At 38.4% G+C, this 70028-nt stretch overlaps 7 protein-coding genes and 1 long non-coding RNA gene across 10 annotated transcripts in view; 2 read left to right on the forward strand and 6 right to left on the reverse strand.

The window, feature by feature from the left end:
* Positions 1–6647: 6647 nt before the first annotated feature.
* LOC110730033 (UDP-N-acetylglucosamine 1-carboxyvinyltransferase 2-like) lies at positions 6648–11799 on the forward strand. The gene is made up of 2 exons (XM_021909813.1): positions 6648–7005; positions 10506–11799. Exon 2 carries the CDS (start codon positions 10510–10512, stop codon positions 11797–11799), a length of 1290 nt encoding a protein of 429 aa, XP_021765505.1. The 5' UTR covers positions 6648–7005; positions 10506–10509.
* On the reverse strand, positions 11599–17253 carry LOC110730232 (probable methyltransferase PMT14). 2 transcript variants are annotated; one of them, XR_002513013.1, is made up of 8 exons: positions 17038–17253; positions 15365–16061; positions 14363–14573; positions 13834–14116; positions 13166–13552; positions 12956–13033; positions 12341–12701; positions 11599–11695 (listed from the first exon to the last, which is right to left on the reverse strand). XR_002513013.1 is itself a non-coding variant. In XM_021910014.1 (7 exons), exons 2-7 carry the CDS (start codon positions 16004–16006, stop codon positions 12464–12466), a joined length of 1839 nt encoding a protein of 612 aa, XP_021765706.1. In that variant the 5' UTR covers positions 16007–16061; positions 17038–17253; the 3' UTR covers positions 12043–12463. The 2 variants fall into 2 exon arrangements, 1 of the variants encoding a protein (XP_021765706.1); XM_021910014.1 differs by lacking the exon at positions 11599–11695 and having other exon boundaries at positions 12043–12701.
* A 12898-nt stretch (positions 17254–30151) lies between these two features.
* On the reverse strand, positions 30152–38029 carry LOC110730233 (double-stranded RNA-binding protein 3-like). The gene is made up of 4 exons (XM_021910016.1): positions 37803–38029; positions 33287–33549; positions 32426–32688; positions 30152–31845 (listed from the first exon to the last, which is right to left on the reverse strand). The coding sequence occupies exons 2-4, from the start codon at positions 33525–33527 to the stop codon at positions 31075–31077; spliced, it is 1275 nt and encodes a 424-aa protein (XP_021765708.1). The 5' UTR covers positions 33528–33549; positions 37803–38029; the 3' UTR covers positions 30152–31074.
* Positions 38030–38381: 352 nt separating this feature from the next.
* Positions 38382–46112, reverse strand: LOC110730234. Of its 2 annotated transcripts, none has more exons than XM_021910018.1 (10): positions 45675–46112; positions 44661–44788; positions 44478–44549; positions 44231–44370; positions 43596–43710; positions 43440–43520; positions 42297–42431; positions 41153–41240; positions 39295–39487; positions 38382–39084 (listed from the first exon to the last, which is right to left on the reverse strand). In XM_021910018.1, the coding sequence occupies exons 1-9, from the start codon at positions 45970–45972 to the stop codon at positions 39399–39401; spliced, it is 1146 nt and encodes a 381-aa protein (XP_021765710.1). In that variant the 5' UTR covers positions 45973–46112; the 3' UTR covers positions 38382–39084; positions 39295–39398. The 2 variants fall into 2 exon arrangements, with proteins under 2 accessions (XP_021765710.1, XP_021765709.1); XM_021910017.1 differs by having other exon boundaries at positions 38383–39084; positions 39179–39487.
* A 1090-nt stretch (positions 46113–47202) lies between these two features.
* On the forward strand, positions 47203–49684 carry LOC110730235 (vacuolar protein sorting-associated protein 55 homolog). The gene is made up of 5 exons (XM_021910019.1): positions 47203–47437; positions 48480–48614; positions 48713–48752; positions 49060–49147; positions 49241–49684. The coding sequence occupies exons 2-5, from the start codon at positions 48516–48518 to the stop codon at positions 49431–49433; spliced, it is 420 nt and encodes a 139-aa protein (XP_021765711.1). The 5' UTR covers positions 47203–47437; positions 48480–48515; the 3' UTR covers positions 49434–49684.
* A 9948-nt stretch (positions 49685–59632) lies between these two features.
* LOC110730236 (phosphoacetylglucosamine mutase-like) lies at positions 59633–65356 on the reverse strand. The gene is made up of 10 exons (XM_021910020.1): positions 65028–65356; positions 64807–64868; positions 64434–64696; positions 63037–63156; positions 62781–62923; positions 62454–62702; positions 61059–61474; positions 60798–60973; positions 60193–60289; positions 59633–60032 (listed from the first exon to the last, which is right to left on the reverse strand). Exons 2-10 carry the CDS (start codon positions 64865–64867, stop codon positions 59875–59877), a joined length of 1683 nt encoding a protein of 560 aa, XP_021765712.1. The 5' UTR covers position 64868; positions 65028–65356; the 3' UTR covers positions 59633–59874.
* Positions 65357–66519: 1163 nt separating this feature from the next.
* On the reverse strand, positions 66520–69352 carry LOC110730238. The gene is made up of 3 exons (XR_002513014.1): positions 69164–69352; positions 67297–67593; positions 66520–67210 (listed from the first exon to the last, which is right to left on the reverse strand). It is a non-coding gene; the product is annotated as an uncharacterized LOC110730238 (long non-coding RNA).
* Positions 69353–69843: 491 nt separating this feature from the next.
* The window catches only part of LOC110730034 (SNF2 domain-containing protein CLASSY 3-like), a 1425-nt gene continuing 1240 nt past the window's right edge, over positions 69844–70028 (reverse strand). Inside the window, exon 1 of the mRNA XM_021909814.1 lies at positions 69844–70028. This exon is cut by the window's right edge and continues 1240 nt beyond it. Coding sequence (XP_021765506.1) covers positions 69844–70028 — 185 coding nt within the window.

Consider the following 70028-nt stretch of genomic DNA (forward strand, 5'->3'; position numbering starts at 1 on the left):
CCAGAATAATTGTTAACCGGACACATCCGGTGAAGTAAGAAAGTGGAAATGTTAATCCAACCCCATGGTTGGTAAAAAGATACAACAAAACACGGCATGCAAGCCGGTAAAAAACATGGGTGGTATTCTGCCGCAGAAAGGGAGAGGACCGCCTATGGCTTAGGTAGGGTCTTCTCCGGGTGAGCTTGGCTGGCTTGGCCCTCTTGATGATCATCTGCCTGCTCCTCATCATCATCAGAGACTTCATATCCCTGCTCAGAAGCCCAGTCTTTGAAGCGAGGTGGTGGAGCATCACCTAGTTGCTGGGCATCATACACCTCAGTGGCGTAATCATACCCCGGCTTATAGACCTCAAAGTCTATTTCGGGGTAAAGGAGGCCCCATGTGATCTTCAGCCGGGCCAAGTTGTCCCGCTCATTCTCCTCGGTCAGCCGGGTTTGCTCCTTGGCCAGCTCATCCGCCTGCTTGTTGCGCAGGGTCATGAGCTCGAGCTTCAGGCGGTCATTGTCAATCCGGAGTTGGGCATTCTCTTTGTCAGCATCCTCTAATGCCTTGAGATCAGACTTGGCATCTTTCAGCTGCTTGTCAAGGTCATCAGCCCAGCTGTTAGCTTCATCGTTTGCAGCCGTTAAACTCCGGATCAGCTCCTCCTGTTTCAACTCTACTGCTTTAATTTTTAAATTACACATATAATCAGAATGTTCAGCAAAGTTGAGGTTTTCTAAGGCCCTCCGTTTGGCGTCATTTACCTCTTCCTGTTTCCGCCTGAAGGGGCCCCGGAGACTGTCCACTCTCACCATGGCCTGAATCAATAACAGCCGGTTTATGAGTAAGTCAGGATAAAGATTAAAGACATCAAGATAGAGGAATCATGTACCTCAGCTAGAGAGCCCATTATCCGGTTGAAGTCCACGACCTGCAGATCAGGTATGGAAGCCTTCTCAGACCGGGTGAGGGTCCTCACCATCCGCTTCGCGAAGCCCGCGAGATCCGGCGGGTTAGGAAGCAGATCTGCATCAAAAGTAGTTCTTTGTGAGATAGAAGCAGCGTAGCTGGCATTCATTCGTTGCCGGCTGCTGACTGACCCTTTTGAAAAATCAACCTTGGTCTTGACTCTCATAAAATCAAGTGGCCAAGGTATCTCAGTTTGTTCCTTAACTTGAATTTCCGGTTGGGTATCCAGATTTTTCTCCTCCCCAGTGGTTTCCGTACCGCCTGCAACCTTGGGTGTCTCGCCACCCTTCGAGGCCGTAGGGGCTTCCGGCGCTTTCTGCTGTTCTGAGCTTTCACTCAGTTTCTTCAGAATAGCAGGGGACTTGCCCCCAGTCGTTGGACGTCCGGATTGGGCAGAGTTTTGTTTTTTTTTTGGGGGGGGGGGTCCTTTCTTGCGGCTTTGGCAGCCGGAGTCTTTTCCAGACCATCTCTTTGCCTTTTGAGAAGCTTGGAGAATGACTGAGGGATTCTCTTGGCGGATTCCTGAGAAAGAAGCAAATATGAGTATACCCAACCGGTATATATAAAAAAAATGCTAACATTAAGTCAGGCGGTCTTACCCCGCCTTTCTTGTTGTCCTTCGCCTCGACGGCTGCCTTTTTGGCAAGAGCCGCCTCCTTGCGCAATTGCGCAGCCGATTTAGCAGGAGTCTTGTCCTGGTCAACCATCTTCAGGGCTTCTTCTGCAATAACAAGAATTTCAAGTTAGAAAGAATTAAAGCAAGTTTGCAATAAAAAGAAAATAACAATTGTTCCGGGTGAGAAGTATTCTACCCCTGGGAAACATTGTGCTCAGTCCGCAGGCGGACAAAAAGCATTCATCTTTGAAGAAGTCCAGGTGGAGAATCCAGTTCTTAGGAACAATAATGTGAGTCCCATCCCCCATGGGCTCAGTTGTAGTTTCAAAAAATCCTGGCTCCATGATCTGCTCCCGGGCTTTAGTAGATAGTTTCGGGAGAGGGCATTTGCGTCCAAGAAGAGCCGGCTCAGTGTTGTACCGGCGCAGTGTCCGGTTGTGTCTTAGGGTGGGGGAGGAAATCAAATAAAACTTGTCCTTCCACCCGGACCATTTGGACACTTTATCCAAAGTCATTAAGTATTGGGGCAAGGTAGTCAGAGTATACCAAGCCCCATGGCCGCCTGGAGCCTTGCTCAAATAGTGCATGGGAGCGAAGGCAGAGAAGCTAGGGTTCAAGTTTTGGAACTCACAGGCGGCAATGTAACTTAAAATGTTCACCCACGAGTTTGGGGTGAGCTGCCAAACCCCCAGATCGTACCCCTTTAGGATTTTCCTAATCCCGGGGTGGAGGGGGAACCGGAGGCCGGCTTCTATTACCGCCTCATAGCAGATGAAGTAGTCATCTGCATGATCAATGTCGTCCCCCCAGGCCATTACAGCATCAGCCGGAGGGACAATAACTTCCCATCCCCTTCCAAAGGGATGTTTCTCCTTAAAAGCCCTGAACCCGCTGTTAAGAAGGGCAATGTTGCTCGGCGGCATCCGGGTTCTCTTTGGGTTGGGGTTGTCAGCTACTTTTGGTGGCTGCTGATAGTCAGCCGCAAAATCCCCCTGGTCAGAGCCGGAAGATTCTGCTCTTGATCCCTGGGCGGCCTCAGCATCGCCGGCTTCATTGGAGGAGGCGGCTCCCTCGCCGTCCACCTCTCTCACCCTAGAGATCCCGGATGTAGAAGAAGCCTCTTCGTCGGATCCACTCTCCTCCAAATCCCTTGGATCCCCATCCGGGAAAACCTCATCGGCAGGCACTCTCATGGTGCGCTGGCTCTTAGACCGCCTGGCCGTTTGTTTCGTTCTGGACATTGTGTCCTGCACAGACACAGAGAGGGAGGAATTCGGAGATGAGCATATTGGTTCCGACAGTCCAGAAGAGGCACCCCCTGTTCTAGACTCAGCCGTTCCTGGGGATCGGCTGAGTGTCCTAGGCAGTGCCGAGTGGGTGGATTGGGAACTCATTTATGTTCTATTAAGAAAGTCGGGTATACATGCGAAAATAGTATGCAAATTGAAAGGGAGAAAAGCTAAAATGGTACAGGCGGTTACCTTGCTTTAACTCTGGAAAATCTGAAAACCGCTACAGCCGGTGTACCGGGTGATGAACTGCTAAGTACTCGGGAGCTTGAAACTCGCTGATTATGCAGGCGGGAGCAGAGAAAAATCTCTCTAGAATCTCTCTTTTTCTCTCTCTAAAAAGTCAATGTAAATGTAAAGTGTGAAAAGGAGGGGAGGTAACTTTCTATTTATTAAAAGTAAAAGTGGGGGGAAAATTTTGATTTGAAATTCAAAATTTTACCCCGTTACTGTTCACCTATGAGAGGTGGACACGTGTCACAGGCCCCACGTGACATGCACGTGCGACCTGTGAGGGGCAAATGTTTAGGGTATTTTTACCCTAGACATATGGACCAATGAGAGGTCGCCACGTGTCGAGCTTAGGATGGCCCATGTGGCTCAACATCCTCTTGACACTTGGCGCCCTCAGATATGTTTCCAAAATGGCGGCCTTCAAAGGCCCAGATTCCTAAGCGCGCCGTAAAACGGCGCAACCCACTAAAATCTAGGTCAAGTGACCTAGGTAGGGGCGCATTTTCCAACGACCCTATAAATAGGGAGATATTTCCCCACTTTGGGGGACAGATTGAATCATTAATTACACCTTTATTCTCTTACATCAGAGAAAGACCTGAGCTTGGAACCCGAGCAGATACCCACCTAAATTTCCGTTTTCTCTATTCCGTTTCAAGTTATTGACTTGTGCGTCGGAGGCAGAGCACCACCCAACCGGTGTCTCCGTTTGTTTTGCAGGTACAACTCACTACGGATCAGTCTTCGTGTTGTAACTCTCCCAAGGGACAAAAACACCCAAAACATAACTTTGGTTATAATATTAATATTATTGTCCACTAAAGAGCATGCATTATTAAACCGTAAAAAAACAAAAGCCCTTTTAACGTGACCCTTATAATAACGTTATGCATTATTAAACCTTATTTAACAAAAGCCCGTTTAACGTGACCCTTATATATAATAATGTTATTATCCATCGGATTATTATCCTATCGGCCTATCCCCATGAAATCAAGTCCAATCCATCGTCTTGTAATTAAGACTTTACTTTAAAGTTTTAATTACAAATTATTTGTATTTTTTTTTTTTGGGTGCACACAAAATTAAACTACTGTATTTTGTTGGTCGTTGAAATCAAACAGTTACACTTACCTATGCCATCTATCCTCCAATAAATTAAATTCCTCCTTTCATCTGCATGCACAATCAACGTTGTATACATGTAAAGTTCGTATAAGTTGTATACATTCACACGTTGATTAATACCATTAATATATTATCTTCATTTTTTTACTATATAGTTGCAATAATGATATATTATTTATAAGACATATACTTCGTAAATTAAAAAAATTCTTTTATTGTTACTATTTATACAGAAATGGAGGTAACATATAATATAAGAATAGGCTTATAATTAATTTACACAAATTGTCAGTCCGGACTGACGAAATGTGGATTTAATTTGATATTCTCAATTAGGTGGATGATATCCTCTACTGACTAGATATTCTTTATTGGTTATATGATATCCTTTATTGGCTGGATGCTAATCCTATTGGCTGGATTATATGTATATGATATCATGGCCGGATGATACCCTCGATCTATTGACTATATGATATCATTTAGGATTGTGTCTATAATATCCTTTATTGGATGGATGATATCCTCTATTGGCTACATGATATCATGACTGGATCTTGGCTATATGATATCATACATCCAGCCATGATATATCATACAGCCAATATAAGATATTATCCAGCTAGTAGAGGATATCATACTGTATCAACAAATCAATTGAGGATATTAAATTTCGTCAGTCCGAACTAACGCAATGCCTTCTCAACTCGTTAATTTTATGTGCATATAAAGATATTATTCTAGATAAAGATAACAAAAATACATTAAATTATTATATATGAAGATCATATCAAGAACGATTCTTGTCTTCTTGATCATATTATTTTATAATCCACAATAATTCACACTATGCCCCCCTTCCCATACTTTTGAGTCATTCGGTATTTGGATGTGTTTCGAAAAATTCCACATGCATAAATATATTAATTTAATCTTTTGTTCATACTATAAAAAGTAAGGCATCAAAGTGTAAGAGGGTGTATTAAATAATAACACCCCAACTTACATTATTTCTTCGAATTCTCAGCTCCATTATTAGTAATATTAAGGAAAAGGATACTACTCAAAAAGGAAGCTAAAATCCTTTATACATTTGCATTTCTGGTAAAATTCTGATCTGCATTTCTTTAGTTAGCTTGGTACGTACTTCGTATAATTTTAAATTTATAACATTTTATAATTTTATTTGTAATTAATATTTGCATGCATTGCTACATTTTAATGTAATCCTTACATTTATATCTCAAGAAACAAATTTTTTGGATTTTTTTTGAATGGAAATTTAGAAAATTATATTGTGTAAGGGCTTTCGCAGCGATATATTTGAGCACCCTGCTTGCTAGTAAAGAAGGGTTAATACTTACGTGTAATATTCAAGTGACAACCTTCAAGTAGTAAATAAGGATTTTTCAAACGGAGTAGTAAAGTTTTCTTTCTTTCATGTATACTCTATTGTAGTAAATTTGTATATATAATTACAAAAATTTAATTAGTATGCATGCATGTTGGAGTACTGATGATTTTGTTTGAAAAAAGAAACGAAATAATTGCAAACAGTTTAAGAAAACAAATGAAATTAAAACTTAAATGGGTATTTTTTTTTTACTAGCTAGTAGCTAACATATTTTCACAACACAAATATATTTTTATCATGCATGATTATAATAATTAAATTGTAAATTAATTAAAAAAAATGTTCGTAATAGTTAAAAATAATCTTAGTTTTTTTTAAATTTTTTTTATTAGGACGGACTTTTATTAATTTATTATAAGACAAGTTAAAGTTACCCTTATATACTACAATAGTTTTCATTTTTCTAAAATAAATTTTATCACTTATAAAGTTATAATCTATTAGATTAATCATATTATCCTTCAAAACACGTTTCGATTAGAAATTACACATGAAAATTCCGCGGACTTAAAACTAAGAAACAATGCCGTCTAAGCTACTACTAAAAGACCAATTTTTCTTGCAAAAGTTATATTCTTCTATGCAAAAGGAGACTTAATTAAAAAGAACAAATTAAGAATTTTGGATTTGACTTTGAGCACAACCAAATGAAGAGGGATTTTAATCACTCTGTGACCTTATTGAAGAAGAGAAGGAAGTATAATCAAACGAACTCATTACAATTTAAAAATTAAAGGTACATTAAGAAGGATTAAAGTTATCATTAAAAATTGTTAAAGTTACCTTCTTAAATTGACGGTCTTATAATAAATTAACGTAAATTCGTATTATACAATACTTAATTTAGTATGAGGTTGGATATTATCATGGACGGACCCACGTGAGGACAGGGGGGAACCATTGTCCCCCACTTTCAAAAAAAAAATCAGAGAAATTAAAAAAAAAGAAAAAAAAAAAGAAATCAGCAGCACGTGGGTAAGAAGAGAAGGAAAGAGAAAAAAAATTCAGAAAAAAGGGAGGAAAGAGAAAAAAAGGGAGGAAAGAGAAAAATTTTCAGAAAATAAGGGAGGAAAGAGAAAAGCTTTGAAATTCAAAAACCTAAGAGAAATTGAAGATCGCGCACCACCGACCACCGCAAGAGCACGGCACCACCGAGTCACCGACCGCTGGATTTCTAGCCGCAACACCGCTACAGCGCCACTACCGTCAAGGCGTCAACACCTGAAGAAATTTATGAAATTCTGCAAATTAAATCACAAACGAATTCTACTTAGTCTTAGTTTATCTCTATCAAAATTCTTGTACTTCAAAATTCAATGGAGTAACAAGCTGAGGATAACGAAAACCCCAGTCAAAACCCTCTGTTTCCGGTATGTTTGCCAAACCTTAGGTTTTGGAATATTATATGTACGCATAATTACCTTTATTTTACAATTCTTGTTGATTTTTTTGTTGAAAATATCAAATTTAGCTAAGTTATTGTGTGTTGATTTTAATTTTTTCATGTTAATTATATATTTTCTCATTACTTTGGATGCTTTAAATGATAAATTTGTTACATTTTGATTGGAATTTGATAGTGATTTCGTATAGTGTGAATAAGATTTTATAAAGCCAATTATTACCAATTGCAAGATTGATTTGAAGGTATTAGGCAATTGACAAAATAAACTTTTTTTGTGTTTAATCTTTGGGTAATTCTCTTTGGTAAACCTCTAATTTTTACTTTTCTTAGTGGTAAATTGTAAAAATTCTTATTATACTTGATAAACTTTAATTTGTTATATTTTTTCAACGGTGAACTTAATAAAGCAATTTAGTTAATATTTAATCATGGTTAACATTTTTTAAAATAAAAAAATAAAAATTCCTAAAATATCCTCACTTAACTCATCATCATCATCAAGATCACCAATTCATCATCTTCATCCTGTCATCATCTTCATCCTCAATTCCTCACCTTTTCAACAACCACCACAATACACTAAAACCACCCACCTACATTCTCCACCACCACATTCATCGCCTCACGCCAACACCGAAAAACCACCAGTTCAGCCACCACAGTTAGCCACTGCCACACCTTGTTGTACGCTACACCACTTCAGCCACACCACCAAACCACCTTCAAACCGCCACCAACTCTCACTCCATTAGCCCGCAACACCACCTGCCACCAATCCTCAATCCAATTCCCCACCCCTTCGCACCTTTCCATCCCTATGAACCACCACCGTACCCTTTTCCCCAAACAAACAGTCGACGTCCCTCAAATCCTCAATCTCTACTCCTAAAAAAAATCCGCAGAATTTAGCTTGAATCTCCCCAATTGAATCTCTAAAAGCATATTTTCTTCTGCAATTTTGAATGAATTGTTGGTTAATTTATGCAATTTCTCTTTCAAATTGTGATAATGGTAAATATGGCATTAAGTTCTAAACCAAATTCGCGCATCATATGGTCATATGATCGAAATCAACGAGCTGTTAAGTTCTTGAATCGGACCCCCATCCCTTCCAAGATCTCGAAAATGGCGTCCCTCCCCTTCCCCCACCTTAAAACCGCCCACCAAACCTTAAACCCCACAAAAAAACACTCTAACAAACGAACATCAAACCCAAAAACCACTTTTGGGTGGGGTTTTATTTAGACGACGAAAAGCAGATTGCGAGGGAGGAGGAGGATGAGGGGCTGGGAAGGCTGGTGATTCTAGGAGAAGGGTTGCCGGCGTAAGGGAGGAGCTATTCGTGGTTGAACGCTTTTGGTAGGAAAACTAGAGTTTAAGATTAGGGTCAATTTAGTCATTAAGTGTTTAGTTAACTAGGGTTAGGCTTATAATTTCCTTAATGTTACCATTGAAATATTATAACTAATTAAAATTTACCAAGGATAATAACTTTTTTTACAATTCACCATTGAGAATGTTAAAAACTAGAGGTTTACCAAAGAGAATTTCCCTTAATCTTTTGTTGTTGTTGTTGTTGAAATCTTATACTTAGGGTGAGTTTATTAGTGAGTCTTGATTAGAGTCTAAACTCAAGACTCACATACAAGACTATATAATTTTTGCAATAAAGTGGTGCAAGACTATGAGATGAGTTTTGGATTATAAAACTCATCTTAAGACTCTACAAATTTACAAAAAGCAATCTGATTTTTTTTGTTGGCCAATAAAGAGTTGCCAACTCATTAGCTCAAAAAAGTTGTTACTTTTTATAAAAGAAATAGCTATTTAAATAGTGAATCTGGAGTGAGTCTTGGGATAATGTGTTAAAAGTAGAGAAAGTCTGGTATGAGTCTTATAATTAAAAAATAATTTAACTTTAGTGGAAAGCTGACGTGGTAGAGTCTGAGTTAAGAGTCTCGGTTTTGGGATAAACATACCCTTAGCTGATTTTATTGCTTAAGGAAAAAGTCGTACAAACTAATTTGTGGAGATAGGAAATGATGTGAGGTGAATGAAACACCTCTACATGTCAGGTTGTTCTTTTTTTTTTTTTTTTTTTTTTTTTTGATTTTTTCCTAATTTTTTATCTTAGATTATAAAAAAATTAAAGAATTAGTTTATGAGTAATTATGTTTATGAAATCATTTTTTGAATTAATTTGTGATTTAGTTTATTTCTTATTATTATTGTGTACCCGAATCATTTGTATTGTGTACCCGTTTTTTTTTTAAAAAATGGGTTGATGTTAGTTGAATTATCGAAATTGTCCTCCCATTGTCAAATTTCTAGGTCCGCCACTATTATTATGTGAGGCATATAAATTTATAAAAGCATGTTGTTATCCAATGGAGAGGTTTACGTTGTTGCTACAAGAATTAGGGTGTGTTTTATAATTTTATTCACTTGATGTTCACCTATCAATCAATATTTTAGTGAGTAAATAAATTAAGCTAAATTGTGAAATTTGAAATTCAAAATATTAAGATTAAGGGGGGTAAGGGTAATATATAAATGTTATTATGCATTTAAAACTTGTCAAAAAAACCTTAAAAAAATTACGCATGTAAAACGTTATTGGATTAGTTGCAAAATGCAAATTATAAATATATCATCAACTTTTTATAATCTACAAATTGCTAATTAAAGAAATTAAAGGTGCGGTCAAATAAAGTTTGTTAAACATGTTAATCTACAAATTGTTAATTAAAATTTTAAGAAGACAGAAGAAATGTTACATACGTACATTCCACCAAAAAAAAGTCACGTACATAATGCAATGCAAGCTTTTGTCTTTACATGGATGATTATTGGATGCAACATGCATGTCATGCAAACTATTGTCGGCTGCCAACTCCGTTTAGCCTAATTTTATACTCCCTCCGTAATATAATACGGAGTTTGGTTTTGTATTTTAATTTTCAAGTATTTTTCTTGTGCTAAAAAATACTTCCTCCGTTTTTATAATTGACACCGTTTGACTTTTATACTATTCACATAATACGCTCTGATTGTCTTTTGTGATTTATAGATAAGATAAAACATAATCATGTGGAATCTTGATTGAATCGTTTCAATATATATTTTATTAATATCCACTTTTTATAATTTTACAATATTGATAATCAGAGAATTAATCATAACAAGTTGCATGACCTATGTGGTTTACTGCAAGATGGTATGCATGTCATGTTAATATGTTATATATAGCATGTCCCATAGTTTCTCGTGAAGTGCTTACGTACCTAAATTTTTATTTTCGTTTGGCAATTGTTTAACGAATTGTTAGAGATATGGCTATTTATATGAGTATCCTAATACGAAGTATATATTAGTAATGATAAAATGTTTGATGATTTGTTCAATAAGAACAAAGTTTAATTAAATTGCCTTTGAACTAAACTTATCACTAATAATCGAATTCAGGTAAATGGGATCGACAGATGGTTACGAAATGATGGATGTGTATAAAATAAAAGGCGGCAATCACTTATCAGGTGCCATTAGAGTTGATGGAGGGAAAAATAGTGCAGTCGCATTAATTCCTGCATCAATACTAGCCAATTCTGTTGTAGAAATCGAGGGCTTACCAGACATTTCCGATGTGTTGATGCTTAAAAAGATTTTGGAAGAAATTGGCGGAGAAGTAACGTTTAAAGATGGAAAGATGATTATTGACCCGACCTGTATGGTAAACACGCCTTTACCAAGTGGTAATGTTAAAAAGCTTCGTGCTTCATATTACTTGATGGGTGCCATGCTTGGCCGTTTCAAACATGCTGTGATTGGGCTACCCGGCGGTTGTTTCCTTGGGGGACGCCCGATTGACCAACACATCAAAGGTTTTAAGGCCCTAGGAGCACAAGTGATGACTAATGAACAAGAAATAGTCTATTTGCGCGCTGATGAGTTGCACGGTGCAAAAATTTGCTTAGACGTTGTTAGTGTTGGTGCAACAATCAATATCATGCTTGCTGCTGTTCTGGCTAAGGGACAAACTGTTATCGAAAATGCAGCAAGAGAGCCTGAAATTGTTGATGTTGCATCTCTTCTTATTAAGATGGGTGCAAAAATCAAAGGGGCAGGAACAAATAGCATCAGCATTGACGGGGTTGAGAAATTAGATGGGACAAAGCACACGGTTATGCCAGACCGAATTGAGGCAGGGACGTTCATGATCATGGCAGCAGCTGTTGGAGATGGAATTACAATCGACAATGTAATTCCGTCTCATATGGAAGCTTTGATTGCAAAACTACGCGAAATGGGTGTTCAAGTCCAAGAAGGCAAAGACTCCATTTTCATTCCGAAATCTAAAAACTTAAAGGCGATTGATATAGAAACAAGTGTTTACCCTGGTTTTGCAACAGATTTACAGCAGCCGTTTTCTGTGTTGATGACACAGGCAGAAGGATCTTCGACGATTACTGATACAATTTACTCAGAGCGTTTTAAACACATTGACGAGTTATGTCATATGAATGCTAGCTGCCGGATGGAAGGAGGAAAAGCTATCATTACAGGATCAACTTTGCTTACAGCAGCAAGTGTTGTAGCATCTGATTTACGAGCTGGAGCAGCATTAGTCATTGCAGGTTTGCTTGCAGAAGGTGAAACTGAAATTCGCGAAATTCATCATATTGAAAGAGGATATTCAAAGATTATTGAAAAATTGCAAGGACTAGGTGCTGATATTCATAAAGACAGACAATTAGTGTAAGTTCATAGCCTTTTGAAGGTGCAAATTAATCTCAATTGGGAGTTATAAATAACATTATTTGGTGAAATTATATTATTGTTTTCGAACGTGTAATTTGTCAAGTAATAGAGTCTGAAACGAATTTTATGTAAAAAGCACAATACACTTCGAATTCAACTTAAGAACAGATTCTTCAGAGTCAATTTTCTAAGCCACGATGCAAAGAACAAAACAAATTGACAAGAGAGACGAGAAGGTTGAGACTAGAGAGACGATACATTAGGAGGATCGTGCATATAAAGGCTATAGTTATGGAAGAACATAAATTAGGCATGGATCATTATGATTTTTTTTACTTGTAGCTTACATTGTGTTATCAAGCTATACTTCGAGTGGATACCTTAAACCGGATTTTAGGCAAGAGATCGATCACATGATCTCAAGGGTCATGCTCTTTACAACTCTTCTATTCCCACAAAATTACATCTTCTCCACCTAAATACTACATTTCTTCGAAAGCAACATAAATTACCTATAACATCAAATAATGTAACAAAAATACCTTCTAATGCCAAGAATTTCACCTTCGATTCCACAAAGTGATCCGACTAAGAGCTCTAACATCTTGGTGACATCTTCCTTCCTTTTCTCCTTTGACATACCGGTTCTTTGATCTTTGAAAGAATTATTGGCTGCTTGATGTACTGTTCTTTTCACCGGCAGTCCAATATTGTTTAACTGCAAAGAGTATCTTCTCAGGCACAAACGGACCGTCTTCATGGTCTATTAACTTGAGATCCCACCTCATACCCCGAGCGATTTGCTTAACCTTATTTAGTGGGTCAACTGCGTCTCTGAAGATGACTACACCTTCAGGGCGCAGGATTCGATCCATCTCCAGAAGAATATCTTCATAATCACACCTAAACAAAATAAACATTTTACTTTAGACAGAGCAAGTAAAGAAAGAAAGAAGTTTTCCCTGACTGACCAACCCTTAGATATATTCCGTACACACTACAATTTACAAACGTAAAAGTAACAAGGTATATGGTCCAACTTTCCATCAAAGATCCAAATCAGAAAAGGTTTGAGTTCTTACAGAAGAAAACGGATAAAAAAAGTGGTGCTAACATATGAAGAACCAAAATATTTTTAGTAAAGAAAAGAGACTTACTTATCCTGGTACATGCTGAACAAACCATTAGCGTGAATCAGGTCATATGTCCTTGGGTAAGTAGAGAAACCTTCACACCTAGAAAAACAGATAATTACATATTATAACAGCATGTATATGACAAACACATTTAAAATAGTCGTTATATACAGAAAAAAGATAATACAAAATGTTAAAAGGAACAAAATAAACAAATTTCATCTCACATACCAGTCATGATATATGCCAATAAGACCTCTTTCATATACCACCCCTAAAGTGTTTTCGGCAATATTGGGCACAACGTTCATAACCCAAACCTTGGGTGAATCAAGTGCTGCTGCAAAACCACCAAGGTCTGCATTCATATCCATTATGTTGCGGTATCTGGTTGTTCCAATTAATCTATTGTGGTTTTTGTAAGCTTTGACATGCTTCTTCCACTTTGCATTGTCTTCTTGGTATGACTCTTCGGTGACCCTTGGAACCAACCCCTTGGCAATTCTGGGAGGAGTTGCAAAAAGTCTGGCAGGGAATTTCTCCAACTTGCCTCCAGCAACCTCACTTGAGCTTGATACCTCAGGGAAAGGTGTCACGCAAGTTTCCATTTTCTTGTACCTGCATCATTTATAATTTTCGGTTACATAAGATAACTTCATAAAGAGCAAATAATCATTCTGTCTCACAATAAAAGTCTTATTACTAGTTTGAATTTACACCATTTCGTAAGAGATTGATGTCCTTTGCGAAACTCTTTTAAACCACAAAGGAAACAATCAATTCTTAGTAGCTTACGATTGGCATTCAAGGATTTTTCCAGCGTGAGCATACTACATGCCTAGCTTCTAAGTGCTAACAACCCAACCACAAGAATTGAAACAATAGTAAGATCTACTAACCAGACGTCATCAGGATTTCGTGACTCGCAGACATTCTGTGGCTTTTGTTTGCAGGATTCAGCATTGATCTTCTTTCTAAATATAGCAATATCTCCTTTCTCGTACTTTTTCTCCCAGCATAGAGACTCAGCCAAATCTTCAATTCTCTTCTGCTCAGCTTTGCAGTCTTCTATTGTACGCTTCCATACTTTATGATATGTCTTCCAATTGTAAGGAGGACCAGACAACACCCAGTAACCACCAGGTCTCAGAACACGGTCTACTTCCATCAGAGACTTCCCATCTGTATGCAGGCAAGAACGAATGTCAGATAAGTCAAAGAAGGTATTAAAATTGAACAGGTTAAGCATTTTGGAGCCTTTCAAAAAATCAATAGATTTATGGAGTTTAATTTTCTCTAGTAAAAAAATCAATAGATTTATGGAGTTTAATTTTCCCAAGATTTTTAGCAATTTTCTTTTTTCTAAATGAGACACAAGGCGCAACAACATGCAACAACAATATCTCCCGAATCAATTCCAGTACTTACCATCATTTCCCCATGGTATCAAACATCTGGAGCACTGGGCCATATCAAAGGCCCTTGCGGGATATGGAAGATATATACTTCCAAGTACACCAATAACTGCCGGCACTCCTCTCTCTAATGCAAACTGCACTTGAGCTTCGTGATTGTCTCGTGGTGCAAATGACATAGCCAACACATTTCTCTTCAGCATGTATGCACCCCAGCTTGCAACCTGTTAAAAAAAAAAACATTGTTAGTCAACTGATCTGATTTAAATCACAGGCTTATTCACAATTCAGGCTGTAAGTGTAGAGTGGAAACAGAACATCTACTGGGTATTAATTTTTTTTTTTGCCTTGTCCAATCTGCTATGTTTAGAGGCTCTGATGAAGGAGTGCGCTAGTTGGAATAATGGATATCACAAAACCACAAGTCCACAACTAATATGGGAATACTAATAGGCAATGTGCAAGAAGTAGGAGAATCAGTGTTCAAACAAGCTAACAAGTTAGAAATGACTAAAGCATATTTTCCTTTAAAAAAAAGAAAAAAAAAAAAAGAATAAAACATATTTGTATTAATGGCCTTTAGAAAACTTGAGAAACAAAAAACGATTGTCTCCTGCTGATTCAATTTTAACAAAAAACTATATCAAAAGTGATAAATTTTAACAAGATCAAGTTCACTAAAGGCCAATCACTACTACTTGCCAAGGAGTTTAAACTGAGACTAAAGTACTCCTTTAATGTCTCCTGCTGATTCACATTAATTAATGGGATACCAGATGCAAAAGAGCAAAAAGGCAAGCAAGTACAACAGACAACCACCCCAAAGGAATAAGGACTAGGTCAATTAGTCAAATAAAAGATTATCAATGCTCAAACGTTCCAGAGAAAAGGAAAACATGAAATGCTTTTCAATTTCTTAATTGGAGTTCAAAGAATCACGAAACATGATAAGAGAGCATATATGAAAAGGGGAACACAAAGAAAAGGGATGGGCAAGATAGGAAAGAAAACACACCCCGCAGCCAGTATCCAATGCTGTTCTAACAGTACCATCTGCAATCGGAATTACACTGGCAAGCTCGTCAATGTAAGCATCAGCACCTTGAGGGAACATTGTCCCACCACCAGGAAATTTAAATACATTGCCTTGAAAATCTACCCAATGTTGGCCAGCCTTCTCAACAGTCAGATGCTTATAAGGCACATTAGCATAGTAAACATAATCCCGACTTTTCGGCCAGGGGAATGGAGTTGTGTATCCCACAGGTGCTGGGATAAGACAGCGCAATTTTTCCTCATCTGGGGGGCAATGTCTCTCTCTGTAGATCATATTTTCCCTTGGGAATTTCATAGCTCTGTCCTGCTCCTGGCAAGGAGTATAATCAGAGTATTTTTCATCACATACCTCATACTTTTTAACTATCACCTCAGAAGACTCAAAAGTCCCAACAAATTTATGGTGAGGTTCAAAATCCAAATCTGACTTTACACCGCAGTCTGTCAAATCAGCCACCTTTGACATCTTCATGGCTATACTATCCCCCTTGCCAAAGCCACTTCTTTGCCAAGTTCCTAGTAAGTAACAGAAACAGCAAAGTCCGAGCACAATAAATATCGACATGGACCCTCGGGATCTACCACCATGTTTGGGGGTCATGATGGCGAGCTGGACTCTCACTCCCTACTCCAAAGAAAGATCACAATGCAATCACCTGCTTATAAATAGCATCCATCAACAACCAATAATAAACATTCAGCATAACACATGATAACACATACATTAGCTTTCTTTTCTTTTTCCTTCTTGCTATAAGTAGAGAATTCACATATGAAAAAAAAATAGGCCAAGCCCTCTTTCATTAGCTTTCAGATATTACTTTTATTAGATTAATATCCATTTTATTGAAATTTTGAAACTCTTCCTTTCAACTAAAAACTACCCAAACAAGTAGAACATATCAAGGCATTTAGCATTTTAGCTGGTTCAGTTCGACCGAAACAAATACACAACTCTCCATCAAAATTGGGTAAGACTCAAGGACACAGACTCGGATCTGACCCAACCCCAATATTTTGTCCTAAGTCCCAACAAAACATAGATTGATGGTGATATTCACCTACATACAAATGATACAATGATGTAGGATTACATATATACAAAGAGCACAATCAAATTGGCAATTGCTAAAGGTGATACAAATACAAAATTATATTATATGAAGTCACTCTCCCTTCCTTTCCAAGCATGCTTACCAAATTATACAGAATTGTACAAAAATTAAGGCTAATCAACCATAGAATCCCAGATTTGAACTTAACCCATCACATTAATTTCTATATTAATCTCTAAAAGCTACGGCAAATATCTACAAATTGCTAATCAAATGTCGGCAAAAAGGTACGATCTTTATATTACGGGCATATAAGGTTGCAACAAATTTCATATCAAGCTTACATCTTTCTACAATATAACTCAACACAAATCACAAACCAAAAAAACCCAGATTCATTACATTACATTCTTCCAAAAAAATTAAGGAAATAAATCATGACCCACAAATTCAGATTTCAAAAAAGAAAGTGCAAAATTGGAAATTAAATCTACAATCTGGGTAAATGCAGAACATTGAGATCAAATCAAAGAATGATTGAAAAAATAGAAATTGGCAAAAAAGATTGAGAATTTACCTGATGAAAAAAGAGAGCTCTTTTTTATGAAGGGTGATTGAAGCAGATCTTAAGGAGGGAAGTGAGTGAGTGAGTGATAAAAGGGAGAAGGGCAGATATGATGAGAGTGAAAGTGGGGAGTAATGAGTGTGAAGTGTGATGTGAAAAAAGTTGAAGGAAATGAAAGAATCTAATTAATTAATTAATTAATTAATTCAATAGTTAATCAAGTGAGTGACAGAGGAGAGAGAAAGAGATCGAAAGTTCAATGTGTAATGTACTTCTGGCGGTGGCTTAGTTTGAGTTTTTTTTGTTCTTCTTATTAAGATAAAGATTAACAACCTAACTTCACTAAATCCAAATATCAATTATTTTTTGTTTGAGGATTTCAGTTTGGATTATCTTAGATCAACATTTGCATCTTTTGGAAGGTTTGTTACATTATGTTTCGGGTGAAAATAATGGGACCTTGTCGAAGGTCCGATGAAGTGGAGAAGACTGGATTCGGTCCAAGTGATGTTGGGCCGAAGGTTTCCTGCACAGTAAACACACGTAAACTAGCCTCGGGGGTGTTGCCGAGGAAGGCCCCTCCGATGATAAAGTCAGTACAGTGTGTAGAAAGAGAATGATATGCAAGAGAATTGATTGCTTGAGGCTTTGTTTGAATGAATGTACAAATGTAATATTGATGACTTTTATACCTTTGCATATATGGAGAAGTTGGGCCTTAGCCCAATTGACTTGCCTTGAGGACTGATCTTTGACTTTAGTATAATTGGAGAGTTGAACCGTGACCTTGGGCTTTAAATTGGATCATTTAATGACTAGGCCCAATTGGACTAAATTGGATCCAAACAACTTGCCCCCCAGACCCGATTTGGCAGGATGACGGGTCGGGTTTGATTAATCAGAAAAGGAGGGAAGTGAATGATTTAATTAATCCAAGAAATTTGAATTTAAACCGTAATTAATGAGATAACAACAGTTAAGGCGAATAATTGTGGAAGTTGGACGGATAATGGGTGGTTTAATCGCAAGGTCGTGTGTTTAACGGTTACTTAGTGGGATGTTTAAGAGAAATTGAAACGCGGACTCCCAGAATTCCCATTTCTGGAGATATAATTAGAGGCGCGTCATCTCTCCTCACTTATTCACCAACACAAACCCAGAATTCTCGAGAGAGCCCAAGAACCCGCGTCAAAACTTCGCAAATTCCCCGAGCATTAAGCTTAGAAACTGAGACTCGTCACTACCAATTCGTAAATCGGCAACTTTCGCTTCAGATTAAGGTAAATTCCTTTGATTTTAGTTTATTTTTCTTCGAATTTGAACTCCTTCCCTTTCTTTTCAACTTTTTTCTTCGAAACTCAATGGTGAGAGGAGTTAGAGGTAGAACCCGTGCTCCAAGAAGAGCAAGGCCAATTCCCGATCCCAGGAACAGGATTGGGACCTGGAATGGACAGAGAGTAGAGCCTGACCCTGCTGAAGGGATTAGGGCGACTCCCATTTCTTCGGCTCCTCCTCAGAGAACGGAGGGGCCGAGCGCTTCTGGTCGGGACGATGAAGTTCCCGCTATCCTTTGGGACATCCTTCCTGGGTTTTCGGAGTGGGAGGATGCTGAAGTAGCTTCGGCCATGATAAAGAACCGCCCCTACTCGTGGTGGGTGGAGAATGCTGAACAGTATCGGTTTGCCGAACAGATTGAGTTGCATTACGGCATCCTTGAAGCTGATGGGTATTGGTGCCGAATGCCCGTGGCATCCGATAGAATCCATCGTCCACCCCCGGGGTATGTGAGGGTGTACACAAGACAACTTCAGTATGGGCTGAGGTTCCCTTTGGACGTATTCGTCCGAGACTTGCTGATCCATTATAATATTTCCCTATGTCAGCTAACTCCCATTAGCATCCGAAGGGTGATGACATACTTATGGGTCTGCAAGTTCTTCAGGTATGTGCCGAACCTGCACTGCTTCAAAAAGCTCCATCGGCTAGTGCCAAATATTCAAAGTGGGCACGGGAGTCACGGTTCTGGGTGGTACCGGATTGAGTCTCGGCCCCAGTACCTAACCATGTGGCCGAACGACTCTTCAGACAAGGACTGGAGAGGTCAATGGATTTGGGTTAGGGCGCCCACGGACCCGGGCCACCCTTGCGTCTTCAGCGCTCCCAAGTATCTTGCTGAGCCTGATCCCGACATGGGAAGTTTAGGTCCCCCCGAAGATAACAGCCCAGATCCGAACCTTAATTAACAGAACATCTTCGGCAAGCTGCCGAACCGGGGGGGCAGCGGTCGAATGCAGCATATCCCGGAGACTTGGCTCCCCGATACGCATTATGTTTTCCAAGAGAACATGTTAGCAGCTGTCGGCCTCAGCCGAAAGTTTAGGGATGGTAAGCTTCTTCGGCTGGGGCCGAGGCTTTTTAATTATCTCTTTTCCTCCGTTTTCACTTCGCTCTTTTATGTTGTGCCAACCTAACTGAACTGACCTTTTCCCTCTTCTTTTTCAGAGCGGGACGAGACCAACGTCGGTATCAACTACGCTCGTCTTGGCGTCAACCGAGAACGAGTTGTAACTGATCGGGCCCCCTCTATCACTGAACCGAGGCATAGGGAAGTTCATCTAGACTCTTCCCATTTCCAAATTGAGGTTGTTGCTCTGTATCAGAGGCAGAAGCCTTGGTGGAAAAAGAGAGATCCCTGGTTTCAGCTGCTAGACGAAGAAGCTGAAGCTGCCCGTACGGCCGAAGAGGTTGCACGGGTTATTGAAGCTTGTGAAGGATGAGAAGGGTCCTCCAGGGCTACTGAAGAAGAAGCTGCAGCTAGGGCAGCTGAAGAAGACGAGGCTTTGCTGAAGACCTCGGTGAGCTTTTAGACTTAGTCTTGTCTGTGTTTGTTTTGTTTTTTTTTTTTTTTTACTCACATTCTTCCTCCCCCGTCTTTTACAGTCCGAAGAGAGTAATAGACATAGAGAAGGGAAAGCCCCTTTTCGTCCCGAAGACCAGGCACAAGAAGAGTCTTCAGACTCAGACATGGATGAGCAGCCGCTTCAGAAAAGGCGACGAAGAATGGCCATCATCGGCCCGCATGACTTTCAGCGGAGGCCGATGACCATCGGCGTCGAGATAAGGGAACCCGAGGAAGGCAATGGATCGCCGAGGGTTCCCCGGCCGCCGCCTCAATCACCTCCAAAGACCCCTCCGCCACCTCCCGAGATGGAGGTGGATCAGAAAACTCCCGAACTTAAGGGAGGGGTCCAAGAGGAAGTTCAAGAAAGTGCTGCTGAGCACAAAAATGAGGATGTTGTGATGCCCAGTGCTGAGGGTTTCACGGCAGACATTGCAAGAGAGGTTGAGGCCTTCGTCCTCACACCTGAAGAAGAAGAAGAAGTCATAATAATTGACTCTTCTGAGAAGAAGGGGGATGCCGAGCCATCCAAGATTCAAGAAGCTCCATCGTCATCCTTCCCTTCCTTCCAGACGCTGCAGTCTGGAGAAATGGGTTTCTCGGCCCCCCGAATTCCAATCCCAGATCACATCTGGGACCTCATATGGGGTCAGAACCGAGAAGGTGTTGCAACCTACTTCGGCGATTTTGCTGGCATGTCCGAAGTAGATAGGCAAAGAATCTGGTCGCTAAAGGCCACTGCTGGGATGGGCGAATCCAGCAGATCAGTTCCAGACCCAGCCAGGTCTAACCAACTGCTGATGATGCAGGTGATTCTCCTTGCCTTTATCTCTTTTTCAATTCAGCTCTTCAATTCAGTTTCAGTTATTATTATTATTATTTTTTTTCTGTTGACTTGTGCTCGTGTTTCCAGTTCGTGCACAATCAGACTCTCACTGTAGAGCTGATAGATACCCTACAAGATAGGGTAGATGCTGCCGAGTATGACAAGAAGGTAGCTGAGGAGGAGCTAAATCTTGCTAAGCTGAAGCAAGCAGCAGCTGAAGAGAAGCAGCAGAAGGGCGAAGAATATGAAAAGAGAGCTGTTGAAGCCCTTAAAACCTTCTGCGATGCTATGGAGAAGGAAGTTTTTCCCCCACTGATGGAAGGGGAAAAATTCCTTCAAGAGCACATGGGAGTGGACATCTCCAAGTTCAAGGCTACCATTGGGAGCCGAATCCAGGAAGGAGCTGCTGCACAAGCTGAAGTGCAGCAAAAGCTGGAAGCTCTTGAAGCCAGTAGAATGGCCGCTGAAGAGATGCTCCAAGCCCGGAATGTCCAACTCTCAGAGGCTGCTATTGCTGCTGAAGCTCATAGAGCTAAGCTCCAAGAAACTGAGGATCAGCTGATGGCCAAAAAAGAAGAACTAACCCAGGCTCAGACAGAGGCTTCCCAAGTTCAGCAGGAGCTGAACGAGCTAAAAGGTTCCTCCTCCAAGCTCGCCGATGAGCTGAAGAAATCCAAGGAAGACTTGGAGGAGACAAAGAAGAAGTTGGCTGATGCTGAGGCTCTACTCAAAGTCCGTATCTATACCCAAGAAGAGTATGAAATGGGTTTCAGAAACGGGTTCAGAGTGTGCCGAAGAGTCTGCCTACATGCTGAGCCGAAGTTGGACTGGTCCAAATGTGCTGAATGGGTCCAGGATCCCGAAGACCCTCATATGAAATATGCAACTCCAATCGAAGCTGAAATCCTTAAGGCTGAGGAAGCCGAAGAAGAAGCTGAGAGACAGGAGTTGGAGGCTGAACGGAGGGAAAGGGAGGCTCGGCAGAGTGCAAAGCCGGCTTCTTCTGCTGCTGGGGCTGAGGCCACCATGGGGCCCCACAATGCTAATCAGTCTGATCCTCGGGCTGAAGCATAGGAACTCGGCAGTCGTCTTCAGAATCTTGCGGTTCATCATGCGCTCAACTTTAGACTTGCGGCTTTCTGAATTTTTGCCTTGTTTGTTTTTTGCTTCAGCTTGCCTTGTCGTACAAACAGTTTATTTTTTGCTTCTGTACGTATTTCGGCAGCTGTTATTTTCCGCTTGTGGGCGGCTGCCGATATAGTTTTTAATTTATTTGAACTTGTAGCTCAATTTCTGAGCATGAATTATTAATCTGACGTTCCTTTCTTCAACTGCTTTGTCTTACTTTGAATGCTTTACTGTTTCTTCAATTCTGCTGAACATAAACTTGCACTGGTAGTGCCTCTTGCCCCCTTAGAAATTGAAGTATGACTTCAGCTGAATAAACAATTTCTCTATTTCTTAAAAATGGGTATCCGAAACACGGGGCCAACTGAAGGCACTGCTTCGGATAATGGCTTTCTGGGATACAAGGCTCAGTTAAGGCAATATCCCAGACTTGTCCATGGACTCATGCCTTTGGAGAACAAATCTTACTGAAGTTTGACTTCAGCTAAAAGACCAGAGTTCTTTAAAAAGACGAGTCTGTCAGCAATCTGAAACCCAGCTACCCGAAGGGGAAGGTTGCAGACGAGGCTGAATAAACAATTTCCAACAGTTGCTATTATCCTTAATTTTCTGGCTATCTTTAAAAAAATGGATATCCGAAACACAGGGCCAGCTGAAGGCAATGTTTCGGATAATGGCTTTCTGGAATACAAGGCTCAGTTAAGGCAATATTCCAGAATTGTCCATGGACTCATGCCTTTGGAGAACAAGTCTTACTAAAGTTTGACTTCAGCTGAAAGACCAGTGTTCTTTAAAAAGACGAGTTTTTCAGCAATCTGAAACCCAGTTACCCGAAGGCGAAGGTTTCAGACGAGGCTGAATAAAAACCCTTAAAGAGTAGATAGAACCAAGAAAACTTTGAAAGAATAAAAAGTTGCAAATATTTATATAAATGATGGCTCCAAGGCCTTTCATTAATTCAAAATGTACTTATAAAGATTGTTCTGCCCCGAAGGGTTTACACATGATATTTTTTCAGTACATCAGCGTTCCAGTGATTTTTCAACTCAGTTCCCTCCAACTGCCGAAGTCGGTATGTCCCTGGCTGAAGCTCATCACAGATTTTGTAGGGCCCTTCCCATGCAGCTGAGAGTTTTCCATGGATTCGGCTTTTCTGAACTGCAGCAGCATTTCGAAGGACAAGGTCTCCAATTTTGAGAGGCCTTGCATGGACCCTTCGGTTGCAAAATTTGCTGATTCTCTGCTTATAAGCAGCCATTCTGTCTCGGGCCGAGTCTCTTACTTCGTCGAGGAAATCGAGAGATTCCTTCATCAGTCGTTCATTCTCAGCCGAGAAGTGGTGCACTCGTAAGCTCTCAGAGCCAATTTCCACTGGAAGAACGGCTTCGGCACCATACACCAGTTCAAAAGGTGAATAGCCCGTTGCCTCTTTTTCAGTTGTCCGAAGAACCAAAGGGTTCCAGGGAGCTCCTCCAGCCACTTGGACTTTTGATCTTCTACCCTCTTTTTGAGGGCATTTAGGATCTGTTTATTTGCAGCTTCAGCTTGTCCGTTACTTTGCGGGTGGCATACCGCTGAATATGCCAGTTTGATACCGAACTGGTCTGTATACCGCTTCAGCGGTAAGTTATCGAATTGCCTCCCATGATCGAAGACAAATACTCTCGGGATGCCGAAACGAGTGATGATATTCTGCCAGATAAATTTTCTGACAGTTTGCTCTATAATGTTCGAGGCTGCTTCGGCCTCGATCCACTTACTGAAGTAGTCAACACCAACTATCAGCCATTTTTTTTGGTACACAGCCTCTGGAAATGGTCCTAGTATATCCAGTCCCCATTGGGCAAACGGGAGTGGATTAAGGATCGGCTGAAGATCCCTTGTTGGCTGGTGGATAACTGGTGCGTATTTTTGACATTTTTCGCATTTCCGGACCAGCTCCTTAGTATCTGTGATCATGGTGGGCCAGTAATATCCAGCCCTCAATGCCTTGTGGGCTAAGGTCCTTCCCCCGATGTGGTTCCCACTGATGCCGAGGTGAATCTCCCGTAGGATATAATCTGCATCTGTTGATCCCACGCATTTCAGCAATGGGGCCGAGAAGGACTTTTTCAGAAGCTCCCCCCTGAAGACAATGAACCTTGAACTGGTTCTCTTCATCTTGGAGGCTAAAGCTCTATCTTCGGGAGTTTCTCCCCGAAGTTTGAAAGCTAGGATGGGGTCCATCCAGCTAGGCTCTGGGTCAGCGCAGCACACTTCAGGTGCTTCATCGACACTTCTTTCTCGACGCACTTCCACATATACAGATCTGTTCAGCTCAGTGAGAGTTGAACTGGCAAGTTTGGAGAGTGCATCGGCTTGAGTATTCTGACCCCTTGGGATCAGCTGAACCTCAAAAGTTTTCAGCTTTGCAATGACTGATTTGATCTTGGCAAGATAGGCTATCATGGAGGGCTCTTTGGCCTCGTAGCTGCCGCTGATCTGATATGCAACTAGTTGAGAGTCTGTTTTCAGGCAGACATGATCGACTTCCAAGGTGATGCGCAATTCTAGGCTAGCGATTGCTGCCTCATATTCGGCTTCGTTGTTCGAGGTCTTAAAAGAAAATTTTAGTGCATACTCGAAGGATTTGCCTTCGGGAGAGGTTATCACTACTCCTGCCCCCGAACCATTTTCGGTGGAAGATCCGTCCGTAAACACGGTCCAGACTTTCTTTTCATTGTCTAGCGCTTCCTGGTATGAGCATTCGGCCAAGAAATCCGCTAGAGCTTGAGCCTTAATGGCAGCCCTCGGATGGTAGCTGATGCTGAATTCGGTGAGCTCAAAAGCCCACTTGGCCAGCCTACCAGATTTTTCAACTTTGCCGAGAACTTTTTCCAGCGGCTGATCAGTTAAGACCACTATCTGATGGCAATCAAAATAGGGCCTCAGCTTCCGAGCAGTTACTACTACCGCAAAAGCGACTTTCTCGAGTAGAGGGTAGCGAGTCTCGGCATCCGTCAGTGTATGACTGACAAAATAGATCGGTTGCTGACTTTTGCTTTCTTCCTTCAGCAGTAATGCACTGATGGTGGATGGCCACATACAGGTACAAAGTTTCTCCTTCTGCTGGGCTAGCCAGCGTTAGGAGTTAAGCCAGATGCTCCCGAAGCTGCTTAAAGGCGTCTTTTTGCTCTTCCTCCCAAACGAGCTCTTTTGTTTTCGGGAGTTTCAGGGCTTTGAAGAAAGGTAACCCCTTATCCGAAGCTCTGGAAATAAACCTCGAGAGGGCTGCCATTCTTCCGGTGAGCCGCTGAACATCCCGCTTTGTTTTCGGCTCAGGAAGGTCGAGCGCCGCTTTGACTTTGGAGGGATTGGCATCAATCCCCCTTTTGCTGACTATGAACCCAAGGAATTTCCCTGACTTCACGCCGAAGACACACTTCTTCGGATTCAACTTCATTTGATGTTTTCTCAAGGTGGCGAAGGTTTCAGCCAGGTCTTTTACATGGTCCTCAGATTTTTTGCTTTTGACGATCGAATCGTCGACGTAGACTTCCATGTTTCGGCCCTTTTGATCGGCGAAAACTTGATCCACCAGCCTTTGATAGGTTGCCCCCGCATTTTTCAATCCGAAGGGCATCATTTTATAATTGTACACCCCGGCGCTCGTGACGAATGCCGTCTTTGCTCGATCGTCGGGGTGCATGAAGATCTGATGATACCCCGAGAATGCGTCCATGAAACTAAGCAAGGCATGGCCACTTGTCGAATCAACTAGCTGATCGATCCTCGGCAAGGGACAGAAATCCTTCGGACAAGCCTTATTTAGGTCTGTGAAGTCAACGCACATCCTCCAGGTACCATTGGCCTTCTGAACCATCACCACATTTGCAAGCCATTCTGGATACTGACAAGGCTCGATGAAGCCTGCCTCCAGCAACTTTTTGACCTCGGCTGCGATGTCTCGGTTCTTATTAGCGGAGTAATTCCGCTTCTTTTGCTTAATTGGTCGACACGTTGGGTCAACATTAAGCTTGTGGGAGATGAGGTCTGGACTTATCCCAGGCATATCAGCTGCCGAGAAAGCAAACACATCTCTATTGTCCTGAAGGAGCTGAATAAGTTCACAACGGGTGTTCGGATCAAGGTCCATCCCGATTGTTACACATTTCTCAACGTCTCCTTCGGCCAACTCAACTGTTTCAGTCTGTTGGTCCATGTCCATTGCTGATGGACTGGACTCTTTAGAATCTGGCCTGCTGCCTATGTCAGCAGGTGTCCCAGTCTTTTTGTTCTTCGGCTGGCTCTCTGAGTCTTTCGGTTCAGCTGATGAGCTAGCCTTTTCCCTTTCGGGCCCTTTTTCTCTGGGTACAGATCCTTGGGCCGAAGCACTTAGGCCTTTCGGCTTTTTTGTGCTTGGCTCTCTTTCTTTTTCTTTCTCCTCCTCATCCTTGTCGTCATCTGGGCGACTACTGGATGGCTTGAGGTAGTTGCACCTTCGGGCGTCCTTTTGGTTGCCCTGTATCCTTTCGGGGAAGCCAGCGTCTGAGACGTAAATTATCAGCTGATGATAAGTTGAGACGACCCCTTGGATCTCATGAATTATAGGTCTCCCCAAAATCACGTTGTACACTGAAGGAGCCTCAATGACCAAAAATTCAATCATGACATTCCTGGCTGCCTCATCGCAGCCGATGGTGACAGGAAGTGTCACCTTCCCATCTGGATAAGTTGAAGCCCCGTTGAACCCGGATACCGGGTAGGGTACCGGCGTAAGGTGCTTGGGCTTCAACTTGATTTGATTGTAGGCCTTTCGGAACAGAATGTTTGCTCCGTTGCCACCGTCAACAAGGACCTTACTGACGTCGTGGTTGGCCACCGTGGCGATGATCACCAACGGATCCTCGTGAGGGAACGTTACCCCCCGGCAGTCGGCGGCCGTGAACGTCATGTTCGGCACCGGCGACTGGGGAGGCTGAATGTCAGCGTTGTTCACCTGGTGGGTCAGAGCCCTAAGGTGTTGCTTGTGCTCCCTCCGAGAGCATATTCCTCCCGAGATAACATTGATCGGAGAGAATTTTCCCTCTGGCTTTTTACTGTTCTTCCGGGGGAAATCGAGGTCTTGCCGAGAGTCCTTTGCTGACTTCTCGGACTCCTTTTTCTCGCGGTGATCCGCGATGTATTTTTTCAAGTATCCCTTCCGGACCATGTCCTCTATCTGGTCCTTCAGTTGGATACACTCCTCAGTGTTATGTCCCGAAGATTTGTGGAACTCGCACCACTGATTTTTATTTTTTCGCTGATACCACTCTGGGAGTGGTCTCGGCTTTCGGTAACTCTGCTCCTCCTTCGTCACGCTGTAAATTTTGGCGCGTGGAAGAGAGAGCGGAGTGTAGGACTCGTATCTGCCTGTGTATGAGGCAGATTTTTCCTTCTTTGGGTCGCTGGCCGAAGACTGTTCCGAGGCCTTTGCCTTTCCCTTTGTCCTCTGGCCTTGGCCTTCAGACAAGGGTGTTTGTTTTTGCTTCCCTCCCCCAAATTGAGGTTGGGTTTTTGTTTTGTTCCACTCTTCCGCTCGGATGAATTTATCCGAGGCGCTCAGAGCTTCCTCCAAGGTCTGCGGGGTATGCATGACCATGAAGTCTAGGAACTTCCCGGGCTAAAAGGCATTCTGCATTGCAAAAACGGCTAGCCCCTGGTCCAGCTGAGAGACGCTGGATGACTCGTTGCTGAAACGGGTCAGATAGTCTCGGAGGCTTTCGGTCTCCCCCTGCTGCAGACCCATGAGTTCTGCAGTAGTCTTTTCTCGGTGGTTTGCCGTGGAAAACTTGCTCCTAAATTTGGAGGACAGATCATCCCACCCTGTTATAGAGCCTTGCTTTACTCCCTTGGAGATCCATGCTTGCGCGACCCCCTTGAGAGTGGTTGGGAAATATTTGCACCAAGTCGCTTCGGATCTGGGGCAAAGATGCATATGAGCCTCATACGAGGCAACGTGGTCCTTCGGATCCGAGGTCCCATCATATGTGATGTGCGACGGTATTTTAACCGTGGGCACGTGCTCTTCCAGTTTCCATTGCTCGAATGGGGAACTGGCGGGTAGCATAACGGCTTTGCCCTTGTTCCTGGCCGAAGGGACCGCGCTCCGCCCTCTTAGAGAGGTAGGAGTGGTTTTCGTCCCTGGCTGGGAAGTCTGGGCCTCGGCTGCAGGGAACGAGAGGCGACTGTGCACGCTCGGTTCCTTGCCGCCGAGTCGGTCGAGAACAATTCGGCGAACAGTCTCAGGTTCTTGGCGAGCAGATTCTGGCCGAGAAGCTGAGTTGCTGCTCTTATGCGTTTCCTGTCGGGAGGTCGAGGATCCTCTGAAGAATTGAGGGTTCTTTTTCCTCTCTTTTTCAGTTTTCCAGGTATCCTCTTCCCACTCTTCCAGTTCCCGGAAGGAAGGAAGTTTCCCACCATCATGGTCTAGCTTCCTCCGCTGATGCCGGGTATGCGGAGGAGTTCGATCGCGAGGTAGAGGCATATTTTGTGCCCTCATTGCCTCCATGAGCACTGCCAGCGCTCTTGCCACCTCCTCTGAGCTGGGCCCCGTCAAAGGGGTCCTCGGCTGAGTATGGGAATGAGAGCGAACAATTGATGGTTGGCTTTGGGGCACTGAATGTGTCCTATGATCGGACTGACCCCTGCTAGACCGAGAGTGACTCGGCCTATGATGAGAGTTATGAATTACGGGAGAAAGGGAATCCTCTCTGTATGATCCTCCCCCCGAGCTGGCACCCTTGGGAGAGTTCCGGTCCGGTGAGGGTGATGGTGTAGGGGTTTTAGGCTTTTCGCCTGCTCCTTGACGGAGGCTTTTGCTCTTGCGGTTCTTAGCCATTGCTACTAAGATAATTGCAAGATGATTTTGGTTAGAAACTTGGCTTAAAGATTTTTGAAAGTCTTCCCCACAGACGGCGCCAAATTGTTTCGGGTGAAAACAATGGGACCTTGTCGAAGGTCCGATGAAGTGGAGAAGACTGGATTCGGTCCAAGTGATGTTGGTTCGAAGGTTTCCTGCACAGTAAACACACGTAAACTAGCCTCGGGGGTGTTGCCGAGGAAGGCCCCTCCGATGATAAAGTCAGTACAGTGTGTAGAAAGAGAATGCTATGCAAGAGAATTGATTGCTTGAGGCTTTGTTTGAATGAATGTACAAATGTAATATTGATGGCTTTTATACCTTTGCATATATGGAGAAGTTGGGCCTTAGCCCAATTGACTTGCCTTGATGACTGATCTTTGACTTTAGCACAATTGGAGAGTTGAACCGTGACCTTGGGCTTTAAATTGGATCATTTAATGACTAGGCCCAATTGGACTAAATTGGACCCAAACACATTATATAGGGGAATGTTAGATCAAATGTTCATTTTTATGTGTTGATACTTGATATACATAAAAGCCAAACTTACAAAAACGGAAAAGAAAAAAAAAATACACCTTGGGTAGAATGATAAACAAATGACAAATTATTTCACCTTATAAAAAATAAAAAATTTGAGGCTTACTAAGATATACTTCCTTGACAGTTGACATGTTTCCTTTATGTGCTATTTGAAACAATTTTAAAAACCGTAAAAAAAGGGGTGATAAATAGTGTAAAAATCAAAACGGGTTAATTAAAAAAAACTGAGGTAGGCAACAAAAAAATTCAGCAAGTTGTGAAACTCATATTGGATTTTAATACTTTTGCAAGTAAAGTCCACCTTTGAAAAAGATATAAGCATTACGAGTCCTTAAAAGTTAAAACTGCATGCATCTATGCAAGGAACCAAAACTAGAAATATTATCATTTGTAGAACTATTTACTCCGTATAATTTGCATGGTGATTATGACATGCTTAATTGAAACTTTGAAAGTGTATCCAATGCTTGTATTCTGCACCTACATTAAATGCATAAAATTCTTACTCCCTCCGTCCCCGAAAGAACGACCCATTTGGGTTGATTTCGAGGGTATTAAAAAAGTTAAATAAAAAGAAGTAAAAGTATATTAGAAAGATAAATTTACATGGAGTTTGTAAAAAAGTGTAGAGAGAGAGAGAGTAAAGTACATAGAGAAACAAAATTTTATATGGAAAAGCTAATTTTGCACATATTATTGCAAATTGGTGGGGATTTTAATGCAAATAGGTCATTCTTTTTGACAAATTAGGCCAAATGGGTCGTTCTTTTGCAGACGGAGTCACGGAGGTAGTATCAGTGTTCCGTACTTACTTTTTTAACAGCAATACTCCCTAAAAAGAATCATATCATAAAAGAAAAATTCCTAGAGTCTGCAATATGAATTCAACGACATAACGTATACAAACAAGTAGCTGTTTCCCACTCTACATCTTATAATAATTGGTACATATTTTGTTGTCGGCAGAAATACGAAAGCTAGTCTTCGTACTCTGTATTATAAACAACACTTCAATACTTAAAACACTGCGCTATCGCAGCAACTCCCACGCCGTCAAATAATAAACAACTACTCTATTGCCTTGAGAAACCAATACTCAATACATTTGTATACATCTCCGTATAGGTAGATCCGGGTTCAGTTCTCATTGGTCGGGGGAGTCGAAATTGGACCTCTACCAGAAAACAAAGGATAAAGAAGAAATTCCGATAGTTATGCTATGAGCCAGTCGAACCAAAACCAACTATTGCTGCAGTCGAACCAAAACCAACTATTGCTGCAGCCAAACCAAACCCAGTTAATGTGGCCGTCGAAGCAAAACCAACTATTGCTGCATTGTGCTTGAACAGTTGAACAGCCACCGGTGTGAAGTTGAATATAAATAAATAAAGACGGACATACAAATCTATGATTGCCCTTCTAACCATTCTAAACTATGTATGCTCTCACTTCTAGATAATCCATTTGTTTGCTAGATACCAATAACAAATGGCATGCTCAATTTATAGTGTATCTAGGGTTACTTCTACAATCCCCAATGGACCCCTCTTTCAAGACATGGGTAAATAGATGTCTCACTCCCCCTTCCCTACCTACAAAAATCTCATCAAACCATACTATAAAACTTACAGATATTATCGGTCAGAAGGTACATTGTGCAAGCTTTGTTTCCTTCCCCCATGTGCCTTCTAGCTGCCACTGCAGTTGCTGGATCTTCCTGAGTATCCCAAAATTTGTAGGCAATGCACTCAACTTGCCTAGAAAGTAGAGCTACTGGAGTGCATCACCGGTGACTTTGCCAACACCCTGATCAATTTTACCATTGTCAGATTGCACTGAGGGTGGACCCATTGTCATGGACAAGTCGTTACCAACATCAGAGTTTCTGTGATCATGAGTTGGGCTAGAGTCAACCACACAGACTACAGAATCAGAAGAACCTTCGACAACAAATGTTTTTCCATTAAGTTGGCAATTCTTCATGGGCAAATTATCCTGATCTGAACTTGCCAAACAATTGGAATTTTGACCTTGATTTGGTACTTGGACATCAGATAAACCATTTTCATATGGTTGAAAGGCAGTTGGAGTACCGATATCATTACTGACCAAAACACCCATGATCCCAGCATGACTTTGATAATCAGAATCACAAGGTTTCATCCGGTTTTGTGATTTCTTTGAAGAACGGGGTTTCTTTGGCTTCTTCACTTTTACAGTCTCCATTTGTGGAGGAGCTGTCTCTTGCATCTTTCTTTTGCTTGGGATAACTGTATACAGAGGTTTGTTGTCAAGTTTCTGACCTCCAACAGAACCACTTGACCGAATTGCAAGCAGGGCAGTCCTTGCAGCTTTGATCTCAGCATCCTTTTTATTTCTTGCAGCAGCCCCAATGTACTGAATAGCCCCTATCTCAACAGTACAAGAAAAGACAGCCGTCTTACCAGGGGTGTCATCCTTCCGGCATATGTAAGTAGGAATTGCATAATTCATCTTCTGTGCATATTCTTGGAGCAAATTCTTGCATAAACCTGTCTCATGCTGACAAAAATAATTGCAGTGATAAGCCAGTATAAGATTCAATGACCCATAAATTGAACCGAACCTGAAACTCAGGGATCAAACACAGTAGGACTGGAGACACTCTTACACTTCTATTAAACAGATAGAGGTTGCAATTAAGATTACAGAGCACTGTCATATTTAGCTTAATGTATCATGTCTTGAAAAAGGCCTTGTTGAACAGTAGTCAAAGCATAGAGATCTATTTAGCTTTAGTAGCAAAAATGATTGAAGATTAGATTAATCATGTCTAAGCAAATGATTTTAGTTAACAATGGTTACTTGTTGACAGTATATTTAAAATTGCACTGAAGCTGGCTTAATTTTTAAACAATAAAAATTTCCTCTAACTTCCTCTCAAAGTGTGCTCAAGTCAGCCAATAAGAAACAGAAAAGGTGCACACCTGAAGCAGTTCATCAAAATATACCCTAAACCTAAAACAAAAAATGAATAATAGTACAATACATTCAAGTAAAAAAAAATTTCACCTAAACTCATTATTGGTAAGAATGTAAGATTATAACTGATATGCCTCAACTGGTAATTTAACTCACTTACCACAGGCACAGCAATCGAATCCTTCTTACCCCCGCTCTTAGATAGATCCATTAATGCAATTTCAGCTGCTGATTGTTCTGCTGCTTTCCGATTGAAGAAACCAGGCAGTGATTCATATCGGACACCATCCACGATCACAGTTGACCTGAAAGAAGGCTCATGTGAAGGGCCTTCTTTAGTTGTCTCATACTCAGGAGTCGGAAGCCCAACCTTTTGGGCATATTCCTGTAATTGGCTCTTGAATACATAACACTTTGACACACCTAATTTAAGCAACCAAAAAAATTTGATTTGAGGCCGTTAAAATTCATTCATATTGACTTTCATCTTACATGAATGCTGCACAGTAAACGTAAGGAGTAGACTTTAACTTCTAAATACAGTAGTTTATTTATAATCTTACATAAATGCTGCACAGTAAACGTAAGGAGTAGACTTAACTTCTAAATACAGTAGTTTATTTATACATATAGAAGTAACTTGAACTCGTCAGATAGCAACATACGAAGTATATAAAAATGATGCAATATGATAAGATTTAAGGAACATAATGACCCTTCCACAGCAGTTTGTTTAGAAATAATTTCTGTTTAAGGGAGCAAAGAAAGCTAAGTGGATTGCAAGAATTCATTAGAATGGACACATAGGAACTGAATCCAACAAGCCAAACCAATCCAATAGAATTATCCTACTAAACAATTCAAATGCGTTGAAGGTTGGCAAAGCATAACTAAATCAGGAAATGATCTAAATTATTGTCCTTGAGAGAAAACCTAGCAAGCAAGCCACCCCAAAATAAAACTCAACAAACAAGTGGTAGATTACTAGATTTATTTTCAAGCCAGAAATTTTAAAGTTTACCAGGAACAGATGGAGCTTGTAAACTTGGATCACAACTAATTCCCAGATGCATAGGAAATTCCTTTAAGTTAACAGGATTACTTTGCTTCTTGTTCTCAAAGGATGTCACCATTTCTTTGGAGCAGAATTCAAAACTTGATACAGCAGTATGTTCTCCAATTAATTGATCATCAAGGCCATGGCCATCAGACACAGCACCCTCCTCAAACTCATCAGAAACATTTACTTGAGTAGTTTCCATCCCCCTAGATCAATTCCGTTCCCTGATTGGTTTTCCAAAAGATAAGAAAAGTCAATGTTAGATTAAAAGTAAATTGCATATACATACACATGCACACAAATTCTGTGAAGATGATGTCTCTCTCTATACATGGTCTGCAAAGTTGCAAGCAGGTCAAGGCCAACAAGTTCACATCTATCAGTGAACGTGCTTCAATATACAAGCTAAAATACAAAAAGTGCCAGCCAATCACATACAGCACCACAGCTGGCCAATACACAAAATTCACGACCAACACTTTCTCCAATACATGAATAAACCACCCTTTTTTTTTTTCAAAAGTTAAGAGTTAAATTGTGACTCGAAATCTAGTAGGGCTGACTTTGAACGATTATATCTCTCAAACTACAACTGATTTTGAGGTGATTCAAGTTGGAGGTGATAGCTTGGTTCAAGAGTTTTCCAACGATAGGTCATATGCCCAATTCCGATAAGAAACGAGAAAGTTATGACCGTTTTACAAAAACCTGACGAAACTGGAAATTTGCAACGAGGCTGCAAGCTATAGCTCTATGCGAGTGAGCTATAGCTCGGCCCTTTGAGGACTTGCGGCAGGCAGACCTAGCTTCCGAGGTATAGCTCGGTTGTTAGGTTATTCTAGGATAATTTATGGAATATTTCCTAAAATTATATCTTTTCTATGACGGCTATTTGAGTATACTTGGGGAACAATCTTAGGGTTTTATTAGGGTTTCCTTGTGTTATAAAAGGACCCTTTAGTCGATCAATTAGATCATACCTTTTTTGAGCCACTATTCTCTCGTTCTTTCTCCATTATAGTGAAGAAGCTCTCGAATCCCCCACCCGTGGATGTAGGTCTATTTTGACCGAACCACATAAATCCTTGTGTTCTTTGTTTATCTTCTTTATTGTTTTTCTCGTTCTTAATTTCATTCACTTGTTCCGCAGTAATCAAACACAATTACACCCTAATTTCCTAACAAGTGGTATCAGAGCCAAGGTTTTAAGGTCTTAAGGTTTAGGTGTTTATAGGTTAGTTTGATTAAATTATGCCAATGAAATTTGATATTGAGAAATTCGATAGGCAAGTGCACTTTGGCCTATGGCAAATGAAGATGAAAGCCATCTTGGTTCAAAGGAGCTGTCACAAGGCTCTTGAAGGTGTATCCAACAAGCCTTCGGGCATGACGGTGGATACATGGGAGGAGATCGATTTGAAGACTTTTTCGGCAATTCAATTATGTCTCTCTAATGATGTTTTGAGAGAGGTTGCCAAGGAGACGACTTCTGCGGGTTTGTGGTTGAAGTTGGAGTCACTTTATATGACAAAGAGTGTGACCAACCGTCTACGACGACTTCTGCGGGTTTGTGGTTGAAGTTGGAGTCACTTTATATGACAAAGAGTGTGACCAACCGTCTACTACTCAAATCTAGACTTCATGATCTTCGTCTAGAAAAAGATAAACCGCTTAAGTCTTATTTAGATGAATTCTTCTCTATTATTATGGATTTGCAAAACATCGATGTTGAGATCGATGATGAGGATATGGCTATTAGGTTGTTGTGTTCTTTACCGCCTACGTATAAGCATTTTCGAGATACTTTATTGTATGGTAGAGATGATTTGAGTTTGGAGGATGTTAAGGATGCCTTAACTCAAAGAGATTTAATTGACAATAAATTGGTTAATAAATCTGATAATTCGGCTCAAAATAATGCTTTAGTTGCTCATGGTGGTAATAAGAATTTTGGTAAAGGAAAAGTTTGTAACTATTTTCATGTGAAGGGTCATATCAAAGCCGAGTGTTGGAAATTTAAGAAGAAGAATGTGGAGAAGTCCAATGAGGACAAATCCGCAAATATTGCCAATACCAACGATGATGATGATTATGCACTTTAGGGTTACGAGCTTTGGGGTTGCGGTTTCTACGATCTCTTCATGATAAGTTCCCCTTTGAGATCTCTTGGTAAAACGAGAAACCGTGTGGATTTTTGGTATGGAGTCTATGATAGATTGCTTTTGATTTTCATTTGTGATAAATTAGCATTCTTGGTTATGCATTAGATTTTGTTCTAGTTATGCTATTTCTTATCTCAATTTTGGTACTTTTGTGATTAACTAAGTACAATTGCAATTCAGAAATTTTTGATGTAATTTTTTATTTTTCTAGAATTGCTTGAGTTTTTTTGGTTTGATTTTTTTAGATGAAGAAGTGTTTGAAGAGAGTTTGGTCAATTTTGATAAGCATGCTTCGCGTCGGGACATTATACTCTCAATCTAGGCCATGTGATGGTTTTGTGTACGGAATTTTGTGTTCGAAGACGCACCGGTTCACAAGTTATGGAAGATGTCTGTTTGGTGATAGCCTAATGTGAGTAGGCTTATGGAGTTTTGTTTAAGGTGGAGGTTTTATGTTTTATTATGAGCATTACTTCTTGGTTTTTGGTTCAAGGTGGAGTTACCTTGTTTTTTGGTCGATTTCAAGTCAAGGTGGAGATTGTTAAATTGTGACTTGAAATCTAGTAGGGCTGACTTTGAACGCTTATATCTCTCAAACTACAACTGATTTTGAGGTGATTCAAATTGGAGGTGATAGCTTGGTTCAAGAGCTTTCCAACGATAGATCATATGCCCGATTCCGATAAGAAACGAGAAAGTTATGACCGTTTTACAAAAACCTGACGAAGCTGGAAATTTGCAACGAGGCGAGCTATAGCTCTATGCGAGTGAGCTATAGCTCGGCCCTATGAAGACTTGCGGCAGGTATGAGCTAGCTGCCGAGCTATAGCTCGGTAGTTAGGTTATTCTAGGATAATTTATGGAATATTTCCTAAAATTATATCTTTTCTATGACGGCTATTTGAATATACTTGGGGAACAATCTTAGGGTTTTATTAGGGTTTCCTTGTGTTATAAAATGACCCTTTAGTTGATCAATTAGATCATACCTTTTGAGCCATTAGATTTAGGACTCCTTGTATTATTCTCTTGTTTCTTTCTCCATTATAGTGAAGAAGCTCTCGAATCCCCCACCCGTGGATGTAGGTCTATTTTGAACGAACCAAGTAAATCCTTGTGTTATTTGTTTATCTTCTTTATTGTTTTTCTCGTTCTTAATTTCATTGACTTGTTCCGCATTAATCAAACGCAATTACACCCTTATTTCCTAACAGTTAGATTGAATCACATGTTAGAAGCTATAATGCTAACGAAAACTAGTTAAGTACTCGATCATAATTTAACCATCACGAGTAGACAAGAAAGCACAATTGACTTGAATCTTCTCAAATGAAGAGCCAAATTTTTTTCAGAAAAGAAAATAATAATATTCAGTACTCCCTCCGTCCCTTATCTACATGCCTTCTCTATATTATGTAAGTAATAAATATTAGAAATAGGCATGTAAATAACAGACGGAGGGAGTAGTAAAATTACAAAAGTGAGCTTCATCAATTGAGGAGTTGGAAATTCAGCAATCTTTCTAGTTAATTAAAATCAAATTTAAGGGGTTATCAATAGCAAATGCACTGAGCTTGAATTCCTTATTGCATGATTTGATAGCTTCGAGAAAGGCTCAAGCCAACCATTTATGAGACACAACCAAGCTATCTACTTGGTTTCACCCCTAGTTGAGGCTACCCGAAAGCAACTCAAACGAACAACTAGCATTAAAATTTCCCTATTTCAAGTTAGGAAAATCCCCGAAACCCCTAATCTTATTTGAGCGAATTAGCTAAAGGGTCTTTCAGCCAATAGATTTCATTTTCTTAAACATGAATTTACAATGTCTCCTATCTTATAATTTACATTTTCTTACTATCTAACTCAAAGATAGGCAAAGAAAGAAGAGTATGTCTGCCAATAGATTTCATTTTGTTAAACATGAGTTGCCTACGACGAGGCCGTCCCTGAGCCATGGGTCAAACCGAGGGAAAAACGGTACATTTTCACAGCTTCGTCCTAACTTTAAAGGTTTATAAACAAAATCTTGCAACAAATTAGCAGCCAAATTTGACACAATTAACAGCATATGCTCAAAATATTGCATAAAATTCAACATGCTAAAGAATATCAACATAAATTGCACAATACAAAAACGTTACCCACAAAATCGCTGGTTATAATGTTTCATAAGTTGAGTAATCATAATCAATAGTTCAGCAGTCCACCTTAAAGAACCCTAAATTGACTATACAGAGTAAAATTAACGGTAACCCTAGATTGTGAAATTGATAGATGTGCTATAGAAAAAGATAGAGTAAAAAACATCTTACCTTAGAAGCTGCTTCAATGGAAGAAAGCAAAGAAGCCGCTTCAATGGAGAATTCAGAGTATGCTTCAATGGAGAAGAGAGAAAGAGGTGTGCAGCGTAAAAGTGGAAAAAAGCTAACATAGGGGAAGTAATAACCAACAAAATTAATCACACGCATACATGTCAGCCGTCAGATCTATTATAAAAATACATCATCAACGGTCAACATTAATTCTCACTTAAGTTTTTTTTTAAAGAAATTCTCATTTAAGTTTTGTTGTGAAGATAATTTTTTTTACTAACTTTTAAGGAGAAAATACAAGGAAATTTATTAAACTAAAAGTCTTAAAAGTGTTTTTTAGAAGTTTAAATAGAAAAAAAGTCTATAATGGTGAATTAGTTTTGAACTCGTGATTTATGTGTTTTGAAAATTTATACTCGTACTAGATACGAAGTATATGATCAATTTCAAAGCTGGTTTCAATTATGATTAATTTAAAATTGTACGTAATTCAAACAGTTTTAACTTTATTTTGTATACGAGGGTAAGATTTTTTCATGACATTCAAGAAACAAACATCGACACGTGTCATGAGGGGGGGTTTATATTATTATAGACACCAGATACATGTACATTGACAGCACAATGTGGAGACCATTCCACTGCTTACTGAACACAATCAACAGATTCGTAGGACTACAAAATCTCATTTATAAGATGCGACATGCAATATACGTCGGCAAATAGCATCCCATTCCACTCAAGAATGTCAATGAGATGCTACAAGCACAAATTATGAAAACAGCGCAAGCTTCCCAACAAATTTCTTATGTAAAATGAAATGAAAATATAAATATACGAGGTAATTACAAGATTGATACATGAGAGGTATTCCACACAAATGAAAAATTTATGATGTTTCCTTGCTAGATTGATACTGTTTCCAGGGGGATCGTGGGCTTTATGGTGTGTACGTCTGCAATTTTGTACTCCGTAGAATTCTAACTTAATTCTGTCTTAGCTATCTTCCAGAGTTAATCAGCTTTATGACCAAAACTACCAACTGAAGACCAGAAACACTGCCTGCTAGGAAAAAAATGCTTCTTGGCCAGTTGCTGCTCAAAAATAGCGTTAGAAAAGGGATGTAGATGTACAGCAATCAGTTATAACAAGATGTAGCTGTTGAAAGTTGAAACAAGCCCCTGACAATGGCTAAATTTTCCCCTCAATCGTCTCCAGCATAACTAATACAACACAATTTTCTTCTGGTAACATGGACGTTCTGATACAAACTTCTAAGGGCCTGCACACATAGAACAAGGTAAATTAAGATCATCTTAAATTCTTAAGTACATAAATTAGGATCAAATTACCAAAAATATGCACAAGTCTAACACCTCTTGGGGCTTTTGTGGACATGTGCCTAGTCTTCCAAATGCAACTACAAAGTTGTCTCAATTGCATGATACAGAGTAACTTCACACATACGAGTAGAGGACAGAAGTGTACTAACATTTACTTCAATCATCATAATCCAAAACTGGAAATCAATAGATAACTTGTCAAAACGTTGAATCTCCAAATGATCATACTCTGTATCTCACCAACTTGATGTTTTTAGCCACATGATTTATTCATAGCTGCACCATTATTCACACTGCCGATAACCACCTTCTTTTTCCTTGAAGAACTCAAAGAACCTTCCACTAATGAACAGAAAAAGAGAGAGACAAGGAATAAAAGTTAATATTTCAAAGATAAAAGAAAAAGGCTAAACAGAGTAAAGTGCCATAAAAAAATACAGGAAATAGTTCACAATTCAATGCAGAGTCCAAATATGTCATTTCCATTCATTTGTGGGAACAGGACAGCACTTAATTTAGATACGCTAATAGAACAAGCATGACTCTAAAGAGCGATGAAAAGGTCAACTATACAATTTCAAGGTCAATATGCTTCATTTCTCGAAAATGCATAATAATGATTAAAGTTATTCCTTGAATAATTCGTTCAACTATATAAGGCATTCCTCAAACCCTTAACATATACTGCATTCTTCCAGGACCTTACTGTATTATGCTCCACCACCACCCACTAAATAAAAAGGTATTGATCCCAGATTTTCCAAAGGAAGATGGCAGTCATGACTCTCATACTCCAATTTTTTAACACTTTTCACTTTTAACAAATTTTGCTATTAAAAAAAAGATTGAAAAAATACCTAGAGAAATGTGTCAACTAAAATGAAACAACGGAAGTAGCTAATGTAATCAGCTAACAATTAATCTTTTTATTTCTCTTATTGATGGAACTAATGAGTAATGACTAATCTCTAAAGAAGGACAAAGTAATGATTAAACCAGAGCCAAGAAAATCTACTACTTGTTTAAAAATCATACCAAGTAGTTAAGAATCCAGCACAAACATGAAGCATATTAATATATTATGGTTACATCTTACATGTGCTCAAGAATTATTGCACTGATGATTCAACTCTTGGTATAAGCTCAGATATGTGATTATGTGACGACAGAATATAACAAAAGGATGAACTTATCAATAGAAAAGTATCTTGGGGAGCCAGGGGAAGCCAAAATAATAGTTTGCATTCTTAAACTCTCACATCCACTATTTGTGAATGGGTGAGTTTAACATTAAAAAATATTAAAGAATGTTCCTTTGGTTCTCCATGCTTTGCTATTTTCAGGTCTTTTTCAACAAAATATTCCCAAATGGACCTTATGGTCATAAGCCCTTGTGAGATAAGAGTTCTTACCCTTATTAATGTGCTTTCACAGGTGTTGCTTTGTGAGAAAATTTTATTTAAAAAAAAATTAGTGTCCAATGTAAAGCTTGGTTGGCAATCTTGGCATACAATTTTTCTTTCCCAAATTTCTAAACGACCTAGGGTATTCTGTTGATGTATTTTTTTTTATACAAATTGTCCTTCTAACAGAATTTTTTTTTTCCCTCAATAAACATACTAATTTACCAATTCAAAGAGACAGCTAGACATCTTTTTTCAAGGAAACACCAATCAAATAGCTAGCAAAGCAAAGTCTACAAGCAACAATAACATAATTCCAAGAGCAACTCTTAGGGAAAGGTTAACAGTCAAACTGTCATGTAGATTCTTATTAGATTGCAATAACACTTAGAAAACATATTTTCTCTAAGAACTACATTTTAGTGACACATCCGTAATTCACAAATCAAGTGATACATAATAAATTATAGTCATCTCAATTTTCCCTTTAATTAGATAAACTATCAATTCAATTAGACATTATGTTGCAAAATGAGGCTCTAACATAGCTAATTAAAAATCATAATGATACGGTATATATAGAGCCCAAATTGCATCTCCGTACCTTGCCATTCCCACACCACCTTTGATTCACCCTTCACAAGCTTTGGATAGCGGTCCAAACGAGAATCCGACTCCACCAAATTTTCAACCTAATTTGAAGAAAGATCAAATGAGAATCAGTATAAATACTATGAAAATAGAAACGTGTATATACAGTCCAAAAAAAAAAAGAAAGAAAAAAAAAAAAGAGTAAATAGTACCACGAAGTTAAACTATTGTACTTTTGACAACAGTACACAAGTACACAGCCAGTCACATTAGCTCACAGCTCCAATCAGAGATATTTTCCATTGGTGCCAAAAAGTTAATATTTGATTAAATGAGGATGGTAAATATCATACTTAATAATGACCCTCAGCTGTTAAGCAACATTGTGTTGCCAAGTAGACTCACAAGAGTCACAACAGGCCAAAATTTTGGAGAAACTTAAACAAAGAGCAAATGTATATGCTCCAAGAAAAAATATTATGGAGAATCATTAGCTTCTCACTTATCAACAAAAAAAAGTTTGCAAAAGAAACTAATTTTTAATTACAGAAACTAGCAACTCCTTACCAATAATTAATCATCAAGCTGATGATTGCAAGACATATCCAAACAAGATACAGCTCTATCTGGTTCATCTCATATTGTCTGAATTTTTTTATTAGAACTTAGTATTTTATTTTATCTGAACTTATTTTATTTTGTTTCAAATTATTTCATTAAAAAATTTGAACTTATTTTATAATCTAAATTATTTATATGAAACAAACAGACAGACCCTAAACAACCCACCTACAAAATCTGGGTTGATATAGGGAAGTTCAAGGAAGCACAATGTAAAAAGGGGATTAACAGAAAATAAGTAATCAAATTAAGTAATAGTTTCATTTGCAGACAGCCAATCGACCCCCCCCCCCTCTCTCTCTCTCTCTTTTTTGTTTTTGGTTGGGGGAGGGGGGTGAAGAGTTGAAGACAGTTAAGTTAGCAAATATTATTGACATGAGGGAATGCAGCTAAATTTTACGTGTTACCTGTTTGCAAGGGAAAAAAAGAGCACTGGGTGACAAGTGAGAGGAAACAACGTAATTACACATGTTTGAAGATTCTAAAATACATTAAGAACTCCAATGATAGGGGGTAAAGAAAAAGGAGAGAAATACCATCTTCCATAGAAAAGGATCTCTTCTTTCCTTGGGACTAAGTATATGATCTCGGAGCCTTGAGGCAATTAACCAGGGTTCTCTGTCACCCATGCTTCTAGACATTATAGCATTGTCCTCAAGTGTGTCACAAACCTGACAATTTTTCAAAGAAAATTTAAAAACAGTGCATAAAAATGTCAATAAAAAGAAGCATTAGCTAGACATTGTCATGAGAATGAAGTCAATAAACAGATTACAGATTTAAAATTAGCAGCAGCTTCCACACTTCAGAATTTTCAATAGCATTCATTTCCTGCAGTAGGACCAGTGAGTGCTCTTCTCATAATATAGCTGATTTACAACCCAATACATTAGGCTATTTTCTGTAATCAACATTTTCAATTGTTTTAAGGCTAGATATTTCATGAAAGTATGAAATAATGTCAAGCATGGAAGATGGTTCCATACTTTCATTAGCAATGAGGTAGTGGGCACATGGAAAGAAAGTAACCAACGGATATGCCTACAAGGTCCTACTTTTCCATTGTAAAGCTGCAGTCAGTTTCATAGATATGAGCATTCTATGTACACAAATGCAATCAGTTTATTTAGCTAGTACTCATAGAGACATTGCACTCAAAGTACTTTCTGAAATCCTGATCATTTGGTCAAAAAGTTACATAAGAGAGTAAAGGTACTCCACATTTTATACCAAACTGCAATTCAGAGACATGTTGTCCACATCATGACTGCAATGTTTGAAACAGAATTTATAGAAGCCATGTTTTGATGACCACCCTCAAGAGTATCTAATTTAAAAGTCAGTTCCATACTATGAATTCTAGGTGCATATTAAGATAAAAACTACGGCTATTATCAACAAAATTCTATATAAAGGAGGGCTTAGGCCCTAGGCCCATGCCACAGGAAAAGAAGAAAAAAAAAAAAAAAAAAAAAGGCTAATTATGATCAGGCTTGATTTCAAAATTAATTTCCAGGATCACCAGCTACAAGCCTACAAGTATCAACTACTCATAAACAAGCACCATAAATCTTCATAAGTGAGCCACTGTGAGTCTGTGACATCCAATACCTCAGTCTTGCACCAACTTAGGTATTACATTGTTTGAAGTATTAAGGAAGGTATTGCCAAATGCTAACCTGATGGTAAAGATGTTCTGCTCTTTTTGTCAAATACCATCTTCTTCTAATTCTCAACAGCAACAATGTAGATCCTGCAAGCTGTAAATATCAATATCATCATGATGATCACGAAGTTCATTCTACATTTTTAGAGTTGAGATAAGAGTTGAATACCAGTACAAATACTGCCATGAGAAGTAAAAGATTCTTAGCTACCCATTGCCGAGCACGACAAGTCATTGATTTGTAACTTTCAGCTAATTTGACAGGACACTTAAACTCTTTGACCCTGCAAGAAAAGATTCACAATATAATTTAGACTGATTCAAATTACAAAACCCTGTTACATAGTATGTGAATAACTCAGTTTGGTACAGGACAGAAGAACAGAAACACAGGCTGCAGCCTATCATATGATGTCAGAATAGCCCCTCTCTATCTATCTCTATCTCTCTCACCCATAAGCTTGCACCACCCAGGCAGACACCACCCTAACTTTGCGCTTAAAGCTTAATAGTTGACCATCAATAATTCAATTGCAGATCTGAGATAGTCAATCAAACCCATGTATTCAATACCTTTAATTCATTAGCACTAAAGGTTCAATTGGAAGTGTATTAGGGAACAACAGGAGATGAATTAAGTGCCTTAAGGTTTGATGAACAGGGTCAGCAATCAGAATCATGTATTCATGTTTGACCCCTTTTTAAGAGACGTGTGATCGATTTCAAAGTTAGAAGCTCTGACCGCAATCCTGATGATTAGTTATTCAATATAAACTGTTCTATTTTCTGTAGAAGAAAGCATACCTGTTGCCAATGGTTCTTGTATCCAACAGTCCACTAATGTCCTCCAATGCTTTTTCTTTTGCATACAGATACTTAATATCATATGCAGTAGAACCTTGGAATCCTTTGTCCAGCATGTTCTTTAACTTGTCCTCGGACACCTAAACAGAGTTACAGTAAAAGAAAAATCTAACAGAGTTAACCAATTCTGGCACTCTCAGGGGTCGAGTAAAAATTCACAAAGTCTGACAGCAGAGAAGTGACAAACCCAAATTGTCCCAGTTCCATCACATATATAATGTGCATGTGCTTCACACAGATGATCTTTTGCCCATACTGACTGTAATCATCAACGTAAAAATATAAAAAAAAAATAAGCCATAGCAAGGTGAGAAAATTCGTAAGTTCAGCCAAAAAGAACTGCACAAAAAGCATGGACACAACAGCTTACAAGTTTCTTAGCTGCTTCATAGATATCTCCATCTTCAATGCATGATTTTCCATACCTCCTATATCCTTGAATGCATTCCAACTGGCCCTTGTAACACCTTCCATTATTTGGACAAGGCTCACATGTATCTGTAAGATCAACAAAGTGAAATAAATTTAATCAAATCTTTAAAGTAACTGTAACCCTCTACCCCCAAAAGAATCGGTATAAGACTTTCATCTTGAACAGCTCAAGCAAACACAAACAAGAACTCCCGCTGCTTATAGATTTGTTTATTTTACTCTAGAGCATTAGCTTTTACATAGAGTTTAACACTCTGTTTGGATAGAAGGAATTGGTGGACAGAAAAGGAACGGAAGCATTTTCCTTTGTCTGGCTAGCAAAATAGCAAATAAAGGGGCTAACAACTATCATTGCGCAAAACAACATTGATACAACATTCCTGTCATCCAAGATGATTATTACTTGATAATTTTCCCTCCTCTTATCTAATATCCAAACAAGAGCAGTGGTATTCTTATTCGCTCACCGGCTCACACCGGCTTACCGCACCTCCCCTACTTGTTTCCTAATAGACCCTTGGTTTAATGACAACCCACTTCCATACCACTAAATGATCAATATAACTAACAGAAAATTCAAAGACAAGCAACATAATTCAACCCTTCTCTACTAGAAAATTATCAACCTTAGTGATAATGAATGGAAGAACATCTAAAATAGCAACTGTATGAAGCGTAATTCACAATTCATGCACATTTGGACCTCCTTCAACACCGTATAAATCACAATTCATATTGATTTGTACTTTGTTGCTTTATAGTTTATGATTCAATATAACTTGAATGCAATCAAAATGTATATAGATAATGAATAACCCAACTATTATCTTAGAATTCCCAGTAATTTAAACTACTTAATGCCCATAATCATGATATAAATCAAAGTTAAGTAACAATTAGAGCAACACAAAATAGACAAAGTTGCGACATGAAAGCAAAGAGTGAAGAATACCGAGCAATGAAACATCGTACTCTCCGACGTCGGAATCGCAGAAAGGCAAAGAGGGGCGATTGATGAAGCTGGATAAGAAGTTGCAGAAAACGGCAACAAAAGCAGCAATTGTGATGATAACAATGAGCTTGAGAAAATCGGATTTTGAAGGAAGTAAATTAGGGGGAGGTTCAATTTCTGCAAGTAATGAAGTAAGCGTCGAAGAAGAGGTAGGAGATTGAGAGTAATTTGGGATTGATTTGGAATTAGGGTTTATGGGAGATGATTTTGGGCGTCTTCTTGGTGTTGAAGAAGACATTGTTGCTGCTGCAGTGCTGCTCAAGTTTGGTTTGATCTGCTGGCGAGCAAAAGGAAGAGGATCATTCCAGTTTGTGAAGGGCTCTTTCTCTCTTCTCTTTTTTCCCCACTTGAGAAAGTGAGATTTGAGATTGTTTGATTTCTCTAATCAATTTTAAATCAAGAATAAGATTTTTTTTAAAAAAAAATTATTATTATTAATTTTATTTATTTTGTTGACAAGAATATGAGGTAACGAAATCAACAATACGACAAAAACACACAAGACATAGACAACTACATCAAGTGACAAAGCGTCAAAGCCCCATGAACCAATGCGAGCAAGCTTCACACGAGCTAATTTGCTGGATTCTGGATCAAGAGATGAAGTTGGAAGTCGCTTTGAGCCACATGCTCCACCTAGCTTAGGATTGAAGAAAAAAAAAATTACAAGTACTTCCTTTAGAACACTATAAAAACTGATTTATAAAACTTTAAGAGAATCACACTATGTTGTTCAAACTCGAATTTGGGTATACAAGATGTCGACTACTCCAACACTTTAAATTGTATATTTTTAAAAAGTAATACAAGCCAGTGTAGATTGTGTGTCGTGTCAAATTATGAGAGGATCCGACAAGTGATATCCAATGTACAAAAGAATATTGAAATAACATTAGTACTTATTGTGGATGGACATAATACATGTATGAATCAATTTTCTTAAATCAAGACCACTATAGAACTATGCTACAACTTAAAATTTGTATGAAGCAATAAAGTTTGAGTAGAAGTCAACTCATTATGATACACTAAGGTTCTGTTCTCATTGACTGAACTCAGCTGAACTGAACAGAATTGAGCTGAACTGAACTGAGCTAAGCTGAACTGAACTGAACTGAATATTTTATAAGAGAAGGAAATCAGGAGATGAGCTGAACTGAACTGAACTGAACTGAACTGAACTGAATTGAATTGAACTGAACTGAACTGAACTGAATTGAACTGAACTGAACTGAACTGAACTGAACTGAATTTCAACGTAAGAGAACAGGCCCTAAGAGTGTGTTCTCTTCGTGTAATTGAATTTAGCAAACTTGATTGAGCCTAATAACCTTAGTTTTACTTTATCTTTAGAGGCTTGATAAAATTTAAAACTTATTTTCAAGAATGGTGATTGAAATACATCTTACCCTTAACGCCTTAACTATTCATTTACTCGTAAAAATAAATTTTAATCGATAAATATCGAGTAGACAACAAGGCAACTAATTTGGAAGCAAAACAAAAGAATTGAGAAGCCCGCAAGTCATCTGGAATTTCCACTCTATCTCTCCAACCCTTTTGTCTAAGGGAGTGGTTCTACTTTGTACCTGTCTGTCGACGTGCCTGGATATTTCATCTAAAACTCTCGTTGATTTCTGCACTTTTTATTTCTCCATTAACAATTATTACTCGCCCTTCGAATCAAACATCATTCTCACCTGGTATGTTGTCAATTTACCCCTCATTATTTTTTCTGTTTTCAATTCACAAATCAAAACATGCTAATAATTCAATAGTTGATCTTCCAATTTTGATTATATTTATTAATGGCGATTAATCGTATGTAGAAATAAATTCAATCAATTCATTATATTTTTGTCTGTTAATGTGTGTTATATCATCGATTGAAAATGCCAACTGTGTTTCGAATAGATTAATCACTGTTACGTAATTGGGTACCTAGTTTTGATAAAATAGATCCGAATTGTATGAATCGCACTTGCTAATTTGCCATTTTTAGCGAATTAGGTCAATTAGATTATATTGTACTCTCTCTATTTAATTGGAATTTCCCCCATTTAATCCAATTAGCTCTTATAAAAATGGTCAAATGGGGCAATTCTAGTGAAACGGACGATATGGTTGCATTTGGTGTATATTCATATATGGGTTTATCTCTAAGCATGAAATAGGGTTGAGGAATGGAAGATGAAAACCTAACAAGCTGAAACAGAGTGAAACTTCATTTTTAGTCCAATTCACTTATTTGTCGCCGTGCTTGTGAAAGGTTTTTCAGTTCAGTTATAGTTTCTTCAATGAGCAGTATATTATTGTCGAACTTCGTATTTTTTGTTGTTGGAAGACTAGGGACTCAGAATTCTAGCATGATTAGATATACTCTCAGTGCTGAAATGGACTCAAGGGCTCATTGCCAGGCAGTGGAATGCCTATTTGTGACAAGAAATGGCCCCATCTTCATTACCGAATAGGAATTGCGCAAAATTGTGAACGTCTTTAGAAACATTTGAGGGCTATTCTGCCATAGTTGTAGCTATGTGGGGGATACTAATGGTAGTGCAAATTATTGTATGTTTGCATATTGTCTCGTGGACTCATTGGTGGTGAAATACTAGATTAAGGCGTGGAGCTGTTAGTATGTCTGCAGGATTGCTGTAAAGGATTTTCACAATAATAATTAGGGTATCTTTATAGATCGGTTTGCTTCTCGTCACTATACTTTATTTCTTTCTATTTCATTTTCAGGGATTTCAACCTATCTGGTGAGAGTGAGACAACATAATGGCAGACTTACCTGGTTATATGGTGACTTGTGTGCAAAGTGGGAAGCTTGCTTTTCTGGCAATTCTTGTATCTGGAGGAATTGTATTGCAAATTTTGGTCAGTATCAAAATCATGCTTTCCTTTCATTGTTGTTTTGAATCTTTTATAGATTAATCAATGTCTTACAAGTTACAGCTGCTTTATGCTGCTCGCAGGCATGTGCTCTGTACAATAACTGGTGGCCGATGCTTACAGGTACAAATGACTGAATATACTATGTACTCCATTCAATTTTGTGTATATGCACAAGCATATAAATTGAAGGAGAAGGTGTTGAGCTTGACTATTGGGATGCTTAAAGTTCATGTACACTTTTTGTCAATGTTAATCTCGTTGCTATGTTTCCTTAGGTTAGGTCATGTTTTTGTCAATGTGACTTGTCTATCAAAATGGTTTGTGACAAAATAGTTGAATTGCATAATTCTTCTAGTAAGTTTTGATGTGTCAAATGCTGAACCTTTTGTGCTAGACTCTGACACTGCTCGGGTTTATTAATTTGCAGTTATAATGTATGTCCTCCTCCCTATGCCCATGATGTTCTTTGCTGGATCTGATGCCTCTTCGCTTTTTACAGAAGCCTCTGATAACAGGTATTAGTGCTAAAATACTGTGAGATTTTCTAATGTCACAAATTCACAACACTGAATGTCATTCTTGTGCCCCTCTTTTTATTTGTCAAACAGTTGGTTGAACGCGACCAAATTTTTAACAGGGGCTTCAGTGGTTGGCAGTATTGCAATACCAACTATCTTAAAGCACGCTGGTATTATTGGTTGGGGAGCCCTAACCATGGAGCTTTCTTCCTTTTTTGTATTTATTTTAGCCATTATGTGCTTCATGAAAATGGATGACTATGATGAATATGCTAGCCTTTGATATATCTTGGTCTTGTTTTCGGTCCAGGAAGGTTGATATATGTTCTTTATGGGATGTGTTTTTTCCCTTGTGTATGTAATTTTGTGATGTGTAATTAGTAAATGAAATTGTTTGTCACAATTATCAACTTCAAATTAAGGTGGAGGGGTCGAGGAGGTTGTCATTGCAATTTGCAACTGTTAATTTTTAGGAAAATTGTGATGCTTTCTTTTGCTTCAGCTCATTAATGGAAAAATATTGTTTTTGGCTCATTAGTTTTTGTTACTAGTTTTTGCTACTGCAACTCTTTGCAAAAAAGAGTAAATTAACCCGACAAGTTCCAATCCGGTTTGAAAATACTCCTAAAATTTTGACCAGGTTTCTGATTTGCTCATCCCTGGTGACACTAATATTTCTTGAGATACCTTCGACATAAATACTGACCCTAGATTCATAGATTGCACAATTAGTATTGTATATATAAAAATAATAATAAAAAATAGAGTTCATCTCTATCATAAACATGATATCATTTAACATGCGACAATTTCATAAGGTATAACTAAAAATAAATGTACATCAAATTGAAGGAATGTTCCATTCTTTCATATACATACAATCATAAAGATAGTAGAATAAAGCAATTGGTTAGATTTACTTCTTCAATTGAAATAAATTGAATAAAATTTTTTGACTTGTAAGTGGAAATAAGTTGAATCAAACTAATTTTGAAATTCTCATGTTATATATGTAGCCAAATTGGCCGCTCAAATAGCATTTACTACCATTAGCAACGATTAGACATTTTTCCTCTCTACTTTTATGTCAAATCGTTGCAAATAATATGTAACGGAGGTAGTAGTAAGGATTATACTCGTGTCTCAGAATCTAGAGGTTCCGACCCTAATAAGATGCACACGTACGGAGTAATAAAACCCTCTCCTCTCCTTCCCAAGGATAAAGATAAACCCTTTCCTAGTTTCAAATCTTCCAAACGACTTTGCTCTCTTATTTTCTCTCTCCTCCGCATTACCAAACCAAATGGGTATTTTCTGGTGGAAGCGCAAGGACAAGTCCTCGGAGACTAAACCACCACCGGAGAATCCCAAATCAAAACCCGGCGAAGCGGTTGAAGGTTTGAACGGCGCCGTTGAAGTCCGGCGCCCTGCTACGACGGAGGTAACCGTTTTTGAATTTGGGTCGGTTGCTGCTTCCACTGATAAGGTTACGCTTGCTGGGTATTGCCCTGTTTCTGAAGAACTCGAGCCTTGTCGTTGGGAAATTCTTCCTGCTGATGATTCTAATGCCCCCCAATTTCGGGTTGTTTTCTGATCATTCCCTTTTTTTTTTTCAATGTTATGGAATTAAGGGTTTTCTTGTATCTGAATGTTATTATTAATGGAAAATTCTAAAGGAAATTTGGGGTTTGATTTTGAATTTTTGGTTGGCTGATTGATTTCTTGGCATTTCAATTGTTGATTGAATTAGGGTTATAAATGATTGATTTTTGTTAGTGTTTTGTGTGTTAATGTAGTTAGTGTATTTTAAGCTCAACCTTTTGTTGATTAGTCATTTTTGTAAGTGTTTGGGTAGGTGAAGTGTAAGAGTGTAAGGATGTGTGGATTATCAATTATGCATGCTGAGAGGTTAGGAATTGCTGACAGTTTGAGAACTGAAACAATTACGATTTCTAAGCAGTAGAATTCAACTAATTTATACCCTTTGCTGCTATGATAATTATGGATGAATTTGAGTCGAAAGAGAGGAAAAATAATGGTTGAGGGTGCGTGGTTCGTGGTTGTCGAAAACAGTTATCCCTTAGTTTTTCATAGGAAGGGAATCAGGGATCTTTAAGGAAAGTTGGACTTCTCCTGTACCATCCTTATGCATAATTCTTTCAGTTTGTGGTCTTCTTGACTAAATAGGTGGTGTTCTACAGAAAAAACCATTGAAATTGGATGAATTTTAGGTGTTATGAGGTGTGATGAAATGTATAATGACTCAGATTCTTGATGGTCATCTCATTCACTAATGCATACCCTTTATCCTATTCATCTCATGCAATCAGATTCTTGAAATGTATAATGTGCTCTATTAAGAGACTTTGCTTTTCTATTTATCCTTTCACTCCCATAGTCCAATTACATACCCTTTTAACAGAAGAACTATGAAAAATAGAGGATTGTTTTTTTCTTTTTTCTCCTTGTTATTCTGTGAGTTCTTACCCTGAAGTCTATCTATGGTTGATAGTTCCAGATAATGTCGAAGCTCTAACATCAATATTTCATGCACATGTCTACACTTGCCTAGTTTCTTTTTTCATTATAGTTTGTTTGGATAGCAATGTGGAAGAGAAAGGGAAGGGAAGGGGGAGGGAGAAGGTAAGGTTACATTTTCCCTCCAAATCTTCCAATATTGGAAGGATTTGGTTTATTAAAGAGGGAGGGAAAATGAATCCTTCCATTTCCGCTCCTTCCCTCCTATCAAAAGGTATGTTGGAAGGATTTGGTTTATTAAAGAGGGAGGGAAAATGAATCCTTCCATTTCCATTCCTTTTTCCCTCCAATTCTCTCAATCCAAGCAATGTGTTGAAGATTTTACAAAAGGATGAATTGTAGAAATATCTTCGCACTAGATGATGCGAGAGGATCTCTGTTATTATCTCTTTTGAGGATCAACCCTTTAACTCATTGAATCGAGCAAATTGTAGCTGATGTTAAGATAAAGGCTAGTGATCTAACTACTTCTGAACGGTGTCTGTTAGGACTGTTGCTATAGCTTACAGCGGATACAGCATGAACATTGACATACTCTTGACAAGGATGCAGACAACATGTACATTGCCATATTTTGACAATAATTTATACAGTGTAAACAGAACAATGTTACAATTAGTTACAAATAGGGGTGGGACTTTTCAAACCGAACCGTGAAACCGTCCGTTACCGAACCGAACCATCACGGACCGAACCGTTTATAACCCGCTAATTTTAAACCGAAAACCGAACTGAACCGTATAATGTCTAACCGAAATCGAACCGAACCAATTAATGTTAACCCGTTACGAACCGTAAACCAATAACAAACCAAACCGTTTATAAGCCGAAACCGTTTGAACCGATTAATGTTAACCCGCTAACTGTTTAAACCGAACCGTTTATAAACCGAAACCGTTTAAACCGTAGGAAAAAACCGTTTAAATCGAACCATTTACAACCCGCTAACCGTTTAAACCGAAATGTTATAACCCATTAAACCGTTTAAACCGAACTATTTTCAAACCGCAACCAGTTTAAACCGATCCGATTACAAACTATTTAAACCGAAACGTTTACAACCCGTTCCATTCAAATTGAACTATTTACAGCCTTTAACAATTTGTTAGAATTTCACGAAATATATTTGATGTTTAATGTAATTTAACAGTACAATTTTTTTTACATATAATTATTGATTTAAATTTGTAAATTTTTTTGCTATTATAAAATTAAAATTATATTCTTGTATAACTAAATTAGGAGTTATAAATTAAATAAAAAAATGAAAAAATTTGGTCACCCACCCAATCCAACCACCCTCCACCCACCCACCACCGTAACCCACCCTAACACCACCCCCGCCGTCACCCCAGACCCACCCTAACACTACCACCCACCCACCACCGTTACCGTAACCCACCCCCACCCCACCACCGTTACCGTAACCCACCCCCACCCCACCAACGTCAACCCAGACCCACCCTAACACCACCCCCGCACCCACCATAATTACCGTAACCCACCCCACCACCCACCGTAAATAAAAAAACCCAGACCCAAACCTTACCCCACCCCATCCACCAGCGTCACCGTAATAAAAACCCAGACCCATACCCCACCCCACCTACCACCATCACCGTAACGTACCCCACCCCACCCACCACCGTCACTGTAAAAAAAAAAAAAAAAAAAAAAAAAAAAAAAAAAAAACCAGACCCAACCCCAACCACACCCACCACCGTCACCGTAACACACCCCACCCCACTAATCCTGGGCACCGTGCCGTGCCGGGCCGCCGCGGGCCGTGCCTGGCGGGCCACGGGCTGGTTCGTGCCGTGCCGGTCGTGCCGGCGTGCCCAGGATTTCGTGCCGTGCCGTGCCGGCCATTTACACAGGCCAGCCCACGGCACGGCACGGCCCTCGTGCCTGGCGGGCTCGTGCCGTGCCGGCCACGTGCCGGCCTGCGGGCTGGTGCAGTTTTCATTTTTTTTTTTTTTTTTTTTTTTTTTTTTAATGACAACATTATAAATTAATAAGTTTATAATGTATATAAGTTATAAAATTATAATTATAAGTTTTATAAGGTAACTTATAAGTTTATAACTTATAAGTTATAAGTTATTAAGTTATGAATTTTATAATTATAAGTTGAATATTTATGTTTTATAATTTGTATATTCAATATTTATATTTATATATTTACTTTATACTATTACTTTAAAATTTAATGTTTATGATTCATTAGTAATTGGTATAATTTTTTTTTTTTTAATATGAATTTACAAATTGTAACAAAACGGGGAAAAAAGGCAAATTGGACTTTGGATGTGAATAATGCGTACTTTATATTATTATTACTTGAGTTGAGAAAATTGTACAATGATAACAATGATAAAAATCATACAATGATGGTATTAAACAAAAATTGGAAAATGATAAAATTGATATTTTTAAAATCGTACAATATACAATAATTGTCTATTTTTCTTCTCCTTCTTCTTGCTCGTCTTCGTCTTCGTCTTCGTCTTCGTCTTCGTCTTCGTCTTCGCCTTCGCCTTCAAGGTCATCGGCTAGTTGCATAGATTGGGAACTAGCCGAACCCGAACCGGAAGCGGATGTTCCTTCTTCGTTGTCGTTGTGGTCGTAAGAACGGTCTTGTGAGCGATTTTCCGCATCCAACCAATCTTTGAAACACACGCACATTTCTAGTGTTTCGGGTTTTAGACTTGTTCTTCTATCGTCTAAAACCCTTCCGGATGCGCTGAAAGCTCGTTCGGAGGCGACGGAGGAAACTTGGATAGCAAGAATGTCTCGTGCCATTGCCGCCAAAGTTGGATGCTTCGAGCTTTGTTGTTTCCACCATGCAAGGAGGTCGAGGCTGTTTATCTCATCGTCGTCCATGCCTTTGGTGAAGTCGTAACTCAGGTACATCTGCAACTCCGAGACGTCGCTTTGCGTTCTCCTGATTGATGAATCACCTGAAAACCTTGAAATCAAGTTAGTAGCTTGTGAAAATAAATGTTTGGCCTTCTTACTTACGTTTTTGGATGGTTGGGAAGGCCCTGAGCGAGGAACGGTGCCATATTTGGCTTCATAGACTCTATATAAAGCAAAAAACTGATCCTTCACATTAGTCTTATAGTTTTCTACATCATCGTCAAGAAACATGCATTGAAAGTAAATGTCAACTAACATAAATGTGTTTTCATACTTTTGCCTAGGATCTAATATGGAAGCAAAAATATAAATCAAAGGAATCTCACTATAATATTTACGCCACTTTTTTTCCATTGCTGGAAGATACTGATCATAATCACTTTGATCGCGATGATCAGCGAAAAGTTGGGCGAGTAAGCATGCATTAGAAAGAAAGTTTTGAGCACAAGGATTGTAAACAGTAGAAAAACAATACGTCATGTTATATAATAACTGTAAAAATTGCATATATCTTTCACAGTTATTCCAATCATCATCATACAAAGCATTTTGTGGAAATTTTTGGTTGTAAAATAATGTTAACGGGCCCTTGTACTCAATTGCCTTTGTTAACATGTCATAGGCGGAATTCCACCTAGTTGGACAATCGGTTCTAATTTTTATTACCCTTATCTTTTGTTGTTTTAGAAAACTCTTCCATTCTTGGTATCTCATGTTAGAGCTATTAATAGACATAATAGCATCTCTGATTTTGCTGTAGTATGGGCCAATTGCCCGAACTCCATCCTGTACACATAAGTTAAGTACATGGCAAACACATCTAGTATGAAGAGCTTCACCGTCTAATAGTACATCGGTTAAGTTTTGTTTGATAAGATTAGCTGTGTATGTCATAGAGGTTGCATTATCAAAAGTCATAGACATCATTTTATCTCGAAGGTTGTATTCGTCTATTGCTTGCATTAAATGGTGAGCAATGTTAATGCCGGTGTGTGGGTATTCCAGCATTTTGAAATGTATTATTCTTTTTTGTAACATCCATTGATCATCTACCCAATGGCAAGTCACACATAAATAGTGATATTTATAACCACTATCCCAAGAATCGGCTGTTAAAGATACTCTACAGTTAAGGTTACTCAATTCGGCTTGTAACCGGACTTTGTACTCTAGGAAATTTTTCATTGCGGCGGAACGAACGGTTTCCTAGAGATTCTTTTATGTTGGGGTTGTAGTGCTTTGTTAATGTAGGTGTTGAATGCGTCACTTTCCGAGAAAAGAAAAGGTTGTTCGGCGTGTACTATCATTTTTCCTAGTTCATCCCTATCCCTCTCATAGTTGTATGTAAAGCCGTATGGATGGAATTGGGAAATTTGGGGCTGGGTTGGATCACTAGCTGGTTTTGCACAAGCTTTCATGTGTCTAGATAAGTGTCCCGTCCCGTTTTTGGTAACTGCCGTGAATACACTATTACATGTTTTACATTTTGCCCATTGTTCACCATCTTTACTTAGGACAAAATAACGCCATACCTCACTCCTTCGGTTTTTCAAAAGTAGCATCTCAGTTTCGGTTAACCATTCATGATGTGTGTGATGGTTAGTAGGGGGACTAGTGGGAGTGGCAGTAGAAGGGGTAGAACCGGAGGGAATTCAGGTACTTTCTTGGCTACCTTGGCTAGAACAATAGTTTTGTTGATTACCGATATAATTAGGTGGAAATTGGTATGGTGGTAGTGGAAATTGGTTTAGTGGTGGTGCTGGAAATCCCGACGTATTATATGGCTCATAGCCCGGGGGGAAGTAAATGGGGTCATTGGTTTGACTCGTAATTTGGGGGCTCGTTGTATTTGGTGGTTCCCTAGAACTACTACTACGGATAAGTCGGCCTTTCCCCCTAGACCTAGATGATAAGTCGGCCTTTCCCCCTAGACCTAGATTGTGATTTTGTGATTTGGGAATGAAATGGAGGTGAGTATTTATAGAATTTTTGGCAAAAAACTAGCCGTTTTATAGCCGTTTATAGCCGTTTTATAGCCGTTGGCCCGCGGGCCGTGCCTGCGGGCCAGCACGGCGGGCCATGCCCGTGCTCGTGCCGGGCCGTGCCTGGGAATTCTCCACCGTGTCCGTGGCACGGCCCGTGGCACGGAAGTTGAACTTCGTGCCGTGCCGTGCTTGACTTCGGGCCGTGCCGGGCGGCACGCGGGCCAACCCGGCCCGTGCCCATGTTTACACCCCACCCCATACAAAAAAATCGAAAAAAAAACCCAAACCCACCGTAACCCCACCCACCCACCCCCACGAAACCCAACATCCTCGAAACCCCCCAACTCACTCTAATTGCTCACCCACCATAAAACTCCCTCCCTCCCTCGAAAAATCCTCCCTCCCCACCCACCGGAACCCAGTCTAACCGCCGCCGCACCCACCCTAACTCGGCCCCCTCCGTTGCCCACAACTTGAAAAAAATTTAAAAAGAAAAACAGAAAATAAAAAAAGGAAGAACGAAAACACCTTATATATTAATCCTGAATTCGGCCTCGAATTTGGTTTTAAAAGGCCAAATTCGATCATGAAACAACTAGATCTAGAGTTTCGTGGTCGAATTTGACCATAAAAACCGTCGTGCGTGGTGCCGGTGGACGGAGACGGAGAAACGAGATGGAAGGAAGGAGAACATAGACGGAAGAAGGGAGAAGAAGGAAGAAGAAGAAAGGAAGAAGGAAGAGGAGATGAGAGAGAAAACGAGAGAGCAGTGAGCATATTAGCAGCCATGGCTTCAAAAAATTGATAATATTAGAAGAGGATTAAGAAAACGAGAGAGAAATCAAAAAGAGTACTAAAGAGACGATGGTAAGAGTGATCTGATTGGTGGAAAAGAAAACACACGGATCGCGAATTGGAATGTGTGCGATGATAGGCCGTTAGATGACATGCAAATCAATGGCTGATATTTAATATAAGACGGTGACACAGATCATGGGATAATGGATTTGGATAGTATGTTTTTTTTTATTCATAGCTACGTACTAATAAAAACACTACTGTACTCTTAACTTTATGTAACTTATAAATTGTAAGAAACACAAATGTTTGGAAATTGAAATTGATTCAATATGACATATTTAATGTATATTAGTTATATGTATATCAGTATATGTAATAAATAATAATGTATGGTACGATTGGTATCATACTATCATTGGTATGTATAGATAATCGATAAATGTATCTGATTATTAAAACTTAAAACAGTTGATGATCGATCTAATTGAATACTTCTACTTCCCCACCCGTTTTCTTTAACTTGCAAGTTGCAACATATATATGTTGCAGCCTTGTAGGCACGTAATCTTAAAAGGTTATTAGAGAGGGTAAGACAACAAAGTAATTCAACAATATAACTTTAACACCAAAATTATGGAATAGTTACAAACAATTGTCAATTATTACTTTATTAGACTAATGGGAAATTGAATAATCGTGATTTTAATTAAACATCCAAATATAGAATGAATGAGAATTTCTGTAATTCTATATAATCTGATATCTGAATCGATTTATCGTATTCAAAGTAGCAACTCATCAAAACATGGACATGACACGATATCTAAAACAATCCAACAAGAAGCTGATAACCTAATAATATATATTTAATAATGAAGCAATAATACATTAATACATTATAAATTTGTAATAGACTAATATGATAATATCGAATAAACAACAACAAGAGTATAACCAAACTTGAAACATAACATATTAACATGATATAGAATAATTGAATAAATGAAGATTTGTGTAATTGTATATAATCCGATGTCTGAAAATAAAGTGACGAAGTCCCAGCTTTATATAAAACGAAAATAGCTAACCGGTCAAAAATCTCTTAAAACCCAATTTCTACTCGATCCATTATTTTTTTCACCAACCTATGCCGACCCGCTAATGAAATGGATATACTAGTCCCAACTTGATATAAAACAAAACGCGCTAACTGGTCAAAACCACTTTTTAGAACTCGATTTCAACCCGATCCAATTTAACCGATTACCAAACTAACCCGAACGATTTTAGCACCAAACCGATATGAATCGAGCTAGCATTAACCCGGGTAAACCCGCCCCTGAACCGACCCATTTCAAAATAATCCGTTCGTGACCCGAACCGATATGAACCCGGACCGACGTTGACCCGGTAAAACCGCCCCTGAACCGATCCGTTTCAAACCGGTCAGATCATGACCCGAACCGTTTATAAACCGAACGGGCATTGACCCGGGTAAACCCGCCCCTGAACCGACCTGTTTCAAACCGACCCGATTATTAACCGAACCGTTTAAAAACCGAACCGGCATTGACCCTAGTAAATCCGCCCCTGAAGCGACCCGTTTCTAACCGATCTGATTATGACCCGCACTGTTTATAAACCGAACCGTTTATGACCCGAACCGAATTTAAATCATACAAAAATAAACCGAAACCGAACCGACCTGTGACTAATCAAAACCGAACTGAACCGACCCGCCGTCTAAATGAAACCGTTTTAACCCGAACCGTTTCAAACCGAAACCGTTTCAAACTGAGGTCAAACCGAACTACCAGACCGAAGTCCCACCCCTAGTTACAAAGGACAATTGCAGACAGCATGAACTTACTATGCAACATACTCTAAATTATTTTGACAATAGTTTATACAGTGTAAACAGAACAATGTTACAATTAGTTTCAAAGGACAAAATTGCAGACAGCATGAGCTTACTATGCAACATACTCTAAATTTATGACGTAATTTCACCATAAAACATTTCTGATTGTGCTAGTTCGCGTAAAGAAAGAAAATATTAAATATGTATCTAAATATTTGGCATATATGACATTTTTAGCAAGGGCTAAGTTTCTATCAAGAATCAAATTTTATCAAAGACAGAAATTTAGTAAGCATCAAATGCCATTTGTTTATCAAACTTGTATGAATTAATTTGACAAATACGTATGAAAACATCACAAAATTGACAATATGGTGCTTTTTATGTAAGCAAAATGCATTATTATCGCGGAAATCTGTTAATGTCACTTCTGTTATCAAGGGGAAAACTTTTTTCTGTGTAAAACCTTTGAACATAAAATATTTCAGTTATAAACATGTCAAGAGAAAAAGGATCTCTGATGTTGATCTATAAAATAGGGGATTGGCTGAGGCAAACAAGCAGGCTAATCCCATGTTATAACTAATTCTGCAACAGAAAAAATCAGCTAGTCAATTTGTTTATTGAGAACTTCCGAATCCAAGGTACTGATCTACGAGCTTTGCTACATCACTAGCTAGATTATCTGCCTCTTCCTGGGTGGTGGCTTCCGCATACACTCGAATGACATCCTCTGTACCTGATGGTCGGATAAAACAACGTCCATGATGATACTTTGCTGCTCTCAAGCAAAAAATGTCAATAATTAGATGATCACTCAAAGATAGTAAGGGGGGGGGGGGGACTGCCATATGAAAAAGGAAATAACTAAATTTTCAAATTTACTTCACCAACTCATAAAAGAACTTGAATCCAAATTTAGAGAGTGAAGGTTTTACCAGTTGCAGTGTCAATCGCATCTTGGATGCCAGCAGGCTGCACAACTATAGTCTCGGCATTTGCAGTGACAACAGCTGTTCTGTCGACAACCTTGACCTGAAACTCCAACGCAGAAAAAAAAAACTGTTATGGACTGATGTGATTAATGTAGATAAATCTACAGCTAAAAAGAAAAAAATACAATTCACAGTGAAAGGGCAGGAACTAAAACGTCAAAGTCCAATTTAGAGTGTGTTTTTTGTAACTAAATAAAAAACGGTGATAACAGGATTGGCAAAGATTTATGGATGTATCTTGATTAACTCTACAGACTACAGAGTATATAGAAACAGTATTCAGCCTTAAGAATCAAAACAATTCTAAGCTAACAAACTATTTACTCTGGAACTTCCTTTTACAAGACACGCGTCCATTAGTATGCAGTGAAAGCTCAGTTAATAACTTTTCACCTAAAAGTAGTTGCAGTAATCAACGAAAACAAAAGATCAAGATCTCTCAGAAAAACTTTCAAAGATTAAAATGAAACCAGCAAACAGAGTAGAGAATTCTGTCATCAAGAATATTTCAATTACTTTCCAATGAAGAATACAACAAAGTGACAGACCTTAAGCTGTCTGCTAGGCAGATCTTTATAGAGTTCATTCCATTTCTGAATTGACCATCCTGTATGTAGTAAGATGGCTTCTACCAATAACAATCCACTCAAAGCATCACCAACAGCCTGATTGATTAGTTTACTGGCAGCTAATAATCTCAACACAGCCTTTTTATATTCCGAGCCTGAAAAAGGCAAGAAACTTTGCTTAGGAAGTCTGATTAAGAAGCATAAATAAATTAATGGCAATGACATTATACACTAATTGACCTGTAGAAGAGGAAGAGAGCTCGCTATTTTTAGTCTCCAACCAAGATAAAACACTATCAGAAAACAATATGGTGCCATGGCCATTTGCTTCAAAGTATATACCGATATCATATTCAGAAGCCTTTTCATGTAAATATTTCACTCCAGTTGGAGTGAAGACAACATTTAATTTCAAGTTCTTCAGATAATCAGTTGATGCCCCATTAGCATATGCAGTTTGCACTATGCCTAGACGTGGATTATAAGGTTCGCATGATTTAAAATAATCAATGTCTTCGAGAACATCTAATTGCTCTTTAATATATAGAGCAAATAATGATAGCATCTTGTCCCCATCAACAAGGTCAATCACTTTACTGTCTGGTTGCACAAGAAAGTAAACAAGCCTATCTGCATCCCCATCAAAACTTGCACACCTGAAATGCTAGAACCATCAACAGTTAGCCCGGATTCTACATTTGAAAATTTACCTTAATTGAAAGAATACTAACCAATATTATTGTTCAAAACTAATTAGTTAAAGTTTTCAATGGAAAATCTAGTATGAAGACTTAGCAAGTTCGCAGGAGAACTGAAGGTGGACTTCTTTTCAGTCATGAAATATGAAATGAAACTATCCAGGGATAACAGATTAACTTCAGTAGTAATAAGTCTAGAGAACTGCTAATTTAATTTACCTCGTCTGTTTCATTTATAGAAATTTTCATTTCACATTTCATTTACAATACTTGTACGCTAGTTTGGGTTTGGGTTTGGGCTCTAATTAATCTATAGCAATGTGAGTAAAACAAAGAGTGATAACCTGAAAACCAAATTTCCTGGTTTCTATAATGCCATCAAGCAGAATCAAACAACAACAAAGCCTTAGTCCCAAAATGATTTGGGGTTCTACACCAAAGCCATCAAGCAGAAACATAGTTTATTTTTCTACAAGATTTAAATTCCAATTTTACGTAAAAACCTATACTAAGCTTGGCATGGAATCCAGATTTTTAACCAATCCCAGCCAAAAAAGCAGTGCTCTTGTTACTTGAATGATCTACAGCAGGGTGGGAATTGAGATATTGACATTGCCAGAATATAAAACTGAAAAATTTATCTCCAGTTAAATAAACCAAGTTAAATTACATCAATTCATCCCAAACAGTTTTACCAGGTAAGAAAACCTAAAATTCACGACAAGAGGTTTTTAAAAGTTTTGATAGGATATATCTGTCTTCTGCGTCAAATTTTAGCACTTGACCAAGAAAGCACATACTGAATTCTCATGTAGTTAAAAGGAGGCTTAATGTTCCAGAGTCCAGACCATCACCACCACCAGATACAAAAGAATCAAGTGAAAAGTTGAAAACAAAGCAATACTAATGATTTCAAATGAAAAAAGAGATGACTAACCTCAGCCCAACATCATTAGGGCCAAACCCAGAAGGCAAGACCTTTTCTTTCTGCACAAAATCAGCTCCAACTCCTTCATTCAGAACACCTTCTCCTTTGCTGGAATTTCTTACTTCTATTGATAGACCACCGCACATGTCTTTCAAAACTTCAAGTTTATCACCTCCTACACCATTAGCCCCATCAACTACCACTTTATCATTGGATTTTCTCCCTTTATTCCCCTCTGGGATCAATTCAACTAAACACCTAAACCAATTATGACAATAGTATAAATTGGGTGTTCAAGAAGAAATGTAATAAAGATTGCATGGTGCGTGCATAAACCTGTAGGAATGTGAGAGTTGCTCAAAGTAATCCTGCTCTGTTGAATTCATACCCATGTTTCTAGCACGGACCATCCAATGTAATTGTGGGGTGGTTAAAATTCCCATATCATGGTAAATTGCACCGATTATAGAGCTGATTCCCTTGAATGGAATAAGCAGATAATTAAATACTTCGGAGATAATTCAAATAACTACAAAATTGGCATTGCTCTATGCCTGTATCAATAGATTGCTCAGGAAGAGATAAGTATTACTTGCTTTGCAGCTTCAAGGAGAGACTCTCCACTGGGCCGGGTGTCCCTTCCCAGCAAGATCTCTGCTGAACGGGCATTGTCAAATGAGATGTTCTCCTTCCTCACAAATTCTTCAATAAGCTGTTTTGAAAATGAATTAAACTTAGGAACAACCCATAAACAACAGTCTTTTTTCAAAATAAAACAATATGGGTATTGATGAATTCATATTCAATACAATCCTGTTTGCAAGCTTACAATATAAGCAATACAAGCCACGAACAATTCAATCATCACCATCAAAATATCAAACGACCAAATTAGAGAAAGATAGGTCCAACAAAATCCAATATTCCAACTTCCACAATATTGGTAATTTCAAGTTATTCTCAACTCATATTATCAAATATAATATAATGGCTATGCTACTCAACTCTTCATTTCATCTCAAGTACTTGTAATGGACTGCCTTAGTATTTTCTGATTTAAAGACTAATTAAGAGATAAAAGCTTGATACTTTAATTAATAATGGCTGAAATTGGATACAAAAGGATAGGAATAGCTTAAGGCTATTACTCTCTTGATAACTTTAGGTTATCACTCTCCTAGTAACTTGAGGTTACTACTCTCAACATTTTTCCCCACAATTCACATGATAGCTAATGCATATACTATCCCTTATTTATACTAAGGCTTAGTTAGGAATAAGGGCTACTAACCTAAAAATACTAAAATTCCCAAACTACCCTTGCTAATGTTAGTCTATTACAGTACCCATATCATATAATGGCTGAAATTGGATACAAAAGGATAGATTAATAGCTTAAGGCTATCACTCTCTTGATAATTTTAGGTTATCACTCTCCTAGTAACTTGAGGTTACTACTCTCAACATTTTTCCCCACAATTCACATGATAGCTAATGCATATACTATCCCTTATTTATACTAAGGCTTAGTTAGGAATAAGGGCTACTAACCTAAAAATACTAAAATTCCCAAACTACCCTTGTTAATGTTAGTCTATTACAGTACCCATATCATATACTTGACACACAACATAGGTAGTATCAACACTTGTTACATCACTTTGGACCAAAAACAATGATATGTTTTTTTTCCTTAAATAGCCGAGTCGATTACTTGAACATATGCCCATATTTGACACAAGTAACCAAGTCTTAATAACATAGAAGAAGGTATTCTCAAATCACTCCAATGTCAAACAAAATCTAGGCAACATGATAATTTTTAACCAGGATTAGATACTAATCATACTATAACTTAGATAAATCAACTAAACACCCACAAAAACAAATTGCAAATTGAGCACAATTCCAACATTCTATGAGCAAACTAAACAAAACCAAAAAAAAAAAAAATAATAATAATAATGTTAACATGATAAGCAGATAAACCTGAAGAAGTTGAAGAGGATCAGCAGCATTGGCTATATAATCAGCAAAAGGTTCCCAATTCTGAGACAACATTCCACCATTTGGATCAGCAATTTTGACACCATTATCAGAAACCTTATTATGGGAAGCTGTGATCATCAACCCAATCAATGATTGAGTTTTAAGGGATCTTAAACCAGCCAAGATTCCAACCCTATACATTGTTGATCTCAAAAGGGTTGCATCTGCTCTAAACCCTGCTGTTCCATACGATAATTTCACCCCTGCATTTTTTGTTTGTATCATCAAATTGAAAGAATAAATTTACTTTTCTTGTTTGATTAATTCAAAATAATTAATTGAAATTGAAGGAGAAATTGGGGAAAGATTGTACCTTTGGGTGGTGGGAAGTTGGAGGCAGATTGTAAAATCAAGTTACGCTGTTCTTGGTTCATTCTGTAATTTGAAGAGACAGATTATAAATTCAGCAGCATTTCGAAAATCAAATTTAGATTGAAGCTTAAATATAATTCTGGATTAGTAACATAATTAGCAGAGCAATTTGAAATTAATTTTTCTATAATCAGATGAAAAAAAAAGGAATAAACATCTTACCTCAAACACTGCTTCAATTGAGAAGAGAAACTTGTGAAGTCGCTTCAATGGAGAAGTCAAGAGTACGTTTTAAAGGAAGAAAGAGAAAGAGAGGGAGGAACACCAAAGGAACAATGTTTTATTTATTTATTTTTTATTTTTAAGTAACACTTCATCAACTGTCTGATGACTCAGATCTAGACGGACATATACATGCTAACAGTTTGACTTTTACGTTTTTCATAGAAAATTTGGTCGTGCAAATTTACTAGACTAATGAGCACAAATGTCATACTCCGTATTTGTGAAAGGTTGTTGAATTAGTTGAAACTAGATTTATATGCACGCGATGTGTGTTTTAAGTTTTAAGTGGACACTACTATCTCACTGTATCAAAAAATTGTATTAGTGGGTCTTTGAAAGCTAGACAATAATGTTATCTCACCATATTCTCTTATCGCAAGCTCTTTAAACTCGAGTGTATTCACAAATTAGCTTAACATATGCTTAAAAGTTCATTAATACAGTATACTAAGCTCATTTTCTGAAAAATCACTGCACAGAAGGCTAGCTTTATAATAACAGCTTTAAAAGGAGTTTCCTAGAAGATTATCTGTCACGGTATAAACCATATATTGAAGAAAACATTTGACAGAAAACTTGCCAACAAATTACAACCTTTGCTAACATCAAAGAGTCTCAAGTTACTTCAATCACCTGTAACACCTACTTTCAGTCAATCATCTAACCCCTAACAGAAACCCTGTGTTAATCTTAATTCAATGTATCATGATATCCTAAGCAAAAGATGTGTTGTCTTCTGCCAATCTTCTGAAATGCCGAAGAAATTTGGGATTATCTATTCTGATAAGAAAAGTCGATGTTCGATTAAAAAGTAAATTACATATACATACACATGCACACAAATTCTGTGAAGGTGATGTCTCTCTGTATACATGGTCTGCAAAGTTGCAAGCAGGTCAAGGCCAACAAGTTCACATCTATCAGCGAACCTGCTTCAATATACAAGCTAAAATACAAAAGTGCCACCCAATCACATACAGCACTGTGCCACCACAGCTGGCCAATAAACAAAATTTATGACCAACACTTTCTCCAATACATGAATAAACCACCCCTTTTTTTTTCCAAAAGTTATATTGAATCACAGGTTAGTAGCTACAATGCTAATGAAAACTAGTGAAATACTCAATCATAATTTACCTATCACGAGTGGACAGAAAGCACAATTGAATTGAATCTTCTCAAATGAAGAGCCAATTTTTTTTCAAAAAAGAAAATAATAATATTCGGTACTCCCTCTGTACCTTATGCCTACTTCTCTATAATATGTGAGTAATAAATATTATAGGCATGTAGATAAGGGACGGACGGTGTAGTAAAGTTGCAAGAGCGAACTTCATCAATTGGGGAGTTGGAAATTCAGCAATCTTAATAGTTGACTAAAAGAAACAAACATCGACACGTGTCATGAGGGGGGTTTATATTATTATAGACACCAGATACATGTACATTGACAGCACAATGTGGAGACCATTCCACTGCTTACTGAACACAATCAACAGATTCGTAGGACTACAAAATCTCATTTATAAGATGCGACATGCAATATAAGTCGGCAAATAGCATCCCATTCCACTCAAGAATGTCAATGAGATGCTACAAGCACAAATTATGAAAACAGCGCAAGCTTCCCAACAAATTTCTTATGTAAAATGAAATGAAAATATAAATATACGAGGTAATTACAAGATTGATACATGAGAGGTATTCCACACAAATGAAAAATTTATGATGTTTCCTTGCTAGATTGATACTGTTTCCAGGGGGATCGTGGGCTTTATGGTGTGTACGTCTGCAATTTTGTACTCCGTAGAATTCTAACTTAATTCTGTCTTAGCTATCTTCCAGAGTTAATCAGCTTTATGACCAAAACTACCAACTGAAGACCAGAAACACTGCCTGCTAGGAAAAAAATGCTTCTTGGCCAGTTGCTGCTCAAAAATAGCGTTAGAAAAGGGATGTAGATGTACAGCAATCAGTTATAACAAGATGTAGCTGTTGAAAGTTGAAACAAGCCCCTGACAATGGCTAAATTTTCCCCTCAAATCGTCTCCGGCATAACTAATACAACACAATTTTCTTCTGGTAACATGGACGTTCTAATACAAACTTCTAAGGGCCTGCACACATAGAACAAGGTAAATTAAGATCATCTTAAGTACATAAATTAGGATCAAATTACCAAAAATATGCACAAGTCTAACACCTCTTGGGGCTTTTGTGGACATGTGCCTAGTCTTCCAAATGCAACTACAAAGTTGTCTCAATTGCATGATACAGAGTAACTTCACACATACAAGTAGAGGACAGGAGTGTACTAACATTTACTTCAATCATCATAATCCAAAACTGGAAATCAATAGATAACTTGTCAAAACGTTGAATCTCCAAATGATCATATTCTGTATCTCACCAACTTGATGCTTTTAGCCATATGATTTATTCACAGCTGCACCATTATTCACACTGCCAATAACCACCTTCTTTTTCCTTGAACCTTCCACTAATGAACAGAAAAAGAGAGAGACAAGGAATAAAAGTTAATATTTCAAAGATAAAAGAAAATCCAGGAAATAGTTCACAATTCAATGCAGACTCCAAATATGTCATTTCCATTCATTTGTGGGAACAGGACAGCACTTAATTTAGATACGCTAATAGAACAAGCATGACTCTAAAGAGCGATGAAAAGGTCAACTATACAATTTCAAGGTCAATATGCTTCATTTCTCGAAACCCTTAATATATACTGCATTCGTTCAACTATATAAGGCATTCCTCAAACCCTTAATATATACTGCATTCTTCCAGGACCTTACTGTATTATGCTCCACCACCACCCACTAAATAAAAAGATATTGATCCCAGATTTGCTAAAGAAAGATGGCAGTCATGACTCTCATACTCCAATTTTTTAACACTTTTCACTTTTAACAAATTTTTTCTATTAAAAAAAAGATTGAAAAAATACCTAGAGAAATGTGTCAACTAAAATGAAACAACGGAAGTAGCTAATGTAATCAGCTAACAATTAATCTTTTTATTTCTCTTATTGATGGAACTAATAAGTAATGACTAATCTCTAAAGAAGGACAAAGTAATGATTAAACCAGAGCCAAGAAAATCAACTACTTGTTTAAAAATAATACAAAGTAGTTAAGAATCCAGCACAAACATGAAGCATATTAATATATTATGGTTACATCTTACATGTGCTCAAGAATTATGACGACAGAATATAACAAAAGGATGAACTTATCCATAGAAAAGTATCTTGGGGAGCCAGGGGAAGCCAAAATAATAGTTTGCATTCTTAAACTCTCACATCCACTATTTGTGAATGGGTGAGTTTAACATTAAAAAATATTAAAGAATGTTCCTTTGGCTCTCCATGCTTTGCTATTCTCAGGTCTTTTTCAACAAAATATTCCCGAATGGACCTTATGGTCATAAGCCCTTGTGAGACAATAGTTCTTACCCTTATTAATGTGCTTTCACAGGTGTTGCTTTGTGAGAAAATTTTATTTTAAAAAAATTAGTGTCCAATGTAAAGCTTGGTTGGCAATCTTGGCATACAATTTTTCTTTCCCAAATTTCTAAACGACCTAGGGTATTCTGTTGATGTATTTTTCTTTATACAAATTTTCTTTCTAACAGATTTTTTTTTTTTCCCTCAATAAACATACTAATTTACCAATTCAAAGAGACAGCTAGACATCTTTTTTCAAGGAAACACCAATCAAATAGCTAGTAAAGCAAAGTCTACAAGCAACAATAACATATTTCCAAGAGCAACTCTTAGGGAAAGGTTAACACTCAAACTGTCATGTAGATTATTATTAGATTGCAATAACACTTAGAAATCATATTTTCTCTAAGAACTACATTTTAGTGACACATCCGTAATTCACAAATCAAGTGATACATAATAAATTATAGTCATCTCAATTTTCCCTTTAATTAGATAAACTATCAATTCAATTAGACATTATGATGCAAAATGAGGCTCTAACATAGCTAATTAAAAATCATATTGATACGGTATATATAGAGCCCAAATTGCATCTCCGTACCTTGCCATTCCCACACCACCTTTGATACACCCTTCACAAACGAGAATCCGACTCCACCAAATTTTCAACCTAATTTGAAGAAAGATCAAATGAGAATCAGTATAAATACTATAAAAATAGAAACGTGTATATACAGTCCAAAAAAAAAAAGAAAGAAAAAAAAAAAAAAAAAGAGTAAATAGTACCACGAAGTTAAACTTTGTACTTTTGACAACAGTACACAAGTACACAGCCAGTCACATTAGCTCACAGCTCCAATCAGAGATATTTTCCATTGGTGCCAAAAAGTTATTATTTGATTAAATGAGGATGGTAAATATCATACTTAATAATGACCCTCAGCTGTTAAGCAACATTGTGTTGCCAAGTAGACTCACAAGAGTCACAACAGGCTAAAATTTTGGAGAAACTTAAACAGAGAGCAAATGTATATGCTCCAAGAAAAAATATTATGGAGAATCATTAGCTTCTCACTTATCAACAAAAAAAAGTTTGCAAAAGAAACTAATTTTTAAGTAGAGAAACTAGCAACTCCTTACCAATAATTAATCTTCTCAGTATTTACAGCAACTCTTACAGAAAGATAGCTGGTCCAAACAGAATGAAAGGCTGAAATCAGAATAAACGAAACCATACTGTATTAGTATTTCAGATAATTGTCAGATGACTACAAAAGAATCTCAACAAGCGAAACTTTTGATCATATCATCATCAGCTTTAGGCTGGCTGATAATCTTCTCAAACATGTAATTGATTTTTTCGTGATGGGTCATTGCTTCCAGTACATGATCCTCAGGAACCATCCTCGATCCAATGCTCTTTTTGTGCATGGTGGTTTCATTGTCTGAAGGAGAGGAGGAAGAGA

This window comes from Chenopodium quinoa, unplaced genomic scaffold, assembly GCF_001683475.1.
Source record: "Chenopodium quinoa cultivar QQ74 unplaced genomic scaffold, ASM168347v1, whole genome shotgun sequence".
Lineage (NCBI taxonomy): Eukaryota > Viridiplantae > Streptophyta > Magnoliopsida > Caryophyllales > Amaranthaceae > Chenopodium > Chenopodium quinoa.

Bases quoted from the DNA above. Each gene is read 5' to 3' on its own strand.
- LOC110730033 (XM_021909813.1), top strand. From the start codon at position 10,510: ATGGGATCGACAGATGGTTACGAAATGATGGATGTGTATAAAATAAAA.
- LOC110730232 (XM_021910014.1), bottom strand. From the start codon at position 16,006: ATGACCCCCAAACATGGTGGTAGATCCCGAGGGTCCATGTCGATATTT. The intron at 14,117-14,362 runs GTAAGTACTGGA...GCCTGCATACAG, and splicing joins GATACCATGGGGAAATGATG to ATGGGAAGTCTCTGATGGAA. The intron at 13,553-13,833 runs GTTAGTAGATCT...TAAATGATGCAG, and splicing joins CGAAATCCTGATGACGTCTG to GTACAAGAAAATGGAAACTT.
- LOC110730233 (XM_021910016.1), bottom strand. From the start codon at position 33,527: ATGGAAACTACTCAAGTAAATGTTTCTGATGAGTTTGAGGAGGGTGCT. The intron at 32,689-33,286 runs GTAAACTTTAAA...TGCTTAAATTAG, and splicing joins ACAAGCTCCATCTGTTCCTG to GTGTGTCAAAGTGTTATGTA. The intron at 31,846-32,425 runs GTAAGTGAGTTA...TATTTTTGTCAG, and splicing joins ATTCGATTGCTGTGCCTGTG to CATGAGACAGGTTTATGCAA.
- LOC110730234 (XM_021910018.1), bottom strand. From the start codon at position 45,972: ATGTCTTCTTCAACACCAAGAAGACGCCCAAAATCATCTCCCATAAAC. The intron at 44,371-44,477 runs GTTTGTCACTTC...AACTCTGTTTAG, and splicing joins ATGGAACTGGGACAATTTGG to GTGTCCGAGGACAAGTTAAA. The intron at 43,521-43,595 runs GTATTCAACTCT...TGATATTTACAG, and splicing joins TCATGGCAGTATTTGTACTG to CTTGCAGGATCTACATTGTT.
- LOC110730235 (XM_021910019.1), top strand. From the start codon at position 48,516: ATGGCAGACTTACCTGGTTATATGGTGACTTGTGTGCAAAGTGGGAAG. The intron at 48,753-49,059 runs GTACAAATGACT...ATTAATTTGCAG, and splicing joins CTGGTGGCCGATGCTTACAG to TTATAATGTATGTCCTCCTC. The intron at 49,148-49,240 runs GTATTAGTGCTA...TTTGTCAAACAG, and splicing joins ACAGAAGCCTCTGATAACAG to TTGGTTGAACGCGACCAAAT.
- LOC110730236 (XM_021910020.1), bottom strand. From the start codon at position 64,867: ATGAACCAAGAACAGCGTAACTTGATTTTACAATCTGCCTCCAACTTC. The intron at 62,703-62,780 runs GTTTATGCACGC...TAATTGGTTTAG, and splicing joins CAACTCTCACATTCCTACAG to GTGTTTAGTTGAATTGATCC. The intron at 60,290-60,797 runs GTCTGTCACTTT...TTGGAGTTTCAG, and splicing joins TGCCTAGCAGACAGCTTAAG to GTCAAGGTTGTCGACAGAAC.